The sequence below is a fragment of the Lactuca saligna genome, chromosome 4, assembly GCF_052625555.1.
Source record: "Lactuca saligna cultivar CGN05327 chromosome 4, ASM5262555v1, whole genome shotgun sequence".
Taxonomy (NCBI): domain Eukaryota; kingdom Viridiplantae; phylum Streptophyta; class Magnoliopsida; order Asterales; family Asteraceae; genus Lactuca; species Lactuca saligna.
The window spans coordinates 164,494,876-164,566,964 of NC_136420.1; the positions used below are offsets into that span (position 1 = coordinate 164,494,876).

General features: G+C 37.8%; 1 protein-coding gene across 1 annotated transcript; it reads left to right on the top strand.

Moving 5' to 3' along the window:
* The first annotated feature begins 39,755 nt into the window (after positions 1-39,755).
* LOC145038900 (ent-kaurenoic acid oxidase 1-like) lies at positions 39,756-42,124 on the top strand. Its single transcript, XM_078987119.1, has 8 exons — positions 39,756-40,092; positions 40,186-40,660; positions 40,795-41,055; positions 41,148-41,231; positions 41,321-41,399; positions 41,474-41,580; positions 41,666-41,784; positions 41,904-42,124. Exons 1-8 carry the CDS (start codon positions 39,851-39,853, stop codon positions 41,992-41,994), a joined length of 1,458 nt encoding a protein of 485 aa, XP_078843245.1. The 5' UTR covers positions 39,756-39,850; the 3' UTR covers positions 41,995-42,124.
* Positions 42,125-72,089: the final 29,965 nt, after the last annotated feature.

Here is a 72,089-nt window from a genome sequence, read left to right on the forward strand (position 1 = left end):
CAAATTCATGCCATTTACTGAAATCTGTTAGATTCTAAACTTATATGCATTGATCCTCTTGTAATGATTATGCACAAAGTCATAAAGACTCGACAACAAACATTACAGAGCATTCCAAAGGAGATCAACTCCTTAGAAACATCCTTTTTGCATTAAGTTTCCTAATCTTAAACAGATTGAAAATTCTAACTTTGAAACATTCCCAGATTCCATTTTGACTATCACTTCTGAACAAGAGTTGCCTCCTTACAGATTATGTCAATATGGTACTTCCAGAATTATCACTATACTTCCAATTGTCCTTGAGCAACCAATCTTTGGTAAACCTTAGATTGTCCTCGACAATTTTTTAATCCTTTTAGTCATATCCAGTTCTAAACCTTTTCCCTTCTTAATGCCCCAGGCATTTGGAAACTTTTAGAACGGATAACTATAGCACATGTAATCGATCCTATATCTGAAGCATATGGGACACGATTCATGATGTCTCACATAAAGACTAAACCAGTCTTTTGCTATAACATTTCCATTTATATTTGCCAAGTTCTCATAATTCAGATTATGAAAAGGGATGCCGTAATCATAATCGAATTTTAGAACGCAAATAATGGACCCATATATAGAATTTCCTTATGTTGAGCCATTCCAACATGAACTTTATATATATCCTTGACTAAATGATTAAAACCTCACGATCTAAGCTTATAGATTTGAGATGAAGTACAATTTCCTCTCCCTTAATTATAGCAAAACAACTTTTTCCCAATTGAAACCTTTTGTTTTCTATAATTAACATTGCTAACTTGCAATACGTATCATAATTATCATGCTCCCACTAACATGATGATTATTAGCATAACACTTATGCTCCCACTAGCTTTGACATGTACTCAGAAAGCTCGACTTTTAGAAATCAATACTTTATTGACTTTCTTACCAAAGTTCAGATTTCTGATACTAGATTGTTTTGATAAGACTTTATCAAAAAAAACATACACCTTCCCTTAGATAGCACACTTATGTGTCTAAAAAATTATGAAAAGGGATGCCGTAATCATAATGCTTAGACCTTTTTGCCACTTTTCACAAGTCCAGGTTAGTGTGCCAATAAACCACACACGCTCCACTAACGACTTTGAGAATGTAAACATCACAATTGCTATCTAGCTAAATTCTAATTAGTGAAAGTGTTTCCTCACCATCATTTTCATGAATCGGAGAGAAACCTTATGACACTTAGATTTAATGGTGTATGTGTTCTTATCCATGTGAATTGTCATAACCATAGTCACAAGACAAGGATAATGACAAATCCAAACTCATATGGACTGAACTCAATCTTAATTTCTTGCCACCTGGCAGATCAAGGGCCTGCCATTGCTTCCAAGTTGTTGTGCAACACATTGAGAACTCTAAGAACTCATATGCAAAGCCAACTTTAACTGGAATAGGCACATAATATGTCAACACGATAGGCTATAAACCTTAAGTCGTGTGCTAGTGAAGAACTTTAGGGTTTATTCTTGATTAGTTCTTGAGACTTTCAAGACCTTTAAGACTCCCACTGTCCTCTTGACATATAAGACTCTCTTGTCAGATATTCGAGGGATAATGCAGATTCTTTATCAAGACAAACACTTCACATAGTTGGACTAAGTTGGTCTTTGTTTTATCCAAAACATCACAACTTACCAACTTCAAATGAACAAGAGTAGGACACTTTTACTCTTACATTTGACACGTGTTTTAAACCTTCTTAAAGACATGTCACTCAAATTACAATCTTGGAGTATGACTCTAAGACTTGTATTGGAACGAAGTATGACTCATCTTCTTGATTTAACCATTTCAACAATTCAAGATCCCTTCTTCTTAGTCATAAGAATGCACTAAGACTTCCTTAGAGAACTAATTTTGATATGGTTTCTTAATCATTAAGATGATCACAAAACTGATACTAAAGTACTCTCCCATCTTTTCAGATTTGAGAAACTTTTATCCTTCTACCTAATTTGATTCTTCTTATTCGCTCTGCCTTACATTGGAACCTTTTCCAATGTCTCAGAGTTACACTTAAGCTTGTAAGTATAATCATATTTACTGAGCTTTAGTAAACTATGACGAATAGCCTTATATCTTTTGTGGTGGACTTAATCAGTGCACATGACTATGTACTCGATCCTTTAGTCCATTACTTGACTCACACATCCATGTGAATAAGTAATTAGTCTTAATTTTCCAATACTTGAAAGTTCTCATTCATCATGCTATACAACTTGCATGATTCCAAGTTCCGGTCCAATTGAGACTTGGGTGATGAGAATCTTTCCTTATTTGGTAAATTAAGACATTACCACAAATGAAGGAATCAATTTCATATTTCCACTCTTGCTATTAATGGAATCATATAAGTAACAATCTTTCCTCAAATGCCATTGTAAGGATATTTTAAAATAAATAAAATCAAAAATTTTTCTTTTATTTTAAAACTATGCGGAAAAACTTATCCTTACAATCCATTTGAAAACTTGTTGTTATCTATTCCTAAGCAATACCTCATAACTCATAAGAAGTAGCTCAAGAATCTGATCTTCAAACTACGCGATAGAAATCCATCTATGCGATCAGATTCAGCATATTCTTTCTTTAAGTTCCTTTGCTTTTCTTTGATTCTTAAAACATCAACATGTGACCCAGTCACACCATGTAATAAGAATCTCAGAATAGAAACTTAGCAGAGTTAGATAGTGGACTTTACCTGAATTAGAGTCAAACTTATTGACTTTAACATCCTTAGGTAAATTTGGCAGCTTTACAACTAATGACCCTTTCTTTGGCAATATAAACATATGGACCCTTTGATAATGGTACAGGGGACTATCACAGACTTAGCTTTTTCTCTTTACCATTTGTTCAACCGAGTTGACTATGGCCGATCCCTTTCCATTGGGAAGAGAATGCTTTTCTGGATTTCATGTGTCACTATTGTCAATGTCCATCAAGTTTTGAGGAAGTTGATCTTAACAAACAGATAAGATCATTAAGGTTCTTGTCATAGTCTGTTTCATAGGTGTCCCAAAGGAACTCACTATGTGACTTAGAAAGTGATTGAACCACCAACTTTCTCAAGACTTTGACACCCAACTCTCCCGGCTTGTCAATATGTGACTACATCTCCAAGATGTGATCACACCTAGACCTTGCCTTGCCAATAGGGCTCGAGTGACTTTAAACTTTTCAAGAACTTGTGGGTTAGGGAGAATAATTGGAGGAGGTGGAAGAAGTATGATATCCATGGGACATCATCTTCATTAGGAAAGCTTGTTTCAAGAGATTTGGGAAGATCATAAATGTCTAAACCAGACATGTTTTGGGAGATATTCAAGATAGTTGATCTTAAAGTCCTTAATATGACACCCAATATGAAATATTAAGGCTAGGACCCAACAAACCATTTTATAACTTAGAAGAGGTATGCCGTAATCCAAGCTATAAAACAATTTGAAGGTAGGTGAATGACGATTCACCAATTTCCACCAAGATAAACGAAATGTATTATTAGGTTTTAATTGGTTTTGAAACTCCTAGATCTTTTGAGATTCATTGAACTGTTCAATGGCATGTTTCAATCTCGAGTGTGCCCTTCAGGTTTTGCGACTGGGATGCCGAGGATCACAAAACAAGGTGTGAAGTACCCATGCAAATTACTTGGTACCCTTAAGTCTTTACCCCTCAATCGATGTGTCGGTTAACCACACACGCTCCATCGATACTATGATAAACATTAAGTTACCCTTTGCCTACCTTGTTAAATACGAGTTAGTGTGCCGGTTAACCACACATGCTCCACTAACCGACTTAAACAAAGTGCAAAGTGTAATTTCATGGATTAGCACCTTCTTCACATTTTCCTAAGTAACTAAGATTGGGAATTATTAAGAGTTTAGTTACTTAGTATTTATCATTAATACTTTTAATGAAGGGAGAATTATAGTCCTATCAAACCCGTTCGGCTAACGACCCTCCACCAGTCAAGCAAGCGGTGGGTGAGAGTGGACACCCATTAAGCTGCCATTTTATAGGTAACAACCTTATACCCACCTTATAGACCGGCTTCGTGAATGAGGCGTACTAGCGGTAAGACTGACTTTACTCTTATACATATATATAATATTAACTTATAATATTATAAAGTATAGGGGTTGAATTTTAACTTTTAAAATTCTAAGGGATAACTTGGAATTAAAGTATTCATAAGAGAAAACTTTACAAATTCCAAAACTTGAGGGCAAGTTTTCAAACTATTCAAAACTAATTAATTCCATAACTTATGTGTTTAAAGTAGTTTTAATCCAAAAACTCTTCAAGTTCCATAACTTGAGGACAAGTTATGCAAGACTTTAAACTAATAAAAAAATTAACTTTTCTTTATTTTATAACTTATGGAATTAATTAAGGTTACATTTTTTTATTATTATTTTATTTATTTATTTAATGAAGAGACTCTTGGTCCTCCATAACTTGAGGACAAATTATGGAGTCATAAATCCAATTAATTAGAACTAGACTCTTCATTTTCTGTAACCTTTGCCAATTTTATGAGTTTTATGAGTTTTTAATGTGACTCTTCATGTAACTTGAGGACAAGTTACACAAACACATTTTATACTCAACTCTTAGATTAAAATGGATTGAAAACAACTATTTCAATTAACTTTTCTATTAATCTAAGCAACTCATAAGAACAAGATAATTCAAATCAAACTTTTTCATGTAATTAGTCTAACCTTTAAACTAATACAAAACATGAATCTATTGACAATTATCTTTGAAAGTGGATTAGCATGAACATTACCACATTAAAAAACAAGTTTATAAGTTCAAAAACAACTTAGGGTAATGTTCCTAGTCCATTTCTAGCCAAAAACCTCGAAGATATGCTGTCTGGGGTCCAACTCGTCGAGTGCATGAACAAAACTCGGCGAGTTGGATGCATTTTGCCTTGGACTCGTCGAGTCTCTTCATGGACTCGGCGAGTCTGCTGGGCTGACAGCATCAAAACTCGATTTTTCAGCTTCATTTGCAAGTATAACAAGAAAACAACCCTAGGCTCTGATACCACTGTTGGGTTATGCGCATTCTAACACTCCTAAGTGTACATGCAACCCTAAATACCTTGGATCTATGTTTTCTCTATTATACATGCAAATATGAACATCCAAGGTATTATCCTAATCTAGCATACAAAACAATCAATAAAACAAGATAGAATACATACCTCTTTGATGTAGAATGTCTTCATGAAGCTTGAGTGCCTAGTGCCCCAAGTGTGACACCTCAAATGGTTCACAATCATCAAAACACTTAGAATAACTTAGAGAGAATTCTACACTTCATGAAATCGGCTAGCCCTCTTCAAGAATAATACTAGTCACTCTAGTGGCCGATTTTCCTGAAGAATAAGATGCTTATATAGTTATACAATTAGGGTAAACCCTAATTGTCATGACTTTCCATTTCCTTGGATCCATGGGTTCAAATACACCATGGAGCATCCATGGAGCATCATATGGGTTTTAGCCCAACTTGATAATCCATGGAGCATTAGCCCACTATACAAGTATGGATGATTTACACAATCAACCCATATATTTAATTAGTCTTCTTTTGATCACTTAATTAATCCTAGATTAATTCTTGATCAATACTAATTAAATAATCTTATTATTCTTATTATTAATATACTAGAACTTATAATATATTAATAACCATAAGTGTCTTATTTCTCTCATTTAGTCTATCCAAGTGCATGATGGTATGCAACCCAAATGGACCATGCCGGGTCGGGTCAAGTCTTAGAAATTATAGTTATGGACTTAGACATTAATCCAACAAATGGATGGTCATGGTTAAGGATCTTACTCGGCGGCCCAAATATTCCTTCCTGCTTAGGGCATCAGCCACTACATTGGACTTGCCCGGGTGGTAGCGAATTTCACACTCATAATCGTTCATCAGCTCAACCCATTTTCGTTGCCGCATGTTGAGCTCCTTTTGATTGAGGATATGTTGAAGACTTTTGTGATCAGTGAAGATAGTGCATTTTGTGCCGTAGAGGTAGTGCCTCCGGGTCTTTAAGGCGAACACTACCGCTCCCAGTTCAAGGTCGTGTGTAGTGTAATTATGTAACAACCCAAAATTTAGGTACAACCATTTAACCCTTCATCTTTTCCAAAATGTCATTTTGGTCCTTTGTGTTGAGTGAGTACGCTAGGCGTACAAAGAGTACGCTGCGCGTACTCGCGTGCTTAATTTGTACGCATTGCCATCCGGGTACGTTGGGCGTACCTAAGGTTACGCCAGGCGTAACCGACCCAGACTCAAAACCCTAATATGACTTGAGGGCTATAAAAGGAATGAGATGGTCTTGTCCCTCAGTCACCATCTTTCAGAAAGAAACCCTAAGAGAGCATTTCTTTTGTTTTTAGCTTGGGTGTGAGTGTTCGAAGCTTCAAAGTGTCATTTCAAGGTAGCAAAGGAGAAGAGGAGTCCATTGTGGAGGCTTGAAGTTGGTGGACAAGTGTAGATCTGAGGACTTCAAAGGTTGGAGCTTCTTCCTGAGGTAAAAAGTTCAGATCTTGCCTTGTAGTTTATATGGTGTGCTTCTTGGACCAATTTCTAGGGTTTTTGGTCCCAAGATGGAGACTTTATGAGCAAGTAGCCTCCATTGACCTAGATCTATCATATTCCAGGACTATATGAGTTGTATGTTCATAAAAATGCAATCATGGATGTGGATAATGAGCCATGCATGAGATCTAGACTCTTGGAAGGGAAAGGAAAGGTGTTAGAAAGTGTGGAGAACCTTTTAGCCATGCCAAGGCTTAAAGGTTTCGGCTTTATGGACTAAGAAGTATTATTTTAGCCAGATCTGGAATGTGGGGTTGTGTCTTAATCGTTTAAGACATTAGAAGAAGGAAATGAGAAAATGGGATGTATGTTGGGCGTAATCCCAGTACGCACCGCGTAGTGGGACGCGTTCCTCATTTCTGTAATGCAAGAGTACACCCTGCGTACAGGAGATCGTACGCCCCGCGTACTGCTTGCTGTTGACTTTTGTTGACTTTTAGGGTTTTGGTAAACATGTGGACTTTTGAGTCAAGGAGGGGTGAAATGATCTTTTACGCCTCTGTGTGATAGTGAAAAAGGGTGTAGCTTAGTCTTGGAAGCCTATATTATTTATAATGATTATTCGTTGTGATTAGGCGGGGTTGGGTCGTCGTTTCGAGATTCGGAGATATCGAGCATGTGAGATTCTAGACATCCTACGAGGTGAGTCTTCTCACTATACTGTACCTGGAAGGGTACCTATGTGTGACCGAAAGGTCAGATATGCTATAAGATGTATGCATTGTATGTGATTAGTTACCATTTTGTATGTGCTATGTATGTTATGCTTGATATGGGCCGGAAGGGATTGTGATGTGGACCGAAAGGTCGATGCGGTAGGATCGGAAGGTTTACCGGGTTGGGACGGAAGTCCCCTAAGACACATGGACCTGAAGGTCATGGCCTGGAAGGGTGTATGTGTGTAAGTGGTATATTGGGGAACTCACTAAGCATTTATGCTTACAGTTGTTGTGTTATGTGTTTCAGGTACTAGCGAGGATCGTGGGAAGGCGTCGGCGTGATCTGTACACACTGACGGAAGAATTATTTTATGATCTTGGGATGTATTTTTATTACGATGACATTTGCTAAACAATGGATTTGAGAATACTGAATGATGGTTTATGTTGTTTAAAAAATGAAAAATTGTTTTGAAAATTCACGTTGTTACAAATTAACTTCGTGTGTCTTAAGTTGTCTTAACGTGTAGGAGATGACTTTCCCTCTCTGCATGAGCACGCATCCGAGGCCTTGATTTGAAGCACTGCAATATACCACGAAGTCATCAATTCCTTCTGGAAGAGACAAGACCGGTGCGCTACATAGGGTTTGTTTTAACGGTTCGAAGGCGGCTTCTTGTTTATATCCCCACTTAAACATCATACCTTTTTGAGTCAAAGTAGTGAGTGGTTTTGCGATCTTGGAGAAGTTTTGGATGAACCTTCGGTAGTATCCAACGAGTCCTAAGAATTATCGGATTTATGTCGAAGTTGTGGGTGCCGGCCAACTTTCGATTGATTTGATCTTTGAGGGATCCACATGTATCCCTTTCTCGCTAATTACGTGGCCAAGGAATCCCAATTCTCGGAGCCAAAATTCGCACTTTGAAAACTTAGCATAAAGCTTCTCGGCTCTTAGAGTCTCCAGTATTAGTCGCAGGTGTTGCCTGTGCTCTTCTTCGCTCCTTGCATAGACCAAGATATCATCGATGAACACGATCACGAATTTATCTAAGAAGGGTCTACACACTCGGTTCATCAGATCCATGAACACCGCAGGCGCGTTGGTTAATCCGAATGGCATCACTACAAATTCGTAGTGTCCATAGGGAAGTCTGAATTCCGTCTTGGGGATATCTTCTTATTGAACTCGTAATTGATGGTAACCCAACCTCAAGTCGATTTTTGAAAAGTAGCTTGCTCCCTGAAGTTGGTTAAAAAGGTCGTCGATTCGGGGTAGGGGATCGATTCTTGATGGTAAGTTTGTTTAACTCCCTATAATCGATGCACATGCGAAAGGATCCATCCTTCTTTTTCACAAATAGAACTAGTGCTCCCCAGGGTGAAAAGCCCGGTTTGATGAATCCCTTGCTTAATAGCTCACTAAATTGACTAGAAAGCTCTTGCATTTCTGCCGATCCAATGCGATATGGTGCTTTGGCTACGGGGGTAGCATTGGGAACCAAGTCAATTCGAAATTCGACTTGTCATGCGAGCAGTACACCTGGTAGATCTTCTGGGAATACATCGGGGAATTTTCACACTTCTGTAATGTCTTTGATGTCCTTTACCCCTTGATTCTTATCTACAATGTGGGCTAAGAAGGCATGGTATTCCTTTCAGAGATACTTTTGTGCCTTGACGCAAGAAATGATTTGTAGGTTTGTACTGGGTTTATCACCGTAGACGAGAAGAGTTTCGTCATTTGGCAGATCGAGGCGGACAACCCTTTCGTAACATAAAATGGCGGCATGATTAGGACTTAACGAATCCATGCCGATGATGATGTCAAAACTTTTTATTGTGACTGGCATTCGATCGATTTTTAATGAATGGTTGTCTAGAGTGAGTGTACACCCTATGTCAATATCATTAGCACGCTCAACCTTTCCGTTTTCCATATCTACGACGTATGAATCTTTTAATGACTGGGGACTTTGCTTAAGTAAATTTTTGAATTGGTGGCTCACGAAACTCCTTTCTGCCCCACAATCGAAAAGTACGCATCCATAGGAGTTATTGAGGAGGAACGTACCGGTAACCACTATAGGATCCTTGACTGCTTCCCCGTGTCCTATTTTCAGGACCCTCCCTACACCACCAACATTAGGAGCTTGTGCCTTGGGGCAGTTTCTCCTGAAGTGTCTTGCTTCACCACATCCATAGGAGGTTTGGCTTGCCCCTGCATTGACAACTTGGTTGCTCGTTTGTGCTGGCGCTTTACAGAAACGAGTTGTATGCCATTTCTTGTTGCAACTTTTGTAGTGCATTTCCCGACAGGCACCATTGTGGTGGTAGTTGGACTTGTTGCACTTAGGGAGATTTTCAGCATATTGCTTCCGTGGTGTTGGAGTGGTGGCGGTAGTGGCAGCACGGACAACAACGGTCTGTTGCTTCTTTGCGGGGTCCAGTGCCGGTTGCTTCTTTATATGGTTCCAGAACTTCTTATTGTTGTCTCCTCCCTTTGCTTGGTTGGTGGTGGCGATCACGGTACTACGACTGGCCCTGTGATCGATAAGTTGTTGTGCCAATTCCTTGGCACTCTCAAAGGAAGTAGGTTTCGAGGCCAATACACTATCTTGGATCTGGGATGATAGCCCCCAGAGGTATCGTTCCACTTTTTCCCCTATGGAGTGACCATCGATGGGTAGAGGAGCGCTAGGTCATTGAACCGGGCAGTGTAAGCTTCAAAATCTGTGCCCGACATTCTGAGGTTCCAGAGTTCTTCTTCGAGTTTTTGGATCTCTCCCCTTGGGCAATACTCCTTCAGCATCAAAGCTTTTAAATCCTCCTAGCTTATGGAGTTAGCCACTGCAGGAGTAAGTGACTTAACTCTGCCGTTCCACCAAGTGAGAGCTCTTCCGGTGAATGTGAGTGCTGTGAACTTGACCTTGCTTGCTTCGGGACAAGCACAGATTTCGAAGACAGATTCAGTCCTTTTGAACCATTTCATCAGGGTGATGATGCCCCCGTTCCCATTGAGGGTATCAGGTTTGCCATTTGTGAAGTCCTTGTAGGTGCATTCCTTTGTGCACCCCGAACTGTCACCCTGATTAGAGGGTGTAGCACCAGATCTGGATCCACCATTGCCATTAGTGCCAATTTGTGACATAGTTGCTGCCACAGCTGCTGTTACTGTAGCCTGGAACATTGTTGGGTCAAATTGTGGTGGCAGGGGGGGAGGAGGTGGTGTTGCGCTACTGGAAGGTCTTGGTCTTTTCCTTGGTGGCATAGTTCTTTCATAATTTTAAAACGACAAGTCGGTAAGACTTCGATAGTAATAACGAGTTGAGTGTTACTGGTTTTATCTCATTTGTATTATATCCCGAGTTTATTACATTAGCAAGTAATTCATAGAAAAGTTTATGCAATTAAACTTATGAATTAAATAGTTTTGACCCAAACAGAGTCATCAGTTGTAAAACGTTTGTAATACCACATAGTGAAATCTCATGTCAACATCCAATGAAGTAAAATGCATGCCAAATTCATTGATAAATTTTTAGTACCTATTGTCTTGGGGGAAAGTTTGACCTTATATGGGTCCACATTACATCAAAATAAAAAGTGATATTTGGCAGCACAAAAGCCCTTTGACTAGTGTAGTCACTTAGTCGTGGGGTCAACCTATTCGCAATACAAAGAGTAGCACCAACGCACACTCAAAATCCTAGTTTTTATAACAAAACATGAGCAGTGCGAACACTACTCGTGGCGGGTGGCATCTAGTACATGGTGGCTCTGAGATGAGGTCGAGGCTCCCTGAAGCTCCGCATTCCGGCGTTTGGCCGCAATCACTCTCTCCTCTAGAGCTGCATGCCTCTCCTGGTACTCCCTTACCTCCGCTCGAGTAGTGGTAAGGTCCTCGATGATTTGGTCCACTGGATAGAAGTCCCTCTCCAAATCCCTGGTGCGTGCATCGGTGGCTGCCGTAATAGCGTTGAGATTTCGAACCTGATCTGCCACTTCCCTATTCTGGTTCCCCAAATTTGTGATGTTTTCGACCATGATGGGGAGGGCTCTTTCAGCTCTTCCCCTATGGATGAGGTCATAGTAACCTCGTTGGTCGCCGTATGGTGACCATTGACGTTGTTGTCGGCTCCACTTCTCGATCATGGTTGCCCAACGGGGCTCAGGCCCGTTGTGGCCAAAGCGGTTCGTCGGCACCCTGGCGATGTAAGGAGGGTTGAAGACTTCCTCATCTGGTTCTTCTTCACTTTCGTCCTCATCCATCTCTACATTGTCGTCTTCCTCTGCTTCTTCTTCGTCTACCTCCTCTGCTTCTTCTTCGGGTTCCTCTTCAGGATCCTCTTCGGGGTCCTCTTCAATTAGCTCTTCGGGCTCTTCTTCAATCCAGCCAGCATTCCCCAGAATGGGAATGTATGGGTCTCCTGGTAAGTGGAATCCTGCCATGTCTTCTGCACAAGAATATGGTTGTAAGAAGCAGGTAATGGTTAACAATAATAACATTGCGCTATAGCAAGATACAAATACTCCTATAGTATTTTAAATGTTTAGATTTGGTTCTTAGAACATTCTTTGTAGAGTGAAGTTAGGTTATTAGATTTGTTGCCCCTATGAGTATCCCCCGGTATGAGTAAGTCACTTCTCGGACAAATATAGTTAATCAGGCTAAATCCTTCCCACAATTAATTACTCATACCAAGGCATACTCGTAGGGTTCAACTCCTCTTCTTTTACTTTATGTTCTCCTAGTTATGACACTACGCGAGTATGTAATGCATGTAGGTATACTTTTAAACGAGAAAACTATTTATTTTCTAAAAGTATAACACGTTAAAATGTTTTAAAGTCAGAGACTTTTAGTCCCAAATGTGTTTATAGTTTGTATATCCTATGTTGTTTGATATACTTAATTCACTATAAACCGTGCTCTGATACCAATCTGTCACACCCCCAAACCAAGATGGCGGAAACGTCCGGGGGTGGAGAACTTCATGTATAGTATCATAACCACAAAAGCAATAGTGATTTAAGCAACCACAACAAACATATATATAATTGAAAAAGTTACATCATTGTATGAATTACATGTTTCCAAATCAATTACAATATGTTGACAAAATATGAAATTCTTAACGCCTTAATGTCTCATCCTCAAAAGCACTTGGTTACGTGTTTAGTGATTTCCTGAGAATACAAGTTGTTTGAAAAAGTGTCAACACAAAGGTTGGTGAGTTCATAAGCATTTGTATACTGTTTATGAAAAGCTTTTCTCTTGTAAAAGTAGTGTTTGTTTCAGAAAAATCCAATATTTTCCTTAATATGTAAAAGTAGTCTTCAAACCCAAAGACCGAGGTGTATAAGAAATTTGTTATACTTATGATGAAATAATGCAAGTTTAAATCTACGTAAACTCGTTTGATCTAAATGAATTTCCAATAAATTCTATGTTTTTTAATACTTAATGTGAGCTATTATAACCCTACTATGACCAAGTTGGTCTGAAACAATGTTATTCAGGTGTCGGAACTGTTAAGACATTTGTCACCACAGACCTGTCGGTCTAGCTGTTGCAAGTAGCTCATGTGTGGGTTTGTCAATCCCAATATAGATCTATAAAAAACTATCACGCTCTCCATCCAGGAGACTCTGATTACAATACAAGACTTATTGGTAAAGTGAAGCGAATGTCTCATAAAAGCCATTAACGAATTCACGTGTAATGTAATGGAAAATTCCTTTTTGTATGAATGCACCCTTTTTGTATGAGTGTGTTATGTGATGTATCATAAACTATACCTATTATAGTATATCAAAACAAGGGTAAAAGTGGTAATATACATAAACTATAGTTAACATAGTTTATTCAAATGTTTGTATGTAATAGAGTACTTTGATTATAACAAATTGTTATTTCTATGCTTTGTCTTGAGAAAAATCCATTTGTTAGCTGATGTATGTCTACATACTAAGACAATATTGTCATATATTGCAATAACATATAATCACATAAAGATATATACCTTGCTCAACATGTTACATGGTGAAATGAAATTGATAGCATTTTTCTGTTGATAACATTTTCTATCCCTGTTCTTAGAAAATCCGTAGAAAAATCATCAAAGGTCCAAATCATAATCCAAAAATTCTAAGAGTTTGGAAAATGAGTCTAGTTTCTCCATAGTTTTTCTCATGATTTTTAATGACCTCTAACTTGTGTGAACAAGTCCATAATCACAGTCTGGTCAAGATTGATGTTTGAAATGATAGGCAGTTTTGTAAAAATCACCATAAATTGTAGAAAAATCGTATAGAGATGTGCAAGTAGTAATTTTAAAGCTAAGAACTTGAAATATTTGCACCTAATACAGTTTTGAAAACTAAAATGTTTAACTTGTCCAAAACAGTCCGTGAATGGAGTCCAACTTTTCTGATGAAGGCTGTTAGAAAAGTTTAGTTATGTTCTTGGTGTTTTAACTTTTATCCCCCCCACCCCACCCCACCCCCTTAAAACTTAAGAAAACATGATTGTTGAAGAATGGAAATGTTCAACTCAAGAACACTTGAAGATGCCTTGAAGATTTTTGAGAATCTAACATCAAAGTGATGGAGTTTGTGTATGCAATCAATGATTTGAGTAGGTTGAAGTGTAATAATCACATGAAGGATGAATTATACTTACCAAGAGTATAGTAAAGATTGATGATCAGCCTTGGAGTCTCAAACTAGAGTAAAAAGTTTGAGAGAAAAGTTGTGTGTGATTTTTGGTGAAATGAGAGCAAGTGAGTGAAAATGAGGAGAGAGGTTGATATATTCCAGCTCTTAGAATGTGGGAGGGGCTGATGATTGATGGAAAGGTACAAGGAAGTGACTAAGGATGGTGGGGAGGAGTGTGGGCTAGTCATCGAATGGGTATGGTGGTTGCTTGTGTCATAATACAAAGAAAAGCCAATACCCAATCTTTGTACTTCACCCCACTCATTTTTTGGATAAGATTTGCACCAAAAACATGGGAATTAATGAGTTATGAGAGTTTAATTGATAAAATAAAGTTTTGGGTGAAAATCCCGTGTTAAAACGATGAAAAACAAATCCAAAACAAAGTCGGAATCGAAAACCGGGAAGAAATGGGCTTCCCTGCGAGACCTCTCGGTCCTGGCCGAGGTTTGATCCCTTCTGATCATGGGCCAAAGGAGAAATGGAGCGAAGGGAGTAAGAGGCAAAACGGAGTGAAATGGACTGAAGGTGGCTTCGGTTCCTTGTGCGAGGTTCGGGCCCGAGAGCACCCTTCAGGTTCGGTTCTGCAGCCTTTGGGTTCGGTCCAAGAGGGTTCGGTCCCTAAGAGGACTTTTGGCCCTAAGAGGGGTTTCGGCTCCTTAAGGCTGTTTTTCGCGTAGACTTCCGTTTTCAAGCGGTTGTTGACCAAATTATGGGCCGGGATGCCCCGAGTGATTTTTGTGAGATTTGGGAGAGATTAGACATTCTTGGAGAGATTTGGGAGAGATTTGACATTCTTGGAGAGATTTCACATACGAAGAGAGATTTGGGAGAGATAGAATGAATACGATTGAGAGAGGTTTCGTTTGTGACATTTTTGAGTGTCCGGCTTCGCAATGCAAGTTCCGTAAACCCCATTAAGCCATGTTTTAGGATCTTACACCTCTAGATAAGTATGCGACATTGTTTTATCGTTTTTGTTCATTGTTTAGCACTAAGGCTACGGAAAATTAAATACACGAATTTTCCAAGTGATATGTTCTCGATAAAATAGTGAGTTATACAGTAATTACATAACGTAAACCCTAATATACAAGGTTTAATTGAGTTGATCGGTTTGACTCGCTGACTTTGTTTGACTTTGACTTGACCCGAAATTGACTCTTGTCACATAGTCGCACAGCTTCTCACTTCTCTAACGATAAAATGACAACTTCCTCTACAAGATCAAGCTTCAATGGTGGTTTAAGACGGAGGAACCTGAAGGTAATAAGATGTAAGTGTGGTGATGTTTGTGGTATATCAGTCTCAAGGACCCTTGATAACCCAAGCCGAAAAGTTTGGGGATGCCTTAATTATCAGTTAAAAACCTATATATTTTGTAGTTCAGGATGCCTTAAGTTTCGAAAGAGAAACATATGTTATTTCTCCTATAACTTTTGTTTTTGTAAGTGGAAGGATGCAATTGTAATTTTTTCAAATCGATAGATGAGGAACTAGGTAGAGAAAGGAAGATGTATCAAATAGAGCAGATCAAGCCATAGTTAGAAGTGATCATAGGATTGCTAGTGGTTATATTGTTTATGTTTGCAATAGAGGTTATTAAGATGGAATTTTGTTTATTTTGCAATCAGTTTATGATAATGTATGAAGGGTAATCAAGACCTATTTCATGTATAATTAGCAATTTATTAAGGGTAATCAAGAATTATTACCTCTTTATAATGTATTAATGGTGAATTTATTAATGGTAATCAATTACTCTTTCATGTATATGTTGCACTTGTTTTGTAGATATTGTTATTTACTTGTTAATGGTATGTGTATTAAGGGTGAAGTACACTTGATTACATTGATAATGAAAAGTAGACTTTATATGAATGGAATGTATGGATAACTTACAGAAAAGGAATTGCACTAACGAAAGTACATTGTTACTATTTATATAGTAATGAAATGTTAGGGTAAATTGGGCACATTCTCAATGTAATATTATGCATAAATTGCACTAATGAATGTACATTGTTAATGGTTATGTGTAACATATACTTCTCATACAATGGTAAGGGTAATAATGGTAATCAATTATAAAACACCATACCATACTATAAAGCCTTAGAACCTACAATAAAAAAGACTATATCATATGATATTTGAGGGTATCCATTATAAACCTTAATAAAAGTCATCCATTACATAAGTTTCACTAGCATGTAGCAGCTATCCATTTCTATACCAAAAGATGTACCAAAAAGCATGAAAATATCCAAAAAAGACAACCCACAATATAACATTAAACAAATGGATGTATGTTGCATGTAATGGGAGCATATCAAAAGATATACAAAAAAGGGCTACCTATACAACTGCCCAACTATACCATCCTGACTTTTCCCCCTGTATACATATATAACTACTTCAAATCTACAAGATAGGTAGATATGGAACCCCTTCCATCTTTGTCAAAGGTGGCTTATTTAGATTTTATAGGATGATCCTTTCCGAGGTTTTTTTTGTCCTTCTGAGTTGTATATTCCCTTCATCATCAACATTATTTCCCTCCATATGTGCCTCGTACTGCAGTTGCTCACTACTATCACCCTTACCACAATTTATAAGACTATTACCCTTATTTCCCTCCATCACACCATTATTTATAAGACTATCATCCTCATTTCCCTCCATCTTACCATCAGTTATAACACCATCCTCAACATATTGAATATCGATCCTCAACTTCTTTTACATCTTGTTAATAAAATATTAAAAAATATTTATTAATAAATGACATACAGGGTTTTATACTTGTCATTACAACTTAGAAAATGATAGAGTGACACTTACCATCTTAATTGATGGCATATCATCCACTTCCAAGTTGTAGCCCTCTCATGCTCCTTATTTCTATCATGTTATATCCCGACTCAAGTAGGTATGGTACACCTTATAGAGTCAACATTACCATCTTTGGAAGAATATCACTTGCATTTCCCTTAGTGAATTCAAGTTCAAGATTATCCTCATTCTCATATTCATTTTTTTCATCATTACCTTGAAAAATATCATACATTACATCTCTAACCTCATCAAGTGTTTTATTCATGCCAAGTTCAACATCCTCATTACATTTTTCATCATTACCTTCATGAAATTGATCCATTTCATTTATACCTTGTAGAATTTGATTAATTGTATCCACAACCTCATCACATTCATCATTAGGCTTTAGTTGTCTAACACAAACTTCTGAGTTGGTTAATACCACTTCATTCATTGTAGAATCTTGTTGTTGGTCTTCATTATCAATGCCTTTCTCTTCATAATTAGACATCATCTCAATCAAACTGTCATCATTAATATATTTATTGTCAAGAAAATCTTTCATTTTCCCCTCAAATACCTTACGTTCAACATGAGCATCTATGTTACCTGCTACAATACCAACTTTCTCATTAACTACAACTCTACCGACTATAATACCACCACTTCCTCTAATACCCAACTTCTTTTTTCTTATAACATATTTCTAACTGATGCTTGATTTAGGTCAGATTGAACCTTTTTCCTCATCTTCTTTGGTGGCTTTGGAAAATGAGTTGGTTCTTACCTCTCAAATGTATCAACTGATGCTTTAGTTGGTTCACATTGTTCCTTATTTTTCCTTCTGTTCTTCTTTGTTGGCATAGGAATTGGTCCCCTGGTTGCATTCTTGTATCCTTTCTTATAGTTCTTGGGGTTTGTACTCTTATTGTACCAAACTTTCCTTCATTTTGACTAACATGTCTCATTCTATTGACCTTTGGCCTACCAGACATTCTCCTTAATACTGGTGGTGGGGGCTTTATGAAGTCAAATTTAAACCATTCAACTAGAAAAATGTTACTACAGTAACACTTAAGGAGTTTATGATGAGTTTTGTACAAACAATCCTATATGTGCATGCAACCCTAGAATTGGATCTATGTTTTAACTATTAGATACACAACATTATGAACACATAAAGGAACCCTAGTATGCCCTAGTATTTTTCGAAATTCATATAGTAGATTAGATTACATACCTTTTGTTGTTATATTGCAATAACAACTCAAATCTTCAAACCCTAAGTCTTGAAAGCAAGTACCACAAGTGTAATACCTCTAATAGCTCACAAACACGCATTCCTAGCCCATGTAATCAACGTTATGATGATACGGAAACCCTTAGAATTCCAGCTAGGAGATCGTGTCATGTTGAAGGTCTCGCCCTGGAAAGGCATGATATGCTTTGGAAAGCACGGAAAACTTAACACGAGGTACATAGGACCTTTCGAGATCCTCGCTAGGATCGATCCAGTAGCCTACAAACTCCGACTACCTCAAGAACTTAGCGACATCCATCATGTCTTCCACGTCTCAAATCTTAAAAAGTGTCTATCCGATGAAATCCTCATGACCCCTCTTGATGAAATAGAGATCAACGAAAATTTGAACTTTGTGGAAGAACCCATCGAAATCATGGATCGAGAGATCAAACGTACGAAACAAAGCCGTATCTCGATAGTCAAGGTTCGCTGGAATGCCAAGCGGGGACCCGAATTCACTTGGGAGCGCGAAGAATCGATGAAACAGAAATCTCCACATCTCTTTCGAAATCCATGATTTGTAACTTAATTCTAAATTTCAGGATGAAATTCCCTCTAACGGGGGGATAATGTGACAATCCGAAAATTTTTCCATCACTGTAACCCATTACCGGTAATAAAATTTATTTTTATTAAAATTTTCCATTAACTTTTGGGTTAGGCAAATAAAGTAATGTTTTTATTTTATTTTCTTAAGCGTCGGATCGAAATAAAATCACGTGAAAACACCCTCGTTCTTATTTGGAAACTTTTTAGTTTCGACCACGTCGGGTTACGACAACTTAATTGGGTACGACCATAAGCCTCATTAAACATCAGTATTGGGTAGATTTCCATCGGGCCTTAAACTCAAACACTATATAAGGGTGAGTAGACTTCATTTGAAGCTTTTTCACTCTCTCTCACTACTCTCTCTCTACAATCCAAGTTTTGATCCAAAAACACCCATTTCAATCTTCAATTTAGTAAGTAATCCATCCTAGCTGATAGTGTAGCTTGATTAACATTCAAATCCATGTCTAAATCATCCAAAAGGACCAAAGACATGTTTTTACGGCCCAGGAACAGCCCTAAACCACAAACACACTTAAATGGGGTTTTGAAGCCCCAAAACCCTTCCAAATCACTTTTGGTGCTTAGCTATGACTTAGGGCCTTACATGTACGATCTTAGAACACCAAAAACTTATAAATTGAGGAGTAAACATGAGTTTACAGCCCAAGATCATGCTCGGACCATAAACACCCCTTCTAAGGCCGTAAACACCATTTAAGGTGTTAAAATGCCCCTTAAACACCTCCTATGCCTTGGAATAGTGTCTAGAAACAACCACCATTGTTTTAGGGACCCTAAACATGAAAGAAACCACCTCCTTAGGAGATTGCAGCCGTACCCCCCCCCCCCCCAAGGAATGGTTCATGGGGCGTAAACTCCTCTAAAGTGGTCAAATGGTGCCCTAACTTACTTCCATGACTTGTACTTTGGACTAGAACCACTTGTGCTTAACCTAGGATCACCTAAACACAAAAGGAAACTGCATATAAGATTTTATGGCTGTAAACTCCTAGTTTACAGCCCTGAACTCCTTAAAATGCTCCCTTTGATGGTTTAATCACTTCCAATGCCTTAGAACTGAACCTACCCTAATTCCACAAGTGTTGTAAGACCATTAAGCATCCAAGAACACACCACCCATGAGTTTACGGCCGTAAAATCATGGAGATATGGTCATTGGGCCAAAAACTCCCTTAGGAGTTTACTCTTGAAGAGCAAACTCCATATCTAGGCCTTACACCTCCTTAGATGCTACCCGGATCACTCCTAACATTTGAAATGAAGTGTTATCGCGCCTCGGAGTGTATATTCTTATTAAATTAGTAGTTCAAAGTCTAATTAGATACAATTATGTATCTCTTCATATTACATAGGAACCTCGCATGTATTCAAGCCCCAAACTGACACTTAGCATCCTAATCGGCACATTTCTCGACTGGTGAGTTCATACCCATACACCTTTTCCCATGTTTTCAATGTTTTCAGGGGGAATATAAGCAAAAGTACAAGGAAATCTTGTACTCAAACTTATTATTTAATTTAAAATGTTTCATATTCCGTATGCTTTTAACACTACAAACTGTATTAACCAACCATTTGACTTGCAGAGTTAGTTTTCAAACTAATTGCGAAACTCATTATAAAATGTTATAATTTATGTTATATTTTATAATTTACGAAGGAATCATGCTAATCATAAAACAAGATTATTACTAACATTATACGCCTTTGGATGTCACCAAAGCTTCGAAAATACAGCTAAAGTACTTCTTTGAGTGTCACAAGAGCTTCGAAAAATACGTCTAATATATGCCTTTGGATGTCACCAGAGCTTTGAAAAATACGTGTAATATACGCCTTTGGATGTCACCAGAGCTTTGAAAAATATGTCTAATATACGCCTTTGGATGTCACCAGAGCTTCGAAATTTCATCTAATATCCTCCTCTGAGTAAAATCTGAGTTTCGAAAATATGTCTATTAATATCCTCCTTTGAGTAAAATCAGAGTTTCGAAAATATGTCTATTAATATACTCCTCTGAGTGAAATTAGAGTTTCGAAAATCAAATTTTTTGTTAAGTATAGTAGATATTCGTGTATGGATAATAAATCACAAACTTTAAGGAAAATAAGGGTTTTTCCTGGGATAACTGAACTGTTCTTAACCACATTGTGTAACAAACGGATAACTAAACTTTTCTTATAAGAAAATATGAGATTTTCTTGGATAACAACTTTTACAAAACCAAAGGAAACTTGTTCTTTTATAGAAACAAACTGCTTATGAACTCACCAGCTTTATGATGATATTTTTAAAACTGCTTGTATTCTCAGGTCAACATTAGACAAGCATCCCACAAATCTTTTGGAGAAGAGGGAGCATATTAGCACTCTCGTCTTTGCTTTTGTTAATTTTGGATGTATATATATATATATATATATATATATATATATATATATATATATATATATAATCATGTGTAACTTTGCCTTCAAACAAATGTAAATATTTCTATGTAATGTAATGTTTTGTGTTTACTATGCTTACTATGTACATTAGTTGTGATACTTTACATGACGTCCTCCCCCCGGAACGTTTCCGCCATCGGTTTCGGGGTGTGACACCCTAATCTACGGGCATTACAATTATCACCCCCTTAGGATGATTATCTCCCGGAATCATCAACGAAGTAGGACCTATAAAATGATTCCAATCTTCTGACTTACGTCAGATGTTACATCGAACTTGATTCTCACGTAACAAACTCATCATAGTCGGACTCAATTTGATATGACCACTAGGGTCGGAATAACAACCATCTTACTAGTCATTACCGAAACGATGGTAACGATATACTTGAATAAAACGAGACCAATCACTAGCTTCTTGGTAACCTTGTGACTTTCCTTGATCCAAGTGTGAGTCATGTGCTTCTGGTAGTATATTCATCTACTACCTTTCACACCTACTCATACTCGTCCCAAGTATTGTCTCTCATTCGAACCAAGTCACTATACAAAAATCCCACAATCATTTAACACATCAAGTATTAAAACCATAAATATCAAAACCAAGGTTTATATTATAACTTGAAACGATTGCAAAAAAATTCAAGTTCACCCTATACTATGTCTTTACTTTTTTTTTTTTTTGGAAAGGGAACTTCCCTAACGAGGGTTTCCGGGCCAGCTTTCGCGCACCGACTAATCCCCCGCTGCAAACATAAAGCTTTGCTTCATGCCCTGGAGTCACTGCAGGTGAACCTCCATGGCCACAAGGGCTGAGTGGTGCTAGGATTTGAACATGGGTCAATAGGTTATCCACCATATCTTCCACATGCCTTACCAAGTCCGTTGGTAATCCATTGGCAAAGTTGTTGACTTTGGAAAGTTCAGTTGGAATTAGGTATGCAATAAGCTTCATCTTCTCCGTAAAGTTTGTAGCGTATTCAGTGACACTCAATTTTCCCTTTTTCAGATTCCGAAACTCATTGTTGACTTTGGAAAGCTCAGAGCAGTATTGCTTTTTCAGTTGCACCATAAATTCTTCCCAAGACATCTTGCTAGCTTCCCCCTTGGGCATCGAACCAGCCAGTAACTTCCACCAGCTCAGTAATCTAGATTTTAACTGAGGAATTTCAAGAGCGGTCTTCTGTCTATTGCTACACTCGCAACTTTCAAACATTGTTTCCATCTCGGAGATCCAGTCCATTACTTGCACTGGTGTCGGGTTCCCAAAAAGACACAGTGGTTTGGATGCCATGAAATCCTTGTACTTGCATCCACATCCATCGTTTCCTCCATCCTGGTTGTTTCGACGTACTATTGGTAGGTTGCCTTGACCGACGGTTCCACTGTAGTTCCATCCTTCCGAATTCTCTCCATTTACTTCGGGCTCTTCCACTTGAATTGACAGTTCTTCATGATTTTGTCGAAGCAACCGCCTGGTCTCCTCCATTTGATGATCCCACATCGCCTGCATCATTGCTTGTACACCTGCAGCTACAACAAGTATTTCCTCAATCACTAGTGGTTGATTCATGTTCTCATTTGCGTTTCCAACTCCGCTTCTAGTTCTTGCCATTTTTTATCTATACACCGAATAAGGTGAATTAAGATCCTCATTCACGATAGATACATATATCATCCTTATCACTCCGAAATTTTTACATGCTAGTTCTAATGTCGTAGACATACGCTTAGAATCCTAAACACATAAGGTTTCCTGATCCGGTCGGCAACAGACCATAGATTCGAACAAATAATATCACATATGGCAACATGTAGCATGTCACACCCCGAAAACCAATGGCAGAAACATTCCGAGGCGGAGGACGTCATGTAAGTAACACAACCAATGTATATAGTAAGCATAGTAAACACAAAACATTACATTACATATGAATAATTACATTTATTTAAATGTAAAGTGATACATGTTTTAACTGTACAATAGTTTGAACAAAAGTAAAGACGTGTCTTCTAAAACGCTCCGTCTTCTCCAAAAGATCACGGGGTACCTGTCTAATGTGGACTTGAGAATACAAGCAGTTTGAAAATCAGCATAAAGCTGGTGAGTTCATAAGATGTGTGTTTATGTAAAAAGATCATGTTTCCTTTGGTTTTCTGAAAAGTTGTTATCCAAGAAAATCCCATATTTTCGTATAAAGATAGTTTAGTTAGAACTTCTAAATTTCCGTTTGGTACAATAGTAGATAGTTTAATATGTAAAACTATAGATTGAAAACCCCTGGGAATACCATCCAAGACAACAGTAGGTAGTTTTAATATATAAAACTATAGATTTAAGGAAGATATAGAATCTGTGAACAAACTTATATTTTATATTAATATGTATTATGAGTCGGATAACCATGCTAATATGACACAAGACCTCCTTGACGTTCTTCAGGCGTCGGACGATATTAAGAATTTGTCACCCCAGGCGTGCCCGCCTAACTGTAGCTAGCAGTTAAGGTGTGTGATTGTCACTCCCGAATAGATCTATTCACAAATTCCACGCTCTCCCTCGAAGAGACTCTGGTTATACTTTCGGGGAGGATTTACTCATAACCCGAAGGGTTTAATGAAGATAAATCTCACAAGCTAGTATTAAATTATTCACGGTGTACTCAGTCGTTATCAAACATCATAATTGTTTGGAAACATAATATAGTGAAAACAATTGAATACAAAGAAGTTATCTGGCATGATACTCTAAATTAAACAGAGATAAACTAAATCAGACATAGTTTATCGATTAACTTTGAATGAAAATATGTGTCCGTAAAACAAGAACTGAAGATCCCAAATTATTCCCATAATAATTTGATTGTTTTGATTGTTTCTCACACTGTAACTGAAATCCATGTGGTTATATTCGATAAAACATCCCTTATGCTCTACATAATACATAAGGGGTAAAGATATCTAAGAGTTTTCCAGATATTTATAGAATTTCATCTGTTTTAAGTTTCGAAAATATTTATAATTTGCTTGTATTCCCCCCTGAAAACATTGAAAAACACGGAAAAGGCGTAGGGGTATTAACTCACCAGTCGAGAAGTGTGTCGGTTGGACGCTATGTGTCAGTTCAAGGCTTGAGAATGCATGAGGTTCCTATGTAATATGAAGAGATACATAATTGTATCTAATTAGACTTTGAACCACTAATTATATAAGAGAGTACACTCCAAGACGCAAAACACTTCATTTCAAGTGTTAAGAGTGACCCAGGTAGCATCTAAGGGTGAATATGGCTTGAATATGGAGTTTGCTCTTCAAGAGTAAACTCCTAATGGAGTTGTCGGCCCAATGACCAACTCCCCATGAGTTTACATCCGTAAACTCATGGTGGGGGTGTTATTGGTTGCTTAATGGTCTTATAAATCATGTGGGGTGATACTAGGCTTAGTTTTAAGGCATTGGAATGGAATTTGAACATCATAAGGACCATTTGAGGAGTTTACGGCAGTAAACTAGGAGTTTACGGCCGTAAACTCTTATGTACCCATCCTTAATGTGTTTTGGTGGTCCTAGGTTAATTACAATGCACAAAGGAAGGTTCCAGGGTTGATTCCATGGCTTAGGAAGTGATTGGGACTTGAATTGACCTTGGAAAAGGAGTTTACGGTCTATGAAGATGTTCTTGGTGAGTTTACTACCTTAAACACATGAGTTTACAGCAGTAAACTCATGTTTGTCCATGATTCATGTGATTTGGTGGTTGAAGGTTAAGCATGCTAAGTTCTAGACTCATTTCTAAGCCATACAAGGTGTTAAGGGCACTTTAACACCCATTAGAGGAGTTTAAGGTCTAAGAAGAGGTGTTTACAGTCCAAGAATGTTCTTGGGTCGTAAAATCAGGTTTGACCCATTTGTGTATGTTTTGGTGCATCTCTTGAAGGATTATAAGGTTCTATACTCTCATGGGAGCTTTTGGAGGTGTTTAGGGGGAAAACTAACACCTTAAAAGGTGTTTATGGTCCATGAATGAGGGTTTACGATGCACGCATGTTCTTGTGCCGTAAACTCATGTTTACTCCCCAAATGGTAAGATTTTGGTGATTTAAGTCCAATCTTGCAAGTCCAAAGGTCTTAACTAAGCACTAGAAGTGATTTGGAGGGGTTTTGGGGATCCCAAACCCTCATTAGACGTGTTCACGATTTTGGGAGGTGTTCCCAACCGTAAACACTTGTTCATGGGTGTTTTGAGTGATTTAAACATGAATTTGCATACCAATCAAGTTAAACAACAAGTTAGGATAGATTGCTTACCAATTTGAGGCTTGAAAGGGGGGTTTTTGGATAAAAATCGGATTTTTAGAGAGAGAGTAGTGAGAGAAAGTGTTTTAAGAGAGAGAAAAAGCTTCAAAATGATGTCACTCAATACCTTATGTAGGGGTTGATTTATGGCCCGGTGGAATTCTACCCGATACTGACGTTAAACGATGCTTTTGGTCGTACCCGATAAATTTGCTGCAATCATGACTTAGATGAAACTAAAAAATTTCCAAACAAATATGGAAAATATTTTAATGTTTATAATGTATCCCGACACTTATGAAACCGAAAAAGAAGTCCCAATTAAATTAATTGAACTCAAACGTTAGCTGAACAAATTGAATACAAACGGTTTTATTTAATGGGAACGATTTATAATGATGGAATAAATTACGGGTTGTCACATTATCCCCCCGTTAGAGGGAATTTCATCCCGAAATTCAAAATTAAGATACAAATCATAAATTTGGAAAGAGGTGCGGATATTTCTGCTTCACTGAGTCTTCACGTTCCCAAGTGAACTCGGGTCCCCGCTTGGCATTCCAACAAACCTTCACTATTGGGATGCGACTTTGTTTCGTATGTTTGATCCCTCGATCCATGATTTCGATGGGTTCTTCCACACAGTTCAAGTTCTCGTTGATCTCGATCTCATCAAGGGGGATCACGAGGGTTTCATCGGATAGGCAATTCTTAAGATTTGAGACGTGAAAGACTGGATGGATGTTGCTAAGTTCTTGAGGGAATCGGAGTTTGTAGGCTACAGGACCGATCCTAGTGAGGATCTCGAAAGGTCCTATGTACCTCATGTTAAGTTTTCCATGCTTTCCAAAGCGTATCATGCCTTTCCAGGGCGAGACCTTCAACATGATACGATCTCCAACCTAGAATTCTAATGGTTTTCGTCGTTTGTCAGCGTAACTCTTCTGTCGGTCTCGTGAAGCTTTCAGTCGTTCTCGGATCTAGATGATCTTCTTGGTGGTTTCGTGAATGATTTCAAGACCAGTGAGAGCACTGTCGGGGACTCGACTCTTAGGTAGCTGCGTGTCCCCTACCTCAGACCAGCACAGAGGGGATCTGCACTTACGACCGTAGAGGGCTTCGAACGGAGCAATCTTGATACTAGTGTGGTAGTTGTTGTTATACGAGAACTCGATCAAAGGGAAATGTGTGTCCCACGACTTTCCGAAATTCATGACACATGCTCTAAGCATGTATTCCAGGGTTTGAATAGTTCTCTCACTTTGTCCATCTGTCTGAGGATGATAAGCTGTACTCATATCCAACTTAGTTCCAAGAGCTTTCTGAAGGGACTGCCAGAACCTTTGAGGTAAAACTGCTATCTCGATCGGAGATAATGGACACAGGCACACCATGCAGTCAGACTATCTCTTGGATCTAAGTTCGCATGAGTCTTTCCATCTTGAATGATTCTTTGATCGGAATGAAGTGAGCAGACTTTGTTAAACGATCGACAACTACCCAAATGGTATCGTACCCACTCGGAGATTTGGGTAACCTGGTGATGAAATCCATGGAAATCATCTCCCATTTCCATTCAGGTATCTCGGGCTGCTGGAGCAGATCTGAGGGCTTATGATACCTGACTTTTACCTTGACGCAAATTAGACACTTGCCCACGAAGGTTGCGATCTCGACTTTCATGTTTGGCCACCAATATTGTCTCTTGAGATCCAGGTACATCTTATCCGAACCCGGGTGAACAGAGTATTTGGTCTTGTGAGCTTCGGTCATGACGACGTCTCTGAAACCTCCGAACTTTGGGTTCCAGATTCTATCCATGAAACAGTAGACTCCATCACCTCTAATCTCAAGTTTCTTCTCCATTCATTTCAAGGCTTCGTTCAACACGTTTTCTAGCTTTAGGGCTTCCAACTGAGCTTCTTGATTCTGTGCAGATAAGTGGGAATGGATGGTCATCGTCAATATCTTCGCCTTGCGGCTTGCACTCTCCTTTCGGCTAAGAGCATCTACTACCACATTGGCCTTGCCGGGATGGTAGCAGATTTCACACTCGTAGTCACTGAGTAGTTCTACCCATCGCCACTGCCTTATGTTTAAGTCTTTCTGATTGAAGATGTGCTACAGACTTTTATGGTCAGTGAAAATTGTGTACTTAGTTCTGTAGAGGTAATGTCTCCAAATCTTCAGTGCGAAGACCACTGCTCCTAGCTCCAGGTCATGAGTCGTGTATTTAGCTTCGTGTGCTTTCAACTGTCTCGAGGGATAAGCAATAACTTTTCCTCTCTGCATAAGCACACAACCTAAACCCTGATTGGACGCATCGCAGTAGACAACGAAGTCCTCTGTCCCTTCGGGTAGGGACAGGATAGGTGCGCTACACAAGGCTTGCTTTAACGTTTGGAACACAGTTTCTTGCTTTTCACTCCAACAAAAGGGAACACCTTTCTGTGTTAAAGTGGTTAAGGGTTTGGCGATTCTGGAAATTTTTTGGATAAATCTGCAGTAATAGCCGGCGAGACCCAGGAATTGACGGATTTCTGTGGGTGTCTTCGGTGCCGACCAATTCTCTATCGCCTTGATCTTGGACGGGTCCACATGAATACCCTCCTCACTTACCACGTGAACAAGGAAAGCTACCTTCCGAATCCAGAATTCGGATTTAGAGAACTTCGTGTACACTTTCTCCATTCTTAGTGTTTCCAATACTAACCTCAAGTGTTATTTGTGATCTTCTTCGTTTCGGGAATAGACAAGTATGTTGTCAATGAACACGATGACGAACTTGTCCAGGAAGGGACGACACACTCGGTTCATCAAGTCCATGAACACCGCCGGTGCGTTGGTTAGACCGAAGGGCATCACTACGAACTCGTAGTAACCATACCGAGTCCTGAAAGCTGTTTTGGAAACATCACTCTCATGAACTCGTAGCTGATGGTACCCTGACCTAAGATCTATCTTTGAGAAGTAGCTGGCTCACTGAAGTTGATCAAAGAGGTCATCAATTCGAGGAAGAGGATATCGGTTTTTGACGGTCAAAATATTCATCTCACGGTAGTCGATACACATCCGGAGGGATCCATCTTTCTTCTTTACAAACAATACCGGAGCTCCCCATGGTGAGGAACTCAGTCTGATGAACCCTTTGCTGAGTAGCTCATTGAGCTGGCTGGATAACTCCTGCATTTCTCCTGGAGCTAAGCGATACGGAGATTTGGCTACGGGGGTAGCTCCAAGAATTAGGTCGATGCAAAACTCAATTTGATGTTCGGGAGGAATTCACGGGAGCTCTTCAGGAAAGACATCAGGAAAGTTACAGACTTCAGGGATGCTCTTGAGGTCTTTAACTTCCTGCTTCTCATTGATTACATGGGCTAGGAATGCGTGACACTCCTTTCACAAAAACTTTTGATCTTTGATGCAAGATATGATGCGAAGATTGGAACTGAGTTTGTCGCTATAGATCATGAGAGTCTGGCCATAGGAAAGATTGAGACGCATGGTTTTTTCATAACAAAGGATATCAACATGATTGGGACTCAACCAATCCATGCCGATAATAACATAAAACCTCTTAATGGAAACTGGCATTAGGTCGATGGGGGAAGGAATGATCGTTCAGGTTAAGGGTACAACCTATGAATATGTCGCTAGCACCTTCTTTCTCACCGTTATCCATCTCGATGATAAATGTTTTGTTTAATGGTTGGGGATTATGTTTAAGAAAATGTTTGAATGTATGGCTAACAAAACTTCGTTCAGCACCATAATCGAAAAGGATACTAGCATTAGAGTTGTCGAGGAGGAACGTACCCGAGAAGATGGTGGGATCGGCGACTGCCTCTTCTCGTCCCATAGCTAGGACTCTCCTAGTGTTACCCGCTGTAGCTGCATTGGGGTAGTTTCTCATGAAATGCCCTACTTCCCCACATCCGTAGCAGGCCTGACCGACACCCGCTCGGGAAGATTGATTTGTTGATTGGGCTGGTTTTCTGTAGTTTTGAGCAAGGTGGCCCTTCTTGCCACAGTTGTTGTAGAGTCTTTCACGATAGGGCCCGGGAGTACGATGATGATAGTTGCACTTGCTGCACCATGGAAGGGTACCAGTGTATCCGGTGGTAGGAGTCTAAGCGGTGGATCTAACAGCAGAAACAACAGCAGGGGTAGTAGTAGCGTGGACTGCCACAGTTTCCTGCTTCTTAGAGGATCCTTGTGAACCTTGGGCCTTCCGTTTGTTCCAAAAATTCTTTTTACTACCACCACTACTTTTAACCAGTTCAGGAGTGGTGACCTCCTCATCGGGATTGTCTTCGTGATCAATCAGGGTTTGTGCCATACATTTAGCGCTATTGAAAGTGTCTGGCTTTGCAGACAAAACATTCCCTTTGGTTGGCTGGGTCAGCCCCCAGATAAATCTTTCAATCTTTTTACTTTCCGGGGTAACCATTCCCGGACAGAGAAGCGTTAGGTCTTCGAATCTGGAGGTGTAAGTGGCAATGTCGGAACCCTTCATCTTGAGATTACAAAGTTCATGCTCCAATTTCTGCATCTTGCCCCGTGGGCAGTACTAAGTAAGTAGAAGACCCTTCATGGCCTCGCAATCCATAGCATTGACTACAGGTAGAGTTAAGGATTTGACTCGGCCATTCCACCAAGTCAGGGCTTTATCGGAGAAGGTACAGGCAACGAACCTCACCTTATCTGATTCAGAGCAGGCACAGATTTCAAAAATAGATTCGATTTTCTCGAACCATCGGGTTAAGGAAATAACACCTCCAGTGCCATCGAAAGATGTGGGTTTTGTGATCATAAAGTCCTTGTAGGAACACTCCTTCCGGTGTCCCTGGCTACTTTCCTGGTTTTGAGGTTGGGTACTACCTCCTGGACCACTGGAGCCACCGGGGTTCATTTGAGACATGGCGGCAGATACTGCGGCAGTAACAACTGCCTGGAACATCACAAGATCAAATTAAGGAGGAGGTGGTGGCAGAGGAGGATTGTTGTTCTTTGAGATGGGTCTCTTTCTTGGAGGCATCTTGATCTAAAAAAAGATCAGGAAGAAGAGGATGGTAAGTCCTCTGAATTGAATCAAAAGATATGACAAATATAGAAATGTATTAAGCGATAAAGCAGGAAAGAGTTATCAAAGCAGATAAACTATCGCTAAAAGAATGATTGAGGAGCAACGTTGAAATGAGGATTTTCATAACGAAACTGGCTCAAGAAATACTCCCATAGTATTTCATGATTCGCTGCAACGACAGCTCGTTGTTTGGGTATTGGGTAAGTTTTAGGCATACTGAACACCACAGTCACTCCCAAGCACATGTTGGCCGTGTCTCGAATGAATATAATTGATCAGGCTATATTGACCCTAGACACGACTACATAACTGCCCAGGTTTAACTGCAGCACACAACACCCAATTACTTATGTTTTGTTCTACTCGTAGTTACAGATTTCGGCGGTTAGGTATACTTGTATACTTTTGAAAATACTTATATTTTATAAGTATACTTTTAGTTCAGAGCACTTCGTCCCCTTAGTGTTTATAGTCTTATACCATGTAAGGTTTGGTATACTAGTGCACTATAAAGAAGGGCTCTGATACCAATGGTGGAAACGTTTCGGGGCGAAGGACGTCATGTAAGTATCACAACCAATGTACATAGTAAGCATAGTAAACACAAAACATTACATTACATATGCATAATTACATTTGTTTAAAAGTAAAGTGATACATGTTTTAACTGTACAATAGTTTTAACAAAAGTAAAGACGTGTCTTCTAAAACGCCCCGTCTTCTCCAAAAGATCACGGGGTACCTGTCTAATGTGGACCTGAGAATACAAGCAATTTGAAAATCAACATAAAGCTGGTGAGTTCATAAGATGTGTGTTTATGTAAAAATATCATGTTTCCTTTGGTTTTTTGAAAAGTTGTTATCGAAGAAAATCCCATATTTTCTTATAAAGACAGTTTAGTTAGAACTTCTAAATTTCCGTTTGGTACAACAGTAGATAGTTTAATACGTAAAACTATAGATTGAAAACCCCTGGGAATACCATCCAGGACAACAGTAGGTAGTTTTAATATATAAAACTATAGATTTAAGGAAGATATATAATCCGTGAATAAACTTATATTTTATATTAATATGTATTGTAAGTCGGATAACCATGCTAATATGACACGAGACCTCCTTGACGTTCTTCAGGCGTCGGATGATATCTAGAATTTATCACCCCAGGCATGCCCGCCTAACTATAGATAGAAGTTAAGGTGCGGGATTGTCATTCCCGAATAGATCTATTCACAAATTTGACGCTCTCCCTCCAGGAGACTCTGGTTATACTTCCGGGGAGGATTTACTGATAACCCGAAGGGTTTAATGAAGATAAATCTCACAAGCTAGTATTAAATTATTCACGGTGTACTTGGTCGTTATCAAACATCATAATCGTTTTGAAACATAATATAGTGAAAACAATTGAATACAAAGAAGTTATCTGGCATGATACTCTAAATTAAACAGAGATAAACTGAATCCACTGTTGTAAAAATCCCGACTAGGTCCCGATTAATCCCTAGGCGCTACTCGACCGATTAGACGGTGCCTAGCGATTAATCATTGCATACATAATGTGTGAAACATTATAAAACGAAGAAATTTTAACATTTTGAAGAAGATTTATATTAATGGAAATTATTTGAGGCATGATTAGTGTTGTATTAATCATATTAACCTATTTTGTTATCATATTATTGGTATTTACAAACTTTGATATGATATTAGTCATATTTATTTTTTAAAATTCAAAAAATTAGCAATTAATGGTACCCGATTAATCCCCCGATTAATCTCCGCCTAGCCGATTAATCCCTTGACCCCAGTCTACCGACTAGCTAACGTCGAGCGTTTTTTGCAACCTTGACTGAATCAGACATAGTTTATCTATTAACTTTGCATGAAAATATGTTACCGTAAAACAAGAACTAAAGATCCCAAATTATTCCCATAATAATTTGATTGTTTTGATTGTTTCTCACTCTGTAATTGAAATCCATGTGGTTATATTCGATAAAACATCCCTTATGCTTTGCATAATACATAAGGGGTAAAGATATCTATAAGTTTGCTAGATATTTATAGAATTTCATCAGTTTTAAGTTTCGAAAACATTTATAATTTTCTTGTATTACCCCCTGAAAACATTAAAAAACACGGAAAAGGCGTAAGGATATGAACTCACCAGTCGAGAAGTGTGTCGGTTGGACGCTATGTGTTAGTTCGGGGCTTGAGAATGCATGAGGTTCCTATGTAATATGAAGAGATACATAATTGTATCTAATTAGACTTTGAACCACTAATTATGTAAGAGAGTACACTCCGAGACACAAAAACACTTCATTTCAAGTGTTAGGAGTGACCCGGGTAGCATCTAAGGGTGAATATGGCTTGAATATAGATTTTTCTCTTCAAGAGTAAACTCCTAATGGAGTTTTCGGCCCAATGGCCAACTCCCCATGAGTTTACGTCCGTAAACGCATGGTGGGGGTGTTCTTGGTTGCTTAATGGTCTTATAACTATTGTGGGGTGATACTAAGCTTAGTTTTAAGGCATTGGAATGGAATTTGAACATCAATAGGACCATTTGAGGAGTTTACGGCAGTAAACTAGGAGTTTATGGCCATAAAATCTTATGTACCCATCCTTAATGTGTTTTGGTAGTCCTAGGTTAATTACAATGCACAAAGGAAGGTTCTAGGGTTGATTCCATGGCTTAGGAAGTGATTGGGACTTGAATTGACCTTGGAAAAGGAGTTTACGGTCTATGAAGATGTTCTTGGTGAGTTTACTACCTTAAACACATGAGTTTACGGTAGTAAACTCATGTTTTTCCATGATTCATGTGATTTGGGGGTTGAAGTTTAAGCATGCTAAGTTCTAGACCCATTTCTAAGACAAACAAGGTGTTAAGGGCACTTTAACACCCATTGGAGGAGTTTAAGGTCTAAGAAGAGGTTTTTACAGTCCAAGAATGTTCTTGGGCCATAAAATCAAGTTTGACCCATTTGTGTATGTTTTGGTGCATCTTTTGAAGGATTATAAGGTTCTATACTCTCATGGGAGCTTTTGGAGGTGTTTAAGGGCAAACTAACACCTTAAAAGGTGTTTATGGTCCATGAATGAGGATTTATGGTCCAAGCATGTTCTTGGGCCGTAAACTCATGTTTACTCCCCAAATGGTAATATTTTGGTGATCTAAGTCCAATCTTGCAAGTCCAAAGGTCTTAACTAAGCACTAGAAGTGATTTGGAGGGGTTTTGGGGCTTTAAAACCCTCTTTAGAGGTGTTCACGGTTTTGGGAGGTGTTCCTTACCATAAACACTTGTTCATGGGTGTTTTGAGTGATTCAAACATGAATTTGCATACTAATCAAGTTAAACAACAAGTTAGGATAGATTGCTTACCAATTTGAGGCTTGAAAGGGGGGTTTTTGGATCAAAATCGGATTTTTAGATAAAGAGTAGTGAGAGAAAGTGTTTTAAGAGAGATAAAAAGATTCAAAATGATGTCACTCAATCCCTTATATAGGGGTTGAGTATATGGCCCGGTGGAATTCTACCCGATACTAACGTTAAATGGTGCTTTTGGTCGTACCCGATAAATTTGCCGCAATCTCGACTTTGATGAAGCTAAAAATTTTCCAAACGAATATGGAAAATATTTTAATGTTTATAATGTATCCCGACACTTATGAAACCGAAATAGAAGTCGCAATTAAATTAATTTAACTCAAACGTTAGCAGAACAAATTGAATACAAACGGTTTTATTTTACACGAACGATTTATAATGACGGAATAAATGACGAGTTGTCATATAACATTTAGCACATAAAAGAATTTTAGGCAACTTTCCTAAAATATACTAGTGCTTTTGACTTAAAATATGGTAGACACTCATATCAAAATCATTGATTAGCATTCTAAGTTTAAGTCTAGAAATCCTACAGATTTCCTAGTTCGTTTAAACTAATGCTCTGATACCAACTGTGATATCCCCAATTTCACGGCCAGAAAAGACCGATTTGTTTATGCTTTGTTTTAAAATCAGAGTTATCTTTTAAAGAAAACAGTTGAGGAATTTGTCCCAAAAACAAAATATGATAACTATTTATCAAAATATTTCTCAAAAAGAATGTATTTTTGTTAAATAATAAAACCTCGGGATGTCATGTTCCGATACAGATCAAAAGCATAAACAATATAAAATAGACCTTACAACAGTCATTTATAACCACTGATATATAATCCAAAATCTCTCATCAAGTCCACCAACTTATATGCTTGTGCCATTACCAGCAATGCAAAGAAAACTGAGTGGGTCAGGCTTGGGAGCCTGGTGAGCATATAAGGTTTTCAACCCACAGTAATATATTTATTATATTCAATCATCAAACAATCAACCCAATTACCCATCCCCATTATCTTCTTTATTTCTTAAGGTTTTACCCCAAGAATCGACTATACTTTCTTCATTCATTCCTAAGGATTTACCTAAGGAACTGGCACAAAGTCCATTTGCTACCAAGGTTTATACAACAGGTACTACGTCGCATAGTCACCAGGGTTCATACAATTGGCACTACGTCTCATAGTCACCAAGGTTTACACAATAGGCACTATGTCTCATAGTCACCTGGGTTTACACAAAAGGCACGAAGTCACATCGTTACCAAGGTTTATCAAATAGGCACGAAGTCGCATCGTCACCAAGGCTTACTTAATAGACATGAAGTCGCATCGTCACTAACTATTCCATCTACCCATGTTCTACCCAAAATTTTTGTAGATATAAATACAAACACAATTTAAATCATTTAACACCCGTATAAAAATATCAATTCCAAGTCCATCTCAAATAGATAATTAATATATAACACACAACATGTATTTCATAGCTAATACTTTATATTTATGTGTTAGAAGAATGTAATTATGCACTCATGCATATAAACAACAATATATATATATATATATATATATATATATATATATACACATAACACGTATTTTATAAAATACTTCATATCTATGTATAAGATGAAAGTGACTATACACTGACCTGATCAGAAGATGATCGAACAACACTACGACTTGTAGAAGTAGTATTCTTGGGTAGATCTGGAAGATCTTCACAAAAAATAGGCTCCTCGCGAGCAAGGCTTCATCTTGGGAATCTCACTTCTCTGGATCTTCGGGACTTCAACACTTGCTTCGGGGCTCGGGAATGATACCGGGGCTTTGGGATATTATTGGCACGTAAATCGAGGCAAAAACTAGAGAGAAAGAAAGAAAATGAGCAAAGAAAATGGTTGATATCAGTTTCTATTTATAGGCTGCTGGGTTTAGGATTACGCTGGGTGTAATTTCCAAGTACGTTGGGCGTGCTCAGTACGCTCAGCGTAATCTTGGTTACACTGGGCGTACGCTTCGGATAAGCTTTGGCATGAGTGCCACGACTTTCAAAAATTCATAACTTTCATAGACGAGCTCCGTTTTTGATGTTCTTTATATCCACGCATAGGTGAGATTATGCTCTACAACTTTCATTTAGACTCCGTTGGCTAATTTTGAATTTATTTTATTATATTATGTTTAGTAGGCCGGGACAGGAAAACTCCATTATAGATTCACAACTTCTTCATATGTATTTCATACTTTTATAAGAAAATAAGGGATTTTCTTGGAAAAACGCACGAACTTTGGAATGGTATACATATTTCTCAAAACCGCTTATAAACTCACCAACTTAATTTTTGACACTTTTTCTTTGAAATAACTTGTATTCTCAGGGAACCGCTAAGCAGGTTTGGAAACCAACTTTTGGGGATTAACGCTCTGACGTTAATTACTTCTTTTGAATGATGTTTATGTATTTATCTTTTGAACATGTAATGAATACAACAATGTAAACATTTTGAAACCTTTATATGTATGGTGGTGTATACTTTCTTTACTATGAACTGTTATGATACTAAATATGACATCCTCCGCCCCCGAACGTTTCCGCCGTTCTGGTTTGGAGGTGTGACAACAATGGAGGCTCAAAATGGAGCGAAACACTAAGTAATAAAGTGTTTAAATAGGGTGCAAAATCCCGGATCTAAGGTTTCCCAAACCCCGTCCAGCTCGTCGAGTTAGTCTTCCAAAAACACCCATGACAACATTCCTACTCGTAAAGTTCTCACCCTTGAACTCGATGAGTTGCCTTCTTGATTGGAGGTTTTTCTTTCCTTAATTGGCCTTCTGGCTTACGGGTTTACATGATGCCTAAATAAGAAGACAAAAGATGAATGAACAATGTTATAATGATATAAAAGGGAACTGTGTCGCTATAATACGAAAGAATTGAAATATAACTAAAATTTACATTTTTTTTTGTTTTCCTTATACTATAATAGATATATTGTTTTTTTTATGTGTGAATATATGTATTAGGTTTGTTTTTTTGTCTTTTATATAGAAGAAATTATCTATTTAACATAATCCATCTTTATTCTTAACAACACAAGATACACTCATCACACCATCATAACAAAACAAACCCAGAGTTGGTGGTTTTTTTCATGGTTCAAAAAAGCATGCTATGACACACCTTAAGGCGTGCCATTGTGCGAGACGTGATGTAGCCGTTACGAAAACGTCAAAAACGGGTTTGTTAAGTGTGACACCAAAATAACATGTCAAAGCACGCATTATCGCGTTATGATGCGGGGTTTTTTCAGGATGCGAGTTTTTTTGTTTTTTTTTATCATACCTAAAATAAATGAGTTTTTATTAATATTTTCTATTAGATATTTATATCACTTCTAAAAACTTCATATATTTGACAAAATTCAATAATTATATGATTTATATCTTTTAATGCATATAATATAGTCACGCCTTGAAAAACATCATGACTCGCCAATGCTTGCCACGTCTTAACTTTCATCTTACTGCCAAGCTACGCCTTACGTTATTTAGAACCTTGTTTTTTTTCCTTATTATAGATTTTATCTTTCTACTCTTTCATTATGGCATTTTACCTTTAAACTGAATTCACCAATGGAAATTTCTTTTCAGCATGATAAATGATTTTGCCAACAATATTTAAACTTGTGTAGGGGTGACTACGAAGCAAGCGAATGAAAAGTTAGTTGCTTAGGCATTCAAACTTTCTTATACTAAGAAAAACCACATATATCATATGAAAATCTGAATAGTTGTAATTTATTCATGCGTTTTCAACTTTTCAGACGTTATATATATATATATATATATATATATATATATATATATATATATATATATATATATATATATATATATATATATATATATATATATATATATATATATAGAGGTTCAGGTTCATTTGAGACCATTCTAATTTTGTGAGACCGTGATACCAAATCTAAAAATAATTTTAAAATGCAAAATAAATGGAAAAATCCAAAAATTCTTTTTTTAAATATTATTTTCGGAACTTGAATTAACTAAAAAAAATATAAAAAAAATATTAAAAAAAAATAAAAAAAATTCCGTTTTTTTTTTGAAAAATACGTGAAATATTCTAAATAGAATATTACACTGACATATTCTAAAAAATAATTTTAAAATGCAAAATAAATGGAAAAATTTAAAAATTCTTTTTTTAAATATTATTTTCGGAACTTGAATTAACTAAAAAAAATAAAAAAAAAATTAAAAAAAATCTACTTTTTTTTTTTTTTGAAAAATACGTGAAATATTCTAAATAGAATATTACACTGTACATATTTTAAAAATAATTTTAAAATGCAAAATAAATGGAAAAAAAAAATTTAAATATTATTTTCGGAACATGAATTAACTAAAAAAAATAAAAAAAATAAAAAAATGCGTCTCACGGTCTCACAAAATACAGGTGGTCTCAAATGAACCTAATCCTATATATATATATATATATATATATATATATATATATATATATATATATATATATATATATATATATATATATATAATGGTTTTCACGTGTGTCATGTTAATGTCATTAGTTTATAACATTGACACAATAGTGACATAGTAAATGGTAAATACGACATCCATCGACACATGTACGTAATCATCAAAACATGATTGTCTAAACATTGCTTCATAAAGTGGTCGATTTTGTAAGTGCGCCATAATTTCGCGTCTAAGTTCAAGTCTGCAAGTTGTAGTAACAATTTTTGTGTATTTCTATCATGCTACAGTCAAAATAATTATTAGTTAGGGATTTTTGTATGTATATTCCGGAGTGGAATTAGTGTTTTTGATCATGTATTCCGAAATTAGGTTTTTTCTTGTATTCAAGAATTAGGATTTTTCTATGTATGTTCCAAAATTCGGAAATCGGGTATGGTAATTCGGACCATAATTTTCGGCCCAAAATTTTGGACCTAGTTCATTGTATCCCTGACAAGATTTTCGGGTATGGTATTTCGGACCATAATTTTCGGACCAAAATTTTGGACCTAGTTCCTTGTATCCCTGACAAGATTTTCATATTCCGGACTAGCAAAAATTATGGTTTTTGATTAAGATGTATCATGCAATATAGATGTATAAGTTTATAATCCTGTAATTGCGTTAACAATATTAATGTTATAGGAAACCTTATAATACCTATATAATTGCATAAACTAAACATTTTTAATGTATAATAAAAATTAATTGCATTTAATTAGAATCAAATTTGAAACTTACAAATAAAAACTGTATTTGTTCACTGCTATCAGAAGACATTTTCAGTTTATAGAGGTGTCCGGAATGAGATTTCGAAATTCAGTCTGAAACAAAGGATGTCGAAGTGTAGTCGGAAACGGGTTAAATGATATAGATTACCGGGTCGGAATTACTACCCATTTAACCGAATCGGGTCTGGAACAACCATTTCGAACAAAGTAGTAATTTTTTATTTTGCTTTTTTTTTATTTTTTTTTTATTTATTTATTTTTTTTTAATTAAACAATAAAAAAAGGTAGTTTGATTACTCAATTTCCCTTTTAATTAGATACCTTAATTCTTGATAATAACGTCTTTTAATTATATCCCTTCATTTTTGATAATAACATCTGACCAACTATATTGGTTTTCTTTATCATCGACCAATCAACACTCTCTTCTCACTTGAAACAATAGCATAATATGCGAGGTTGTCCACTACTGGTGTTCGAATATCATACTTCTCTAAACGCATCTTTTCTTCATGCCAAATATAAACAGTCATTGAATGTATAGTAGTAGTTATCTAACCAGAGATGGAGATGGCCATATGGTTGACGGTGGTGATGGGAGTGGTGCCACTGGTACTGTGGTTATTATGGTGGTGGAACAATGTATGGTACTCTTTAGTTATCACAACTCTCCGTTCATCCAAAGGCGGCACCACGCTGCCTCCGGGCCACATGGGTCTTCCTATCTTGGGTGAAACGCTGACATTCCTATGGTACTTCAAATTCCTCCGTCGCCCTGAAGACTACATTACTTCAAAGCGTCAAAAGTAATTATTTTCTTATGTTTTTCGTTTACATATATACTGCCTTTTTTATAAAGTTTTTATTCAAGTTCGATCTATTATTATAATATTAAACAGGTATGGCGATGGGATAGGGATGTATAAGACTCATCTATTCGGTAGACCATCAGTGATTGCGTTTTTACCATCGACAAATAAATTTGTACTTCGAGATAACGAAAACTTCAAGTACGGATGGGCAATGGTGGAGCTTGTAGGCAAGACGTCATTAACTGGGGTTCATGGAAAATCGCATCTTAGGCTTCGGAGTTTTGTTTCTCGAAGCATTAACCAGCCAAATGCGCTTCGTAGAATCGGCCTCGCAGTGCAACCACGAATGATCTCAGCCTTACAATCGTGGACCAAATGTCGTAATATTACTTTCTACGATGAAATGAAGAAGGTAACATTCGAGAACATTGGTATGTATTTTGCTAGCATTGAACATGGCCCTACCCTCGACAATCTTAACAAATACTTCGCCGGAATGATTAGTGGATTGAGAGCCTACCCATTGAATATACCAGGATTTACATTTCATCATGCGCTTCAGGTATTATTTATCATTAGTTATTAACTTAATAATTTTCAGCGTAATTGGTCATGATAAGAGATGGTGTATTTAATATATATATTGTCCATTCATAAGTTGTCTAAAGAAGTATGTTGAAATCGTTTTTTAAACAGTGTCGCAGAAAAATCCAAGCGATTTTCAAGGAAGTGTTGGATGAAAGGAGAAACAACTACAATGGAGATGATCAACCTATGAATGATCTAATGGATGGTTTGATGAATCTGAAGGATGAGGAAGGGAACCGTTTGAGCGACACTGAGGTTCTCGATAACATGACTAGCATTCTTCTTGGTGGGTATGAATCAACTACGGTAGTCACAATGTGGGCTGTTTATTATCTTGCTAAATATCCAGAGGTTTTACAAAAGCTTCGGGTAAGCCTACGTACACCTAGCCATGTTTTACTTTCTTTGTGGAGCTTATTTATGTTAGTTACGTACTTACGTATACCTTGAAAAATATGTAGGACGAGAACATGGCTCTCAAAAAGAGCAAGAGCGAACAACTTGTAACAAGCGATGAGATTCTAAAGTTGGAGTACACCATCAAGGTATGATTAATAATCTTTGTTTTGCTAAATCATCTCCTTCGGGTTAAACTTGATGTATGAATCCTCTATTTTGGAATTTATGCCTTTAGGTTGTCGATGAAACAATCCGATTGGCGAATATAGCTGGATTTCTATTGCGTATCACAACAAAAGATTTGGAGTATAAAGGTAGTCGATCGTTCTACTATTTATTTACTTGTTCTTATTAAGTTTTTATAGCCGTTTCATTATTGTTAATGCAGGGTATACTATACCGAAAGGATGGAATATGATTCTATGGCTTAGGAATGTCCATATAGATCCTAAAAACTTTGACGATCCATTGTGTTTCAACCCTGATAGATGGAATGTAAGTATTAAGCTTCTCAACTTTGTTAGATGTAATATATTTATTTATTTATTTTCTCTGAAAGCTAAAAAATATATGTTTTAAGGGATCAATGCTACCAGAAAACTTCCAAGCATTTGGATACGGTCCTAGAATTTGTGCAGGAAATATGGTTGCTCGTTTACAAGTCGCATTGTTTCTCCATCATTTGTCCACGGGATACAAGTATGATGATATTCAATACGTGTCGTTAATACATCATTTATACATAGATTTTTGATTAAAAAAAGTGAAACTTTCTATTAGTATTAATACATCGTTGAATTTTTTTAATTGAATATCAGATGGAAATTGATGAATCCGGATGCGAAAGTGAAATATCTTCCACATCCTAAACCAGAAGATGGTCTTCAAATTACTATTGAAAAACTATGAATCCAATTAATTGGAGAGTCTACTCGTTCTATATTTTCGATATTTCTTTGGTCAAACCGTCAGTTATGACTTATGAGTACTTCTGCTTGATTGAAAAACAATATCCTTAATTGTACCGTTATATGATAATAGTAGGAAATTTTGAATGTTATAATGTTATTTTCTTGATCTCTATTGAATGTTATTGATGAATTTATTGTGAGATTAACTAGGTTATAGACTATGAAAATTACGGTTATAAAAATAATAAATTTTTTATAGTAAAACTCATAATTAATAATTAACTAGATGCGGAGCCCCGCAATACGGGGCCCGGATATGTAAACTTTTCTTGGTCGATTGTCATAGCTTGTTGTTTTTCGATACATAAAATCGATGACCTGTAAGTTGTAGTTGATGATTTAGATTCAATTTTTAAACAATTTGATAGTAAGTTGATGAATTAATGTTGAAGAATGGTTGAAGGCGACTAAAAACGGATAAACACATTGTAAAATCTTGCAATTTGAGAGTCCTTCCATCCTCAACTTTTTATCTCCAAAGAAATACAAGTTTTTGTTTTAGAAAATCAAAAGTTATATAGTTATAAACATGAATGTTGGAAGATTTGGAGAATATGCAAGTATTTTATTACTTTGAGACCTTTGCTGACTACAAAGGAAAATACAAAAGAAAATTTTAACAACTTCACTTATCATTCAAATCTCAACCACCTTCATTATTTTTTTTCATCCCAAAAAATCTCAACCACCTTCATTATATTTTTTCATCCCCAATAATTATTCAAAACTCACGGATCATAACACCAAGTAACTAATCTTCAAGGATCTTAAAGCAAACAGGTTGTTCAAAAGTTTGAGTCAAATGCATATTTAAGCAAGTGATGATTCAATTTGAAATCAAAGATAAAATCTATTTTGTTTTGTGGCTCTGGGATCAGTTAAGTACCTCATGCATGTGCCATAAAGAAACATCTCCTACAACTACACGTGTTTATCTCTCCCATTACACATTATGGTCCTACTTGTGAACACTTCGTTGGGAGCCTCTTTTTTTCAGTTCCCATTCTTCCGTGAAGATAGACAATAAAAAACACATACTTTTTGTCAATAAGCAAGTTAGCAAGATAGCTTAATGCAAGGAAAAGCAATGAACTTTAATTAATTTTTTTTATAGCTTCTCACTTTCATTTGTTATCATTGCAGCATAATACTCTGAAAAATATAATCAATTATAGAAAGGTCATCTAATTGTATTGAAATTTTCATTTATATGCTAAGAGAGAAAATTATAGGTAGAATATTATAATTGGGTAGACAATCTGAAGTACAATGTTATAATAAAATTAAAAAGAAATTGGAAGTAGAATATTATAATTGTGTGCATCAGTAAAAAAAAAATTAAAAGTGTCATGGTGCAAAAGGTAGAAAATAAGGATGAAACATGAAGGAAACCTGATTCGTTTTGACTGATTTACCTTGATTTACCCTCACAGATATTATTGTACCCTCATAAACAGGGGCAAATTTTCTGGATCGATATAAGAAAATGTGAATTTGACAGCACAGGAAATAGCAACCAACTTTATACTTTAGTAATAATGGCATTCTTTGGTAATGTATGTAATGCAAAAGGAAAAGTAAATGATAGGGTCGGTCAATATATCCACTAAACATAAAAGTTAAAAATAAAACTTCAAAAAAGCATGACATATTAAGGTGAAAAAACTATATATATATATATATATATATATATATATATATATATATATATATATATATATATATATATATATATATATATATATATGTATATATATATATATATATATATATATATATATATATATATATATATATATATATATATATATATAGGTTCAGGTTCATTTGAGACCACTCTAATTTTGTGAGACCGAGAGACCAAATCTAAAAATAATTTTAAAATACAAAATAAATGGAAAAATCCAAAAATAGTTTTTTTAAATATTATTTTCGGATCTTGAATTAACTAAAAAAAAAATATAAAAAAATATAATAAAATATAATAAAATATAATAAAATAAAAAAAACTTCCGTTTTTTTTTTTTGAAAAATACGTGAAATATTCTAAATAGAATATTACACTGACATATTATAAAAAATAATTTTAAAATGCAAAATAAATGGAAAAATTTAAAAATTCTTTTTTTAAATATTATTTTCGGAACTTGAATTAACTAAAAAAAATAAAAATAAAAAAATAAAAAAATTCTTTTTTTTTTTTGAAAAATACGTGAAATATTCTAAATAGAATATTACACTGTACATAATCTAAAAATAATTTTAAAATGCAAAATAAATGGAAAAATCAAAAAATTCTTTTTTTAAATATTATTTTCGGAACATGAATTAACTAAAGATAAAAAAATAAAAAATAAAAAATAAAAAAAAGTAAAAAAATGCGTCTCACGGTCTCACAAAATATAGGTGGTCTCAAATGAACCTAACCCTCTATATATATATATATATATATATATATATATATATATATATATATATATATATATATATATATATATATATATATATATATACTTTCTACACATTAATTTGAGAATATAATATGGAAAAAGGTGAAAATAGAAGCCAAACAAAAACCGGTAGCAAAAGTACCTAGCCCATGACTCCATTTCATGAGTAAAAGTCCACACATCTACTCCTATAAATTAAATTATCACAAGGAAAAAACTTAAAGAGACTATGAAAATCAAAACATATTAACCTAATGTTAAGAAAAAACATTCTAGTATGTTTTAAGTAGATAAATGTATAGAAGATCATTCCATCCAATTTTATTTGAGGGTGAACATAGTAATACATAACTCAATCATGCTCGGTGTGACAACCCAAAACTTCCTTTCTGTACAACATACCAAGTAAATAGAAGTCAGAACCGTTACTGTTAATTTTTAGACTATTTGGAATAAGTTTGAGTATTCTATGATTAACAATTTAAGAGATGCCAGGAGAGAGGATGCCCTAGGGTTTATTTTGCAACAATAACTTTCCATAACTCCAATAAATTGGAGTTTACGACCCGAACATTGAGTTTGCGGTCGTAAACCCCAAGGGGTATATATATATGGCCCTTAGCCATTTTTAGCAATTTGTTCCATTTTCAAATAGAGAAAAACCCTATTATCTCTCAAGGATCTTCAGTCTTTCGTCCCAAATCATAAGTGCTTCTATCTTAGAGTATAATAGGGCTTGTTATATGTCTATACATCAAGAAGTCACGAGGAATCACCAAGATCAAAGAGTTTACGGCCCAAGAACACCTTGGACCGTAAACCCTTCTTTAAGGGCCAAAAGTGTGCCCTAGCCCCTTCCTTTACTAGTGAAACTAGTCTAGACTCATATCTGAATGTGTACGAGACTTGAAAACACAAAAGTACCTTGGTCCATATGAGATTACGGACGCAAACCCTATGGGAAATGGTCTTAGGGCCGTGAACTCCTCAAAGGAGGGAAATGGTGACCTAATCTCTTCCAAGGACTAAACCATCAAGTAGAAATACTTCTAAGGGACATGTAAGGCTTCAAACCATCAAATGATCAAAAGCTTAGGAGATTACGTCCGTAAACTCAAGGGTTTACGATCATAAACTCAATAGGTTATGGTCCTTGGGGAGTAAACTCAAGAAAGGGGTCCTTTGGAACCCTAAACCCAATAGCTTTGTCCTACAACAACTTATATGCAATCCTCATGACTTATAACACTTATATAAGGTGTTTACCATGTCCTATGATGTCTTAAGATTGTCAATTAGTAGTTCAATGAGTAATTGGATACATATATGTGTGATTATATGTTAAATACGATCTTTGAGTGTGTACAAGTCTTCACTTGACACCTAACAATCCTACATCATTCAGTTCATCCAAACCACCATCTACAGGTGAGTTCATACCCCTTAATCAATGTTTTAAATGATTTTAAATGCTTTAATGGGAGGAATACAAGTAGAAAACAACATGTTATAGATTCAATCGCATGTGATTTATAACTGTGTTTGAAACCAACTGATTTCACATACTTCAAAATGTGATACACGAAAAGGTTTTCTGTCTTAAAATATTTTGTTATCAAATGAATTACTTTTGAATTGTTTTATAAAATGACATCAAGTCATTGTTATTTATTGTAACATCCGGATTCACAGGTATATTATTTTATTCTTTTATTTTGGAATTTGTGGAGGGACTCAGCGAGTTGGTGTTTAGACTCGCCGAGTAGGCTGCGGATTCTCATCCGGGTTCATGACTGGACTTGGCGAGTCCATGAGTGGACTCAGGGAGTCCACGTTGTTTAATGAAATCCTAATTTCTAGGGTTTAGGACCTATTTAAAGGCCCTTAGGGTCGTCATTTACGACTAACAAACCCTAGAGAAAAACCCTAAAAGAGCTAGAGAGATTGTAAGAGGAAAGGAGACATTTCTTGATCTTTGTTGTTGATTCTTGCAAGAAGGAGGTGTTTACAGCTTAGAGGAGACCAAGGAGGTGGTGCATCTGTGGATTTCGAGCTAAAGACTTCATCTTTAAGGTACTATATCGCCCTTTTATCTGTTTTGTTGGAGGAATCCATAGATGTAGTCTTTTCATGTCCTTTAATGGAAGAATTTGTGAGAATATGGCCCCTATTCACTTTAACACTCCGGATCTGGACCCATAGTGGTCTAAAGAGCTTATCTCAGCTTGCTTTATGTTGAGCTATAAAGGTGTTGAGCTTAGGATGCTATTATTGGGGCTAAATCACCAAGTGAAACCTTCTAGATGTCCCACGAGTGTCAAGATTCGAGCTTTACATGTTTATCAGGCTTGGGAAGGTCAGATCTATGGATCAAAGGAACAGATCTGACCTGAGGAGGTCAATTGAGTTTGTACATGACATGAACTCGGCGAGTAGGGCTAGGGTTTCCCATAAATCACTCAGTGAGTAGAGTTGCTGAGTTCGGGGAATAACTCAGTGAGTCAGAGAGAGATTAGAGGAATGGGGTTCAAGGCGGAACTCACCGAGTTGATCTTGAGACTCAGCGAGTTGAGTCGGGGTGACCCCGCGATTCATGCCAGGCGTGACTCGTCAATCAAGGGGATGGACTCGACATGCCAAGCGAGACTAGAGAGTTAGTGGACACGTGTAGACTCGCCGAGATGCCCAAGTGCACTCGACGAGTCAGGTCAAAGTTGACCATTGACTTTGTGGACTTTTAGGGATTGGTCAACAATGGGATCTTTGAGTCAAGAGAGGTGTAAAATGGTCTTTTACCCATCTCAGGATGCTAAGAGAGGGTTGGGTCTAGTATCGAGAGTTATATTTATGAGCGTATCTTATTTTATGTGATTAGGCGGAGGCTAGACTATACTGCTACCGAGTCAGGGATTTACCGAGATATCTGAGGTGAGTCTTCTCACTATACTTTACCTTGAGTGGTAATTAGAGTTATGTGACAGAGTTATTGTATGCTACTTATGTGTTGTCTTGCACTGCATTATTTCTATGTAATTTATGCCATGTGTATATCAGAGTATATCAGAGATAGAACCTGAAGGTTCACAGAGCTAGGATCAGAGGGTCCACATAGTTAGGGCCCAAGGGCCCACAGAATTATAGCCTCGAGTGGCTAGTATGTGTTATGTATGGTATTTTGGGGAACTCACTAAGCTTTATGCTTACAGTGTTATCTGTTATGTGTTTCAGGTACCAGTGATGATCGCGGGAAGGCGCCGGCATGATTCATACACTCTCATGCGATTTTATGAATTTTGATATTGGGAAATATTTTGTGAAATGAAGATATGATACAATGAGATTTTGTTAATAAATGTGTTTTAAAACGCGAAAAATTATCTTAAATTTTACGGTATTATAAGTTGGTATCAGAGCCTTGGTTTGAGGGATTCGGATGCATCTTCGGGCGTATCTGAACTCAAACTGAGGATTTGAGGAAAATTTTGATAATAAATAAATTTTTTTAAAGAGTAAAAAGAGTTTTGAGACAAACAGAGCAGAGCCGTGTGTGCGATCAGCCAGCTCCGGAACGGTGATTTCCCAAAATACCCTTACAATAAGTGTTAAAAGATACATTATGCTATGTTATATGATGAATTATGTTATGCATGCTAGAGTAGACTAGGTATTCTTATTAGGAATAGAGTGGCCTGATATATGATGCCTTAGTCTAGGGGTTTTGCTACTAGAGATGCTTTAGAGTGTTTAGATAGCAGCGAGGAGCTTATGAGATATCTGCTAGTGAGTAGCACATGATTAGAGAGAGTAGCATACTTGGGATTTGGGACTCTGGGAGGAGGACTTGGGATGAATGCTGATGCAGTATGGATGGTAGTATTTTTCCCGTACTACTGAAGATACTAGGTCAGTGCGCAGTCCAAGTAAGAATCCTTAGGGTACCAAAGATCAAGTAGGATTTGGATATCGAGTGTGTGTACACCCGAGCGAATTAATGATATCTTATGTTGTATTTCAGAGAGGCATCATGGTAGGGACACGCCATAGACCACGGACCAGTGGAGGGGGTGTGAGCTACGAGGAGCTCCGCCAGATGATACACGATGATATGTGTAGGTACTTTTCTTGTGATTTCTGTACCTGCCTTGGTGTTATTTGACTCGGGGGCGAGTCATTCTTTTGTATCTTTGACTTTTAGTCAGCACATCAGTATTAGTCGAGAGGCGTTGATTCGACCCCTGAGAGTTTCCATAGCCGACGAGAGAGCGATGTATGCCACTGAGGTGATCCAAGGGTGTGTACTCGAGATTTTTGGTGTTGAGTTTCCGATTGATCTAGTTCCTATTATGATGGGAGATGTCTGTGTCATCGTGGGCATGGACTGGTTGAGCAAATTTGGAGTAGTTATCGACTATGAGAGACAGCTGGTGACCATACGAGACCCTAGTGGGGGAGTTCATACAGTGTACGACGAGGTTACGCATTCTGGGTCGGCATTTTGTTCAGCCGCTAGAGCGAGGCAGAGTCTACAGCAGGGTTGTAAGGGATTTGTAGCGTATGTGATGGATACGAGGGTTGATTCATAGAGACCGAGGTCAGTAGATGAGGTTCCGATAGTGCGTGAGTTCCCAGATGTATTTCCGGAGGAGCTACCAGGTGTGCCTCCCGAGAGGCAGGTTAAGTTCGGTATCGATTTGTTTCCAGGGGCTGCACCTATCGCCAAGGCGCCCTATCGCCTTGCGCCTCCTGAGATACATGAGTTATCCTCATAGCTTCAGGAGCTGCTTGGGAAGGGTTTTATTTGGCCGAGCAGTTCGCCATGGGGAGCACCTATCCTTTTTGTTAAGAAAAAGGATAGCTCACACCGAATGTGCATTGATTACAAGGAATTGAACAAGCTGACGGTCAATAACCGTTACCCGTTGCCAAGGATCGACGATTTGTTCGATCAGTTACAGGGAGCATCTTGGTTCTCCAAGATCAATTTGTGGTCTGGATATTATCAGGTGAGGGTGCTAGATGAGGACATCTAGAAGACAACATTCAGGACTCGTTACGGGCATTACGAGTTCGTGGTGATGCCTTTCGGGCTCACCAATGCACCGGCGGTGTTCATGGATCTCATGAACAGGGTGTGCAGGCCGATGTTGGATCTTTCGGTGATAGTGTTCATTGACGACATATTGGTGTATTCGAGATTCAGAGAACAACATGAGGAGCATTTGAGATAAATCCTTGGAGTTTTGAGATCGGAGAGGCTTTATGCCAAATTCTCCAAGTGTGATTTCTGGTTATGGGAGGTCCAATTCCTAGGGCATCTCGTTAACCAAAAGGGGATATTGGTCGATCCGGCCAAGATTGAAGTGGTAATGAGTTGGGAGGTGTCGAGGTCACCTACAAAGATCAGGAGTTTCCTAGGGTTGCCAGGCTATTACCGGAGATTTATCAGGGATTTCTCCTAGATCGCCGTACCACTCACCAAGTTGACCCGGAAGGTTGTTGCTTTTTCATGGGGCCCAGAGCAACATGCCTTCTTCAAGACACTTCACCAGAGACTATGCGAAGCCCCAGTGTTAGCCTTTCCGGAGGGAATGGAGGATTTCATGGTGTATTGTGACGCGTCGATATCAGGGTTGGGAGCGGTGCTTATGCAAAAGGGGCACGTGATAGTATACGCATCGAGGCAACTGAAGCCTCATGAGACGAGGTATCCCACCCACGATCTAGACTTGGGAGAAGTAGTGTTCGCTCTTAAGATCTTGCGTCACTATCTGTATGGGGTCCGATGTACAATATACACGGATCACAAGAGCCTGAAGTACTTGATGGATCATCCCAACCTGAATATTTGATAGAGGAGATGGTTGGACGTGGTAAAGGATTATGATTGCGAGATCCTTTACCAACCGAGTAAGGCTAACGTGGTAGTCGATGCCCTGAGCCATAGGGCGGAAAGCTCCCTGATGCGGGACGCTTGCATGAGATTGACAGTGATGACTCCGATGTTGGACACCATTCGAGGGGTCCCGGCTGAGACCATGAGGCCAGAAAACCAGAAGAGGGAGCGAGTTATCAGGAAGGTATCGGAGTTCGTTACCGATAGCCAGGGGCTTGTCATATTTTGGGGTTGGATTTGGGTACCATTTGTGGGTGGGACGCGTACCATTTTGATGGAATAGGCACATCGATCGAGGTTCTCGATCCATCCCGGGGCCACTAAGATATATTTGGACCTGAAGAAGGAGTATTGGTGGCCTTGTATGAAGAGGGACGTCGTGTGGTTCGTTGAGAGGTACCTAACCTATCGTAGGGTTAAGTTCGAGCACCATAGACCACATGGTAAGTTGAAGCCGTTAGAGGTTCCCGAGTGGAAGTGGGAACAGATTACTACGGATTCTATCAACAAATTGCAAAGCACTGCGAGGGGCGTCGATGCAATTTGGGTGATTGCAGACAGGTTGACGAAGAGCGCTCATTTCCTTGATATCAGTGAGAGCTCTTCCGAAGAGAGGTTGGCAGAGATGTACGTGAGGGAGGTGGTATCGCGGCATGGAGTTCCGAGCTCGATTGTCACAGATCGAGATGTGCGTTTCACTTCCAGATTTTGGAAGAAATATCATGAGGAATTGGGTACGAGGCTGCATTTCAGTACCGCATATCACTCACAGACTGACAGGCAGAGCGAGCGGACGATTCAGACGCTCGAGGACATGCTCCTAGCATGTGTGTTGGATTTCAGCGGGAGTTGGGACACGTACTTTCCCTTGGAAAAGTTTTCCTACAACAACAGCCATCATTCGAGCATTGGTATGTCACCCTTTGAGCTGTTGTATGGGAGGGGGTGTCGGATCCCCATTTGCTGTGGAGGGGTAGGGCAACGTGTGATGGGTAGTACAGAGATCGTGCTTCAGACGACTGAGTAGATACAACAGGTCAAACAGAGGTTGTTGACCGCTTAAAGTCGTCAGAAGAGTTATGCAGACAGGCGTCGGTCCGAGCTCGGGTTTTAGGTCGGCGACTTCGTGCTTCTGAAGGTCTCTCCTTGGAAAGGATCGATTTGATTCAAGAAGAGGGGAAAGTTGGGGCCCCGATATATTGGTCCTTTCAGGGTGATCGCAAGAGTAGGCATGGTTACGTACCGTTTGGAGCTACTGTTGGATAAAGTGTCTAAGTCCATAACTTATTTGGTATATACTTGACCCGACCCGGCATGGTCCATTTGGGTTGCATCTCATCCAAACTATTTATGGATAATTTTATGAGAGTTATACACATATGTTTATTAATATATTATAAGTTATAATATATTAATATGAGATTATGTTATTTAATTAGTTTTAGTCTTAAATTAACTATGAATTAATTTAGAGATTAAAAGGAAGACTAATTAGATTATGGACTATTGGTTTTATATAGTGTGGGCTAATGCTCTTTTGTTAATGGGCTAGGCTAATATGGAAGTCCATGGATGATCCATGAAGCTTTTAACCCATGGATCCTTGGAAAGGAAAAGACATGGGTTATTAGGGTTTCACCCTAACCATGCACACTATATAAGCATGCTTTTGGAGCATGAAATGGTGCCTAAGTGTAACTAGTGAACTAGTGTGTGTGTGCTTGTGTGTGGCCGAAAATACAAGTGTGTATTCTCTCTCAAAGTTTTCCAAGATTTTGTGGTGTTTTGTGATTCCATTTGAGGCATTCACACTATTGGTGGTTGGCCCTCAAACTCCTTAGAACCAAACTCATCAAAAAGGTATGTAATCTCTTCTAACTCTTCTACGTTGAAATGTTCCCCATTCCATGTTAGATAGGTTATAAACCTTGGAAAATTATTATTTTGCATGTATTTAGACAAACATAGATCCAAGGTTTATTAGGGTTGAATGCACACTTAGGAAGTGTTAGATTGCTCAAAACCCAATAGTGGTATCGGAGCCTAGGCTAGTTTTCTTGAATACTTGATGCAAATTGCTGAAAAATGTTGAAAAACTGCATTCTGCACAGCAGACTCGCCGAGTCCATTCATGGTACTCGTCGAGTCCATGTGTAGATTCAACCAACTCGCCGAGTCAGTTCATGCACTCGACGAGTTGGCAGGCCTGAGTGCAGATTTTCGAGTTTTGGTGCTGGAATTGGTCTAGAATCATTGCCTTAAACTGTTTTGATCTTATAAAACCTGTTTTTGATGTGGTAATGATGATGGTGGACTAATTTCAAAGTTATAATCAAAATTTCAATTTTATATGTGTTCATATGATTCTTGAAATTGTTGATATGGATGTTCATGTTCATATGAGTTTTGTTAGATCATAGGAATTATTTGCAAATTGTTTGTTAGTTAATTCTTGATCTTAATATGTTTTAATGGAATTCATAATTTGTCCTCAAGTTATGGAATTCCAAAAGGTTTTTCTTTTAAATGTTTTTTTAAGAAATCATAAGTTACACTTTTGAAGAGTTTTTCTAATAAATGCTTTTATGGACTTCATAACTTGTCCTCAAGTTATGGATTTCCAAGAGACTCTTCATTAATAGTATTAAACACTTAATTAAAACTCATAAGTTATGAATATCCAAAAGTTTATGAATTGGTCAAAACTTGCCCTCAAGTTTTGGAATTTGGAAAAGTTTCACACACTTTAATAAACTTTAATTCCAACACTTAGAATTTTAAAAGTTAAAATTCAACACTTATACTATTTATAACATTAATGGTTAATTATATATATATATATATATATATATATATATATAAGAACAAGTCGTTTTGCCGTTAATAGGCCTCATTCACGAAGCCGGTCTATAAGGTGGGTATAAGGTTGTTGCCTATAAAATGGCGACTTAATGGGTGTATACTCTCACCCACCGCTTGCTTGATCGGTGGAGGGTCGTTAGCCGAACGGGTAGGACAATGACTTTAAATTCTCATTAAAAGTATAATGAATATTATAAAGTAACTAAATATTTTTTATTTAATTCCCAATCTTAGTTACTTTAGGAAAAATGTGAATTTGGTGCTAGCCCATGGAATTCACACTTTGTACCTTACCAAGTCGTTGGTGGAGCGTGTGTGGGTAACCGACACACTAACTTGGACTAGTAAGGATCACGAAGGGTGACTTAATGTTTGTCATAGATCAATGGAGCGTGTGTGGTTAACCGGAACATTGATTAGGTGATAATATTAAGGGTACCAAGTGAATTGGTATGGTTATTCACACCTTGTTTTGTGATCCTCGGCATCCCAGTCACAAAATTTGAGAGGGCACACTCGAGATTGAAACATGCCATTGAAAAGTTCAATGAATCTCAAAAGATCTAGGAATTTCAAAACCAATTAAAACCTAATAAATTATTTCGTTTTTCACGGTGGAATTTGGTGAATCGTCATTCGCCTACCTTTCAAATATATTATTACTTAGATTACGGCATCCCTCTTCTAAGTATAATATATTGTGATTGAATCCTAGCCTTAATATTTCATATTGGGTGTTATATTAAGGACTTTGAATCAAATAACTTGATTTTCTCCCATTATAGATGTCTGGTTCGAACAACTATGATCTTCCCAAATCTCTTGAAGATGGTGTCCCTCAACATCATGCTTCACTTCCTCCACCTCCTCCAATTATTTTCCCTCACCCACAAGTTCTTGAAAAGTTTAAAGTCACTCAATCCCTATTGGCAAGCATAGTCTATGTGTGCTCACATCTTGGAGATAAAGTCACATATTGACAAGTCGGGAGAGTTGGGTGTCAAAGTCTCGTGAAAGTTGGATGTTCAATCACTTTCTTAGTAAAATAGTGAGTCTCTTTGGGACTACTATGAGACAGACTATGACATGACCCTTAATGATGTTATCTATTTGCTTGGTGTTGTGGAATCAACAATGATTTGGAACACCAATAAAGCAAATTTTGACCAACTTCCCAAACCTTAAATGGACATTGGCAATGGTAGCATTGGATATCTAGAAAAGCATTTCTCTTCCCAATGGAAAGGGATCGGCCATAGTCAACTCGGTTGACCAAATGGTAAAGAGAAAGGCTAAGTCTGAGATAGTCTCATGTGCCATTACCAAAGGGTCTATGTGTTTTGTTGCCAAAGGAAGGGACACTGGTTGCGAAGCTGCCATATTTACCTGAAAGATCATACGATTGATCAAGTCAAAAAGTTTGACTCTACTTCAGTTAAAGTCCACTGACTAACTCTATTAAGTTCCTATTTAGAGATTCTTATTACATAATGTGAATGGGTCACATGTCGATGTTTTAAGAATCAAAGAAAAGATAGGAAGTTTAAAGAAGTATATGCTGATTCTGATTGCGAAGATGGGTTTCGATCGCATGGTTCGATAATCAGAATTTTGAGCTGTTGCTTAAGAGTTATAATATAGATAACAATAAGGTTTTCATGTGGATTGTAAGGATAAGTTTTTCCACAAAGTTTTAAAATTAAACCGTTTTAATTTTTATTTATTTTCAAAATATCCTTACAATGGCATCTGTGGAAAATTGTTGCTTATATGTTTCCAGTAATAGCAATATTGGAAAGTGGATTTGATTCTTTCATTTGTGGTAGTGTCTGAATTTACCAAATGAAGAAAGTTTTCATCACCCAAGTTTCAATTGGACAGAAACTTGGAATCATGCAAGCTGTATCGTATGATGAATGAGAATTTTCATCTTTGAGAATTAAGACTAATTCTTTGATCACATGTATATGTGAGTCAATTGAAGGACTAAGGAATTAGGTACACTGGGTGTGCGCTAGTCAAGGTCCACCACAAAGATTGATTTGTCATGATTTACTAAAGATTAGTAAATATGATTATACTTATAAGGTTAAGTATAATTTTGTAACATTGGAAAGGTTACAATGTATGACAAAACAAATGAGAAGAATCAACTTAGGCAGAAAGATAAAAGTTTCTCAAATCTGAAAGGATGGGAGAGTACTTTAGTATCATATTTCATGATCATCTTAATGATTATGAAACCATATCATAAATTCATACTCTAAGGACGTCTTAGTGCATTGTTATGGCTAAGAAGAGAGGTCATGAATTGTTGGATTGGATAAAATCAAGAAGATGAGTCATACTTTGTTCCAAAACAATTCTTAGAGTCATACTCCAAGATTGTAACATTGAGTGACATAAAGGAAGATTTATTAACACTAGTCAAATGTAAGAGTAAAATGTTTATACCCTTGTACATTTGAGATTGCTAAGTTGTGATGTCTTGGATGAGACAAAGACCAACTAAGACCAATTGTGTGAAGTGTTAGTCTTGATAAGAGTCTGCACTATCCCTTGAATATTTGTTTTGTCAAGGAATGGTTCTTGACTGGGGAAACTTATATGTCAAGGGGATAGTGGGAGCCTTAAAGATCCTGAAAGAGTTTCAAGATCTAATCAAGAGTAAAACCTGTAATTTATCACTAGCACACAACTTAAGGTTTGCAACCTATTGTGTTGAAATAATTCTTATTTCTGTACCTACTTCAAATAAGTTGAATTTGCATGTGAGTTATCAGAGTTCAACTTGGAAGCATTGGTGGGCCTTGTGTTACCAAGGTGACAAGAAACTAAAATTGAACAAGTTTAATCCATGTAAGGCTGAATTTGTCACTAACCTTATCTTGTGATTATGGTTTTGACAACTTCACATGGATAGGAACTCATACACTATAAAATCTAAGTGTCATAAGCTTTCTCTCCGATTCATGAAAATGATGGTGAGGAAACGCTTTCACTAAGTAGATTATACGTAGATATCAATTGTGTTATTTACATTTTCAAAAGTCGTTAGTGGAGCGTGTGTGGTTAACCGGCACACTAACATGGACTTGTGAGAAATGGAAAAGGTCTAAGAAATTGAGACTATGATTACGGCATCTCTTTTCATAGTTCTTGATATTGATTAGACACACAGGTGAGCTCTCTACAGAAAGGTGTATGAATCTAAATTTCAGAAGTCCAACAGATTTCCGGAAATATGTCAGAGCTAGTGGGAGCATAAGTGTTATGCTAATAATCATCATGTTAGTGGGAGCATGATAATTATGATTAGTATTACAAGTTAGCAATGTTAATTATAGAAAACAAAGTTTCAATTCGTGAAGTTGCAGGGGTTGAAAAGTTGTTTTGCTATAATTAAGGGAGAGGAAACTATACTTCATTTCAATTCTAGAAGCTTATATTGAGATTTTAATCATCTTTAGTCAAGGATATATGTATGAATTTTATGTCTGAATGGTTCGACTTAAGGAAATTCTATATATATTGCATTCTCAAAATTCAATTATGACTACGACATCCCTCTTCATAGTTAAATTTTGAAAACATGGCAAATAAAAAATATTGTAGCAAAAGACTTGTCTGGTATCATGTCTTTATGTCAAACATCATGAATCGTGTCCCATATGCTTCGGATATAGGATCGATTGCATGTGCTATAATATTCATCTTTTCTAAATTTTCCAAATGCCCATGGCATTTAGAAGGGAAAAGTCTAGAACTGGATATGACTAAATTGATTAAGCAATTGTCGAGGACAATATGAGGTTTGCCAAAGATTGGTTGCTCAGGGACATTTGGAAGTATAGTGTTAATTTTGGCAGGACCATATTGACATTTTCTGAAAAGAGGTAACTCTTGTTCGGAAGTGATAGTCAAAATGGGACTATGGAAATGTATCCATAGGTGGAAGTTATTCAATCTATGTAAGATTAGAAAACCTTAATGAAAGAAGGATGTTCAAAGCAATGTACTTTGAATATGAGACTTCCGTTCCATAGAAGTTGACCTTCTTTGGAATACTCTGTAATGACTGGTGACAAGGTTTTGGTGACTTTGTGAATAATCATTACAAGAGGAACATTGCATAAAACTTTAAAATCTAACAGTTTTTTTTTGGTAAATGATAGGAATCGGGGATTCTCACATTTACAATAAGGATTTGGGATTGTGAAATGAGTATCATTGGAATCATGTTCAATCGATCTACATCACAATGTAAGGATTATAGATACACATAGTTTCCATACTTGGAGTATGGCATAACTATTGTTTAGAAAAACAAAGTGTACATGCTAGGAGTATGGGATGACTGTTGTTTTTATTCAAGTCTTAAGTTGATTGTTTGAAACATTATACAATGAATAATGTGTAATCAATATGGTGATAAATAAAAGGTGATTCTATTTATATTCAAAAGGGTTCTGAGACCATATTGGATTCGATTATTATTGTGTTTCACCTTGCATGTTTTGACTTCCAAAATAGCTAGGTTATTCTTTCCGAATGACTAAGTTATTTAAACACTCCACAGTCGTTCATATGTTGGAAGTAGGTATGAATCAAGACTGTCATGAATCGGGTTTGTAGATGGCTAAATGGGTTTAGTCATAGCAATGGTTGCTACAACATTCATGAGTGCTCATAAGTTATGAGTATTGGAATAAACCCACGCTCACTTGTATCACTTCATGGAATTTATCTCGAGTGATCGTGAGACGGTAATATCATATAAATCTTCAAACCTAGAGATATGAGTTGTTACCTATGAGTTGGTTGTGCATTGATTGCACGTAAACGCATCAGTAACTTGCTGTTATAAAACGTGCCTTTGTGTACAATTCAACAAGTAGTAGAACAAGTATATGAGTTGAAGTTTATCTGTTCCTTCTAGAAATAGAAGCGAAATCTGGGCCCCTCGATGATTTTGTTGTGACCTATGTACCGGCCGGTCAGAACTAAATTGATGTGTTCGATTAAGTTCTTTGTCAAACAAATCGGAAATCGGGAAACAAACTGCTGGACAATAAGTATGACGTTGTTCCATGTATTTGTCCAGCTGATATCATGAGGATAGAGGATTATATGATCACTTATCTAAAATGGCGCTTCATAGTTCAACAGAGTCTTCATAGTTCAACGGAGTTTTCGAGAGCTAGGATTGATGGTTGGTTCCTGAAGTAACATATGCAAATATAGTTATTAGACTTATCCAAGTGGGAGTCTGTTGGATAAGGTGTCTAAGTCCATAACTTATTTGGTATATACTTGACCCGACCCGGCATGGTCCATTTGGGTTGCATCTCATCCAAACTATTTATGGATAATTTTATGAGAGTTATACACATATGTTTATTAATATATTATAAGTTATAATATATTAATATGAGATTATGTTATTTAATTAGTTTTAGTCTTAAATTAATTATGAATTAATTTAGAGATTAAAAGGAAGACTAATTAGATTATGGGCTATTGGTTATATATAGTTAGGGCTAATGCTCTTTTGTTAATGGGCTAGACTAATATGGAAGTCCATGGATGATCCATGGAGCTTTTAACCCATGGATCCTTGGAAAGGAAAAGACATGGGTTATTAGGGTTTCACCCTAACCATGCACACTATATAAGCATGCTTATGGAGCATGAAATGGTGCCTAAGTGTAACTAGTGAACTAGTGTGTGTGTGCTTGTGTGTGGCCAAAAATACAAGTGTGTATTCTCTCTCAAAGTTTCCCAAGAGTTTGTGGTGTTTTATGATTCCATTTGAGGCATTCACACTTTTGGTGCTTGGCCCTCAAACTCCTTAGAACCAAACTCATCAAAAAGGTATGTAATCTCTTCTAACTCTTCTATGTTGAAATGTTCCCCATTCCATGTTAGATAGGTTATAAACCTTGGAAAATTATTATTTTGCATGTATTTAGACAAACATAGATCCAAGGTTTATTAGGGTTGCATGCACACTTAGGAAGTGTTAGATTGCTCAAAACCCAACAGCTACGTGCATAGTTGGGTAAGATTCATGACACCTTCCACGTATCGCAGCTGAGAAAGCGTATAGCCGACGAGTCGGCAGTGGTACCATTAGAGGATATTAAGGTGGATGTGAGCCTGAACTATGTTGAAAGACCGGTGGCGATTAGGGATTAGAAGATCAAGGTTTTGAGGAAGAAGGAAGTGCCTCTGGTGCAGGTCCAGTGGCAGCATCGGAAAGGGTCAGAGATGACTTGGGAGCCGGATTGCGAGATGTGTGAGCAGCATCAAGAGTTGTTTGCATAATGAGACTTCGAGAGCGAAGTCTGATTCTAGTGGGGGGAAATTGTAACATCCGTATTCCCAAGTATATTATTTTATTCTTTTATTTTCGAGTCTGTGGAGGGACTCGGCGAGTTGGTACTTAGACTCGCCGAGTAGGGTCGCGGATTCTCATCCAGGTTCATGACTGGACTCGGCGAGTTCATGAGTGGACTCGACTAGTCCATGCTGTTTAATGAAACCCTAATTTTCAGGTTTTGGGACCTATTTAAAGGCCCTTAGGTCCGTCATTTGCAGCTACCAAGCCCCAGAGAGAAACCCTAAAAGAGCTAGAGCGATTGTGAGAGGAAAGGAGCCATTTCTTGATCTTTGTGGTTGATTCTTGCAAGAAGGAGGTGTTTCCGGCTTAGCGGAGACCAAGGAGGTGGTGCATCTGTGGATTTCGAGCAAAAGACTTCATCTTTAAGGTACTATATCGCCCCTTTATCTGTTTTGTTAGAGGAATCCATAGATGTAGACTTTTCATGTCCTTTAATGGAAGAAATTGTGAGAATATGGCCCCTATTCTCTTTGAGACTTCGGATCTGGAACCATAGTGGTCTAAAGAGCTTATCTCAGCTTGCTTTATGTTGAGATATAGAGGTGTTGAGCTTAGGATGTTATTGTTGGGGCTAAATCACCAAGTGAAACCTTCTAGACGTCCCATGAGAGTCAAGATTCGAACTTTATGTGTTTATCAGGCTTGGGAAGGTCAGATCTATGGATCAAAGGAACAGATTTGACCGCAGGAGGTCAATTGAGTTTGTGCATGGCATGAACTCGCCGAGTCCAAGGGTAGTGTAACGACCGAAAAATCCAACCAATTTAATTTTTTCAAAAACAACCCGATTCCATTAAATTATTACAAAAAGGTTTTCAATACAAATCATTTAGAGTATTCCCAGAATCACATTACTACAAAATCATGAGGAGCGGTACAATCACGCCATTGCCTTGCCACTGTCTCCTGAAGAATCTGAAAAACATTAAACCACAACTGTAAGCCCGAAAGCTTAGTGAGATACCCCCAAAATACCAACCACATATACCATACACATAACATGCTATCTCATACTGAATCATAGAACAACCATGCATATCGGGTCTGCTGTGGGACTGGTCCGCCTTGTCGGGCCTTCAATCTACCGGGTCCACCCTCCGAGTCCAATCATGTCCCTTGAGTCTGCAGTGTGGTTGGTCCGCCCGTACTGGGCCTTCAACTCACCTGGTCCACTCTCTGAGTCCAATCATGTCCCTCGAGTCTGCAGTGTGGTTGGTCCGCCCGCAGTGGGCCTTCAACTCACCTGGTCCAATCTCTGAGTCTACAGTATGACTGGTCCGCCCTCATAGGGCCTTTAATCGGCCTGGTCCACTCTCCGAGCCTCAGCACGTCTGGTCCGCCCTCGTGGGGACTACAGCCTATCCGAACCGCTCGCTAGGCCTTCAGAATATCCAGTCCGCCCTAGGTATCGTGGCCTACAACACGAAGCAGGACCTGCTTCAACCCAACTCCAGTCCAAACAACAATGTGCACATAAACATACAATCACATAACAATTCATATTCAGGCAAACCGATCTAGCAGATCAAATAACACAACATACTCTAACAGGATACCGACCTAACCGGTCACTAGCATAGCATCATCCTATCTACCAGGATACCGACCTTCACCGGGTCTCTAACGAATACCATCCTAACTACCAGGATGCAAACATATCAAAGCAATAACATAACAACAGATACCCGGATCTCAATCCAATAAAGGGCCGGCGTTGGTGCCATAGACCCTATTGATATAGTGAGGATAACTCACCTCGAAACTGTCGGCTATAAGGATAAGATCTCGCTGCTCCAAACTCTGACACGAACTCCTCCACTGAACACCAAAACACCCAACTCAATAAATACCCTTAATTACCAAAATACCCCTGGAAGACAACTAGTCAACCCTTGGACAAGGTAAAAGTCAACCCCTGACTGACTCTACTCGCCGAGTCAACCTGATGACTCGCCGAGTCCCTAAGCTCATAACTTCCCTCAATCCGCGACCTAACTCGCCGAGTCACCCCGAGACTCGCCGAGTCCAACAACTCTGAGTCCACTCGCACCCAACTCACCGAGTTATCCCTTGACTCACCGATTCTCGACTCAACCAGAAAATATTGGGACTCTTCGACAAGACTCGCCGAGTCCAAGAACAGACTCACCGAGTCGAAGGCTATCTTCAACCTACTCGCCGAGTTGTTCATCCAACTCGTCCAGTTCCAGCTCATCTTCAAGCAACTCGTCGAGTCCACCCATGTGACTCGCCAAGTACCACCGGTCTGAATCCATACAAAAGCATTCCAGGCCATGCGATTGATCCAAAACATAGATCTAGCCTCCTACAATCCATCCATCACATAAAGTGGCAAACTTTACGTGAATCCAAAGAGATCTAGGCCTTATACACTTTAGAGCTAGGGTTTGGGATATGATGGCTTCACTAAGCACTCAAATACAGGGACTTTAATGCTCTCTAGGCCTTCCCCATTCCAGATCTGAGGTATCAACCTCAGATCTAACCTCCAAACTCCAAAACATACAAAGATAAGCTCCCCATAAACCCCAAAATGATGAATCCATACGAGTTACAGTGCAAGAACGAGATATTACCTCAAAAGAACGCCCCAACTGCAATGAAACTCGAATCCAAGCAAATCCCCTTGCTCCAAGCCTCCAAACTCCCAAGATTCCTTCAACAATTACTCTTCAATCTCTCAAATGCACTTTGATCCACTCACACACGAATTCTAAGGGTTTCTGGACTTGAGGATGAGTAAAGAGGCTAGGGGAATGGATGTTAAGTTCTTTATATAGGGCTCAACCCCGATAATTAGGGTTTTCTCCACTCAGCACCTACTCGCCGAGTCCATCTTTGGACTCGCCGAGTAGGCTACTTGACACATGACCAAAGTCGCGACCCTACTCGCCAAGTCCATCCATGGTCTCGCCGAGTTGCCCTTCAAGATTTACACTTTTAGCCCTTCAACTCTACTCTTGATATTTCGGGATGTTACAGGCAGACTCGGCGAGTAGGGCTAGGGTTTCCCGTAAATCACTCAGTGAGTAGACTTGTTGAGTTCGGGGAATAACTTAGTGAGTCAGAGAGAGATTAGAGGATTGGGGTTCAAGGCGGAACTCACCGAGTTGATCTTGAGACTCGTCGAGTTGAGTCGGGGTGGCCCCGCGATTCATTCCACGTGTGAATCGTCAAGCAATGGGATCGACTCGACATGCCAAGCATGACTAGAGTGTTAGTGGACATGTGTAGACTCGCCGAGATGCCCAAGTGCACTCGACGAGTCAGGTCAAAGTTGACCATTGACTTTGTGGACTTTTAGGGAATTGTCAACAATGGGATCTTTGAGTGAAGATAGGTGTAAAATGGTCTTTTACCCATCTGAGGATGCTAAGAGAGGGTTGGGTCTAGTCTCGAGAGTTATATTTATGAGCGTATCTTATTTTATGTGATTAGGCGGAGGCTAGACTATACTGCTACCGAGTCAGGGATTTACCGAGACATCGGAGGTGAGTCTTCTCACTATACTTTACCTTGAGTGGTAATTAGAGTTATGTGACAGATTTATTGTATGCTACTTATGTGTTGTGTTGCACTGCATTATTTCTATGTGATTTATGCCATATGTATGTCAGAGTATATCAAAGATAGAACCGGAAGGTTTACAGAGCTAGGACCAAAGGGTCCAGACAGTTAGGGCCCAAGAGCCCACAGAGTTATAGCCTCGAGTGGCTAGTATATATTATGTATGGTATTTTGGGGAACTCACTAAACTTTTTGCTTACAGTGTTATGTGTTATGTGTTTCAGGTACCAGTGATGATCGCGGGAAGGCGCCGGCATGATTTGTACACACTCATGGGATTTTATGTATTTTGATCTTGGGAAATATTTAGTGAAACGAAGATATGATACACTGAGATTTTGTAAATAAATGTATTTGGAAAATGTGTTTTAAAATGCGAAAAATTGTCTTAAATTTTACGATGTTGCATTTATTGTCAAACTCTTAAATGTTTTACAAAACCTGCTTTCAAAACAATCAAGTCTTGGTAGAAGACTACTTTCAAAACATTCAAGTCTTGATAGAAGACTGCTTTCAAAACATTCAAGTCTTGGTAGAAGACTACTTTCAAAACATTCAAGTCTTGGTAGAAGACTACTTTTTTACTAGTAGGAAATATGGGATTTTCTAGGGTTTTCATACTTATATCAAATGTTCATTCAATGATTTACATGGAATTCATAACAGCTTTCCAAAATAGTGTAATGACACTTAAATGCTTATGAATTCACCAGCTTTATGCTGATCTACTCTCTTTCAAAATAACTTGTATTCTCAGGTCACCAGTAGACAGGTACGATGACAAGGTTTTGAGAAGACGGAGCACAGACAAGACTCATCTTTTATTTTGATTAAATATTTTGGTGTCTTATTACTATTAAAGAACACACATATATTAAACTTTACTTTTAATGCAATGGATGATGTTGTTGCTTGTTTACTACTTTACACTATTATGATACTTCACAAGACATCCCCCACCCCTGAACGTTTCTGTCGTTCTTGGTTTTGGGTTCTGACAGATTGGTATCAGAGCATTGTTTGTAGTGAATATAGTATGTCAACCCATAAAAGATATACTAAGTATAAATACATTGGGATAATAGTTATACTTTTAAATAATAAAATATTTAAGTAAGTATACGTGCATGCATTCATACTATAATCAGTGTCACAATGACAAGAACAAAAGTATTACAATTGTTGAATATCACAAGTAAGCTTGGGGATATATGGTCAGTCTTAGGAGTGGCATAGCCTGATCAACTATGCTGGTCTGAGGAGTGATTAGCACATGCCCAAGAATGTTTGTGATGTGGCAACAAGCCTAAAAACTTACCAACACAACCACAAAGAAATACCATAGGGGTATTTGGTCTTACTGTAATTACTTATTTGAGAACTAGATAGATTTTTATTTATATGTCACACTACTAGAAAAAAGGCCTTTTACGACGTGCAAAATACGACGCTCATTGATCTATGTTACGCAAAGGAGAGTGACATTAGAAAAATGTCATCTCTTCAAAAAATTTAAGGATAGAAGACACGCATTATTGCGCGCCCTTAAATTAGTGTCTAAAAAAAACACGGAGGACACCTATAATAAAATGCGCGTCGTCTAAGGATGTCGCTTTATAATTTTTAATGGAACGCGCGTTCCATCCTTTAACAGTAGGGGGAAATGAAATTCTGAAAAAATTAAAAATCCCGCCTTCCTTTTTTTTTCTCCTTTCCCTCTTGCCCAAATTATGGACGCTCCTTCCTTCCCCCTCCCGACATTGCTGCCTACTTCTTCCCTCACTTCTACCTACCGGAACCACCATATCTCCCACTCGATGTTGAAATTGTTAGAAAAAGCCCTAATTATACACTCCACTAGATTGGGCTCTCATTAATTGGAAATCCGCGCTGAATTTCTTTCTACCCATGGACACGATTTTCAATAATGCGATAACAAAAACGATTACGAGCCATGAGAGAGCGTACACTAAGATTGATTTATCGTTTTGGACGACTTTGAGGTGGTAAACGATACTGTATTGGTAAATGAAGAATCGGAGAGAAAGGAGGATTTCCGTAAGACGACCGACTGTACCGGTGGATCGGAGGTGGTCCTGTTCTTCCTCCCACCACGATTCCCAGCTTTTGTTCGCCGGAACACCGATTCCACCGTGGTTTCTGATCCACGCTGACCAGTCGTCCCAGTCTTCAACGATTTTCTGCCCTTCTTCAATCTTGAGTACACGGTGTGTGCTTATTTTTTCTGCTCAAATCCCAACTTCCACTTCAGATTTACAGTATTTTTCTATATTTTTTTCTTCATAAACATGCTGATTTATCCCATTCTATACCTAAACTTTGATGTTATGAATAGGGTATCAATAGGGATAGGGTGGAGTAAATGGAAGACCGGTTGAAGGAAAGTTATGAATAGGGTATCAATAGGGCTAGGGTGGAGCAAATGGAAGACCGGTTAAAGGAAGACATATTGCTAGAAGCTGCAAGGTATTCTTTTTAACATGTTTCTGTGTTTGATATCCATTTTCTTATCATCTCAATACCAATCTCGATTACAGATATGGAAATAAGATCCTAGTAACTGATGAACTACCAGATGGTCAAATAGTGGATCAATGGGAGCCAGTCACACCGACTCTGTCAAAACATCACTACAGGTTCACCATACTATGAAATTAAATGTTCATTTTGAATATCTGTTTCATAATTCCTTTCACTATTGTAGGTCTATTTAGAAATCCAAACAAGAAAATTCCTTGTTGACTACGAACGCATTCCAGCAACAGATGAAAAATCACCCAAGGAACAGATTTTGATACATTGGTGAGTGTTATTTTCATTTAACAAAATGAAAATATTTAACTTAGATTATACTTTATATATGATTTGTGTTTTATGATCTTTATAGGTTGATAGAATTTCAAGAGCTGATCTTAAGACAGAAATAATCTTTAACTGCCAAATGGGGCATGGGCGTATTACCACAGGGATGGTCATTGCCACATTGATCTATTTAAATCGAATAGGAGCTTCTGGTACTTTTTTTTTGTCTCTGTGAAGTTTATGTTTTATGATTGCATGCTTTTACAGTATGCAAATGAACCTTTTTCCTTATAAATTTCCCATTACAACAACATTCTTGAGGCCTGGGTAGACCCGTCTTTTGGCACAACATGAGAGAAGAACCTGTTATTTACATTAATGGAAAGCCCTTTCTACTTCGTGAGGTTGAAAGACCCTACAAAAACATGCTCGAGTATACGGTATATACTAATAATCCTCTCTCATTTTTAATGTTTATTATTTAAATATACTCAAGTGTCAAGTGGTTTAATGTCGGGAATTTACTGTGAAAGAGTGGAGAGAATGCAAGCTCGACTGAAAGAAGATATTCTCAAAGAACCTGAACGTTATGGATGTAAGGTATCTACCTGATACCTTGCTGCAACCTTGTTGCCTAAGAACAGAAAACAAAACAGAGCAGGAAGCAAAAAAGGAAAAAAAAAAACTACATGGCTGGCAACAGGTGATAACAGGGGAAGAAAAAGATGGGATTTTTTATTTTGCTTGGTGGAAAAGAAAACTTTTATTGCTGAAAAACTTCTTTCTAAATACCTATAACGTAGCATATTTATACTAAAAGAAAAAGAGTTTGACTCATAGTCAAAAACCGGGAAACAAAAATAATAAAAGCATTTTCCTAAAATGCCCCTGTGGGCTTTTTCCTGAATTACGCCAACAATGGAGGTGATATTATGGCAATTCACGAACTACAATCATATTTTATTACAAAAACTTAATTAAATTGGAACTTTCCCAACATACCCCTGAGGCTATTTTTGTCCCCAATTCTCAGGGGACGGAATAATGATGGATGGTCAAGCTAAAATTTGGTTTTGAATTTAATTTGGTATAAAAATGACAGGTTTGATAATAGTAGATGGTCAAGATACAAGAACTTTTCAAGTCCATTTGGAATATTACACTACAGATAATATTCTCTCTTTATTTCAGAACTTCTTACTTTTTCGTCTTATTAACTTTTTCATCTTATAATATGTTTGGATGCTGCTACATTTTAATACTGTCTGGAGTATATTATATTTGTTATTTGTGATAATAGCAGCTGGTTTTGTTTGTGATGGGATTAGTGTAAATTTTTGTCTGTTTTGTTGTTTTCTGGATGATAGCTAGGTACCTAAAGCATTGTTTAAAGGTGGATCAGTAGTCTACATGTCATTGCATGTCATTGCATTCTCACTGTTACCTATCAAAGTACTGAGGTAAATATTATGATTTTTTATATTAATTTTCTTACTTTCTAAAATTATTAGTGTTTTTTTTTTTTCTGAGTTATGATTGAAAAACAGTGAACTAGGGTAAATTTTATGAATTATGATATTAGTTTCTGAAAATATATAATTAGGGCATCATTATGTCTTATTGGCCCGGGCAACATATTTCTTTGGACCGGCCCTGGGTCCTTGCATTGCAATTGCCTATTTATCGGTTCTAAATGACTGTGAGATTCATTGCTTTCATGAAGGATTGGAAGTCAAACGACTTGGTGGTCTCCATGTCATTGGGACATCTTTGCATGAGTCCTGAAGAATTCATAATCAGGTAACTTTGCATCAGTATTGTGTTTTAAGGTTTTACATAAATTTAGCATATACTTTCAGACTCACTTTTTTAATTTATTTCTTGCTTTACAAAGATTCGTGGCAGAGCAGGAAGGCAAGGAGATCCTGGATCAACACGCTTCATGGTCAGGTAAGTTCATTTAAATGATTTTTATAAAGTTTAAAGTCAATCCTTTCATCTGGACAAAATTCTTCATGTTAAATTACGTAATAGTCCTTGGAGTAGTTGACATGAACAATTTTTTTTTTGTTAGAATGATTCCATATATATGTGCAAGCAAGCACATGCCTTGTGAAAAAGGGAAATCTATTCTAGTCATTCTCTTTAACAAGGCAACCTTAAAGTTGATTTTTTAAACCTGATGTTTAAAACTACATTGAGTGTGAGATAGAAGTTTATGCAGAGAAGGAAAAAGATAGAAGTTTTTGAGGATGTTGCTGATGAAAAAGATAGAGGTTCTTTAGGATGCTGCTAATGAAGTTTATGCAGAGAAGGAAAAAGATAGAAGTTTGTTGGCACATAGTAAGCTAGATAATTGATGCAATTGTACATAAATGAGTTCATTTTTTTATAACATTTACTCACTATTGGAATAATTATTTGTATTTGACATATTAGTGAAATGAATTATATTTTTTATTTATGGTATTTTATTTATTATTATGAGATTTCTAATGTATTATTTAATATGAAAAATTAGTAAATCTATAAATAATATTTTTTTAAAACATTTAAAATTATGATACGCAAAAATGTGTGTCATCTTTATTTATGACATGGCCTTTCTTGACAGGGGCTTCCTTGATACGCATTGCGTGTCATAAACACGCGCGTCGTAAGGTTACGACACACAAATGTGTGTCGTCTTCCTTTATGACAGGGCCTTCCTTGATACGCATTGCGTGTCATAACCGCGCGTCGTAAATGTGCGTCATAAATGCGCGTCGTAAATGCGCGTCGTCTATAGACGACACGCAAAAGCGCGTCATCTCTCTTTATGACAGGGCCTTCCTTGACACGTATTTGCGCGTCGTCTGAGCATTTTACGACGCGCAATGAGCGTCGTAAAAGGCCTTTTTTCTAGTAGTGTCAATAGTTATTTAGTGGATACACTAAAGTTATATGTACTAGGATGTCATAGACTTAGAATCTTTGAAATCTTTGCCTTATGTCCTGTCCTCGTTGGGTTGTGGGCTTAGGGTTAGGGTCACTTATTCGAAGGTCTATCCTATCCTAACTACATATAACTAGTATGCACTAAAAAAGTATTGAAGCAACTGATAAAGATCATTTTATAATTATCTTAGTTAGTTTGTCTATTTAGTTGTTTCTTATATCCCTTTTATCGCGTAGATATCATGGCTGGATTTCACCATGGTGACCCGTACTTCCCAAACCAAGGCAATGTTGGATGGATAGAGGAAGAACACGAAGATGATCACCAAATCCCTTTGGATGATCACTATGCCAAAGGATTCTTTGATAGTTCTGACTTGGAGCCTAAAGTCAACAACCTACCTCCAGCTACTCAAAACCCAAACCCTCGCCCAACATTTCAAGGACCCATACTCCTGTGGGCCACAAACTTGAATAAATGGAGCCAGGAACAGGGTCAACCTATCCCCTACAACGGAGATAGAAGCTTCTACAACCTCACTGAGGGAGGTTCTGCTGATAGGGTCCTACCCATCATGGTTCATAGGATTTCTCGGAACACGATACTGGTTCAATGAACTATCAATCGAGTCTTGGAGATTGATGCCAACTATGGCGTTAACACTTTCCATATTCGCCAACTAGCATCTCCTCAGGAAAGGACTCTAGTCTGTAATGCAGCTCTACAGAGAGAACTTGTTGAAACCCAAGCTGAAGTCAAGGAACTTCAAGCTCAGCAAGCGAGATCTGACAGGTGTATGAGGGACATAGAAACCCTACTGTCGGGATCCATAAATCATGCTAGTAGTTCTCGTCACCTATAAAATCTCGTCGACTTCTTTTTTTGGGTATAACCTAGTTATGTAAAATCTCTAGTCTAATTCCGTATCTTGGTAGATCTTAGACCTGCTAGGTCGTGATATGATCTTAATTCTGTCAAAATTTTCCTATCTTGGTTGATGTAAGGCCTACTTCTAGGCCATTTTTCCCAAACTTGTTACATCTGTAATTCCAGTATTATTGACAGATCATATGGAAATTATTATCCGAATGCTATCATCTTCATTCAATCGTACTATTCATTGTGTTGTTGGACTATGAAGAGTTAGTCCATGAGTCACTCTCATTATTCAATTATTCTTATCAATGTTGTCATCTTTTTAAACGTATAGTTAAAAGATGCCTCAACGCAGAAATCCGAGGTATAACCCAAATGACGAAACACCGATACCACCACCTCCTCTACCACCTCAACCTCCTCAACCACCTCATCCTTTCAATGCCACTATGTTCCAGGCAGCTTTCACAGCAGCTGTAGTAGTTGTCGTGTCATCCATCAATACTCCTGCCCCTAGTGGTTCGCAAATAGGTGCACATCCTTCCAACCACGGCGAGAGCCATGAGCATCCTAGGGAATGTACCTACAAGGACTTTATGAATGCCAAACCCTGAAACTTCAATGGAACTGGTGGGGTTATGGTGTAAAGGCAATGGATTGAAAAGATGGAAGCGGTCTTTGAAATCTGCATCTGCCCAGAAGGAAACAAGGTCAAGTTTGCTACTTGTACCTTTTCTGACAGAGCACTAACCTGGTGGAATCGCCATGTCAATGTCTCTGACTATTGTGGTGGCGAATTCTATCAGCTGGGAAAACTTGAAAGCCATGCTGATGAGAGAGTACTGTCCTCGAGGGGAAAAACAAAAACTCGAACAGGAACTTTGGGGTCTGGATATGGTTGGTTCCGACATATCAACCTATACGAATAGGTTCTGTGATCTGGAAATTCTATGCCCTGATATGGTTGCTCTCGAGAGCAAGAGAATAGAGAGATATATCTGGGGACTGTCGCCCCAGATCCAGTAAAGTGTGTTAGCATCCAAGCCTGTCACTTTTGATAGCGCCAAGGAGCTGGCAGAATCTCTCATAGATAACGGGAAACACAAGAACCCATTAATCCCTGCACCCCAGCCACAAAAGGGAAACAACAACGACAACAAGAAGAAGGAGGGGAACAAGAGGAAAAGAGGGGCTTCGCAAGAATCCTCAAAGAGACAACAACTTGTGGCGATCAACATTGCCACGGTAACCCCTGTTGTCCCTACAAACCCATTACCAGCAAAAGCATATGCCAGTAATCTTCCTAGGTGCAAAAAATTCAACTTCCATCATGATGGACCTTGGGAAGAAATGCAGTGCTCTAACTGCAACAGGAAGGGGCATACTGCCCATTTCTGCAAGACTCCAACAACACCGACCACCCAAGTTCCTAATGCCAGTGTGGGCCAAGCTTGCTACAGTTGTGGCGAGGTAGGCCACTACAAGAGGAACTGCCCCAAGGCGGGGATGTCTGGCAGAGTAGGAAGAGTTATGGACATGGGCCACGAGGAAGTAGTAGTTGATCCTACGATAGTTACTGGTACATTTCTCCTCGATAACTCAGATGCTTGCATACTTTTCGATAGTGGAGCGGAGAAGAGTTTTGTAATCCATAAAATTGCACACCTACTTAAACAAAAACCTCGTGCCTTAGATAAATCATTCATTGTAGAGATGGCAAACGGGAAAATGGAAAGTACTAACTGCATATACGTAGGTTGTACTCTAACTTTAGATGGCCATACTTTCAAGATAGACGTCATGCTGGTCCCAATTAAATGTTTCAACATTATCATCGGCATGGATTGGTTGAGTCTTCTTCACGCCGACATCATGTGCTTTGAGAAAACAGTCCGTCTAAATTTTCCTAACAACGAAACCTTACCTATCTACGGCGACAAACCGACTCTAAGACTTCGCATCATTTCATGCATCCAAGCTCAGAAGTGCTTACGAAAGGAATATCATGCATTCCTCGCACACATCCTCGATACGAGTCAAGAAGTAAAAGACATTCAGAACATCCCAAAGGTGCACAACTTTCCCGATATCTTTCCAGAGGAACTCCCAGGATTACCACCACAACGCCAAGTCGAGTTCAAAATTAACTTAGTGCCAGGGGCTACTCCCGTAGGCAGGTCTCCTTATCGTCTAGCACCGG

Coding starts and splice junctions, on each gene's coding strand:
- LOC145038900 (XM_078987119.1), top strand. CDS start 39,851: ATGGAGATGGCCATATGGTTGACGGTGGTGATGGGAGTGGTGCCACTG. Junction 40,661..40,794: donor CATTTCATCATGCGCTTCAG/GTATTATTTATC, acceptor TTTTTTAAACAG/TGTCGCAGAAAAATCCAAGC. Junction 41,232..41,320: donor AGTTGGAGTACACCATCAAG/GTATGATTAATA, acceptor TTATGCCTTTAG/GTTGTCGATGAAACAATCCG.